Here is a 72,089-nt window from a genome sequence, read left to right on the forward strand (position 1 = left end):
AGGGATCAAAGGGTATATGCCAAAGGAGCATATGTACTAGGAAAAGAGCCAATACGAGATTTCTACATAGAAGTTCATAATAATACCAAACTAGCTCGAGAGACAGGCTATGAGGAGAAGAATAAATGGTTAGAATGGATTAAATATAGTGCAAAGAGCCTTAAAAATTAAATTGTATAGCTTGTGCAACAGCCAGACCACAGTTAGGAACTGTTTCCTTTTCCCTTCAATGATCAGGAAGATCTGGAAGGATTACAGTGTATATTTAAGTTATATAGTAAAGGTACCTTCACACGAAGCGACGCTGCAGCGATAGCGACAACGATGCCGATCGCTGCAGCGTCGCTGTTTGATCGCTGGGGAGCTGTCACACAGACCGCTCTCCAGCGACCAATGATGCCGAGGTCCCCGGGTAACCAGGGTAAACATCGGGTTGCTAAGCGCAGGGCCGCGCTTAGTAACCCGATGTTTACCCTGGTTACCAGCGTAAAAGTAAAAAAACCAAACAGTACATACTCACCTGCGCGTCCCCCAGCGTCTGCTTCCTGACACTGACTGAGCTCCGGCCCTAACAGCACAGCGGTGACGTCACCGCTGTGCTTTCACTTTCACTTTAGGGCCGGCGCTCAGTAAGTGTCAGGAAGCAGACGCTGGGGGACGCGCAGGTGAGTATGTACTGTTTGTTTTTTTTACTTTTACGCTGGTAACCAGGGTAAACATCGGGTTACTAAGCGCGGCCCTGCACTTGGTAACCCGATGTTTACCCTGGTTACCAGTGTAAAACATCGCTGGTATCGTTGCTTTTGCTTTCAAACACAACGATACACAGCGATCGGACGACCAAATAAAGTTCTGGACTTTATTCAGCGACCAGCGACATCACAGCAGGATCCTGATCGCTGCTGCGTGTCAAACTAAACAATATCGCTAGCGAGGACACTGCAACGTCACGGATTGCTAGCGATATCGTTACAAAGTCGTTTCGTGTGAAGGTACCTTAAGACTTATGTCCCCTCAGAAAAGGAAAGAAAATGCAAAACGATATCTCTTTTATTTCCCCTATTTGAGAAACCAGATATCCCACCACAGGTGATTGCTTATCTTTAGTGGCGGATTATATTGAGGTCAATCTGGGCGGTAGCCCAGGGCCCAGTGGTGTGGGGGGGCCATGGGCAACAGCTCAGATTGACCGCCACCATCAGGGCATTACTGCCATGACTGGCGTATGGGCCCGATGGGCAGAGGGGGCCTGCATCGGGCCCCGTCTCATCTGCACATGTCAATAGTTAACGGCCGCCAGCCAATTGGAGGCTGGCAGCTGAAGTCAGCTGCTGCGTGCACGTCGCCGGTGTCTGATGTCATTGTCAGTCGCCGGCGAGTGCACGCTTCAGCAGGGTGGAGGGAGCTTCGCCGAAGGAGCGCGGACAGGTGAGAAGAACTCTTTTTTTTTTATTGCGAACGGAAATCCGGGGGGCCCGAGACAGAATGCTGGACACTGGGGGCAATATGCTGGACACACTGGGGCAGATTGCTGGACACACTGGGGGCAATATGCTGGACACACTGGGGGCAATATGCTGGACACACTGGGGGGCAAAATGCTGGACATACTGGGGAAAATATGTTGGACACACTGGGGGCAGATTGCTGGACACACTAGGGGAAGAATGCTGGTAAAACTGGGGGCAATATGTGGACACACTGGGGCAGAATGCTGGACACACTGGGGGCAATATGCTGGACACAGTAGGGCAGAATGCTGGACACACTGGGGCAGAATGCTGGACACAGTAGGGCAGAATGCTGGACACACTGGGGGCAGAGCTGCTGGGCACTGGGGGCAGAGATGCTGGACATTGGTGGCAGAGATGCTGGACACTGGGGGCAGAGATGCTGGACAATGGGGGCAGAGATGCTGGACACACTGGGGGCAGGACTGGAGACAGATGGGGCAGGATTGGAGACATGGGCAGAATGTAGATACAGGGCATGATTGGAGACATGGGGCAGAATGAAAGACATGGGGCAGGATTGGAGACAGATCATGCAGAATCATGGGGCAGGATGGATATGATGGAGACTGATGGGATAGGCTGGGGAGATCATATGGGGCAGGACAGATACTCATGAGGGCAGGATGGAAGAACATATGGCTGGAGCCAGGAATGAGATACACGGGGCCAGGATGGGGGATATTATTATTACCATAGGGGCTAATTAAGGGATATTATTACTGCAGTGATGTTTTTTTTTTTTTTGAGGACACTGTTTTAACCCCTTTCTGCCAGCTGACGGAATAGTACGTCAGCTGGCAGATCCCCTGCTTTAAGGTGGGCTCTGGCGGTGAGCCCACCTTAAAGCCGCGACATGTCAGCTGTTTTGTACAGCTGACATGTGCGCGCAATGAGCGCGAGCGGAATCGCGATCCGCCCGCGCCCATTAACTAGTTAAATGCCACCGTCAAGCGCTGACAGCAGCATTTAACTAGCGCTCCCGGCCGCGCGGCCGGATGTCCTCGCTCTGCTGACCCCCGTCACATGATCGGGGGTCAGCGGTGCATTGCCATAACAACCAGAGGTCTCCTTGAGACCTCTATGGTTGTTGATGGCCGATTGCTTTGAGCGCCACCCTGTGGTCGGCGCTCAAAGTACACCTGCCTTTCTGCTACATAGAGGTGATCTATATTTCACCTCTATGTAGCAGAGCCGATCGTGTAGTGCATGCTTCTAGCCTCCTGTGGAGGCTATTGAAGCATGCCAAAATTTAATCTGGTTCAGGTATATGATGACCCCGTCGCATGACCCCGTTGCATGACCCTGTCGCATGACCCTGTCACATGACCCCATCACATGACCGGGGGGCCCACAGTGTCTGAACAGCTCGGGCCCTGGCTACCCTTAATCCACCCCTGCTTGTCTTGGTAACTATACTCGATGTAGTCTTCCAGGGCATGGGCACAACTTCGGTGAGCTCAAAGATGACTTTTGTAGAGAACAGGTCAATGTCTCCCACAGTGCTAACTACTCAGCCATATGGTCAAATCAGAGTACCCTGAGAGCGGATAAATGGTGGTTATGCGGTGATAAAAGGATAAGAGCCAGATTACCACATGGTTCCCCAGGGGATTGTGTGGTGCTCCAGCTAATCATGTCATTCCACCTGTTGTCAACAGGGACATGGCCAAAGTTACATAGTGGGAAGAGACAGAAGCGTAAAACCCCTCAAGGATCCTTCGATTCTAGCATCTACAGTACATAGATGACATTGGAGTTGGCAGGGGAGTGCCCAACGAATAAAAGGCTAGGAACCAGGTAGCAGCCAGGTGAGAAACCATAATTTAATGGGTGACTATAAATAAGAATGTAGATTGGATAAATAACTTATACTAGAGATTTGTTAATTATACCTAAGACGCAGTTAAAGGGATAGCTGAGCAATTAGAACCAACTTCTCTCATGGCTTGGCAGAATAGATTGGCACTAGCCATGCTCTTAGCAGAAAAGGGAGGTGATTTTGTTGCACCTTTATCCCTAATAATACAGCTCCTGATGGAAGTATCTCCAAAGCTCTTGATGGACTGACTGCCCGGTCTAATGAATTAGCTGAAAACTCTTGATATGATGACATATTTACTTCCTGTATTGAAGGATGGTTTGGAAAATGGTCCGGATTATTCACTTCTGTGTTGATATCTCTTACCATCATGACCAGTGTGCTAATCGTTTGCAGATGCTGTGCTATTCCATGCATTAGAGGACTTGTTCAAAGACTGATTGACTTTGCCATAACAAAACTATTATCAAGGAATGGAGACTTTGAAACCCAATGAAGGATGGAAACTTTGGAACTCTATGATAAAGCTTCCGAATATAATACTCTTCCTCAAGATTATCAATAGTCTGTTATATGAAGAGCTTCTGTGAAATCGGTCAAAGGAAATCTGTCTCTGATGCTTACAGATAAATGATTTTATTACAAGATGAGGGAATGTTAAAATAATTGTAATAATGTCCTTTCTCTTATATATATTTAAGTTTTACGTTTCTAGACTTAGAAACTTTGCTCAGCTGAAGTATTGTGAAGATTACATATGTGTGGATTTTTTTTAAATTCTAGCTGGCATTCCTTATCTAACCTAAAAATAAAGGTGTCATTCCTTTTCTTTCTCTGGTAATGTATATAAGGAATTCTTACAGTCAAGCATACGACTATCATACATAAATGGTTCGCACTAAACGGTTCGCTAGGTCTGCCACCATTGGTACGGTACAGCCAAAATTTCTTTTGTCCGTTACTCTGATTTGTTCTTTGTAGTCCTATTCTGTTATGGCATTTATGGATTCCGGCACTGCCCTGAATTTGATGGATTTTGAGTTTGCCAGGCGCTGTGGTTTTTTCTTGGAGCCCTTACAGTATCCTATTTCATTGAGAGGAATTGATGCTACACCTTTGGCCAAGAATAAGCCTCAGTACTGGACTCAATTGACCATGTGCATGGCTCCTGCACATCAGGAGGATATTCGCTTTTTGGTGTTGCATAATCTGCATGATGTGGTCGTTTTGGGTTTGCCATGGCTACAGGTCCATAATCCAGTATTGGATTGGAAATCAATGTCTGTATCCAGCTGGGGTTGTCAAGGGGTACATGGGGATGTCCCATTGTTGTCTATTTCGTCTTCCCATACTTCTGAAGTCCCTGAGTTCTTGTCAGATTACCGGGATGTATTTGATGAGCCCAAATCCAGTGCCCTACCTCCTCATAGGGATTGTGATTGTGCTATTAATTTGATTCCTGGTAGTAAGTTTCCGAAGGGCCGACTGTTCAATTTATCTGTGCCAGAACACACTGCAATGCGGAGTTATATAAAGGAGTCCTTGGAGAAAGGGCATATTCGTCCGTCGTCATCACCGTTGGGAGCAGGGTTCTTTTTTGTGGCCAAGAAGGATGGTTCTCTGAGACCTTGTATAGATTACCGCCTTCTCAATAAAATCACCGTCAAATTTCAGTACCCTTTGCCGCTACTGTCTGATTTGTTTGCTCGGATTAAGGGGGCTAGCTGGTTCACCAAGATAGATCTTCGAGGGGCGTATAATCTTGTGCGTATTAAACGGGGCGACAAATGGAAAACAGCATTTAATACGCCCGAGGGCCATTTTGAGTACTTGGTGATGCCATTCGGGCTTTCTAATGCTCCATCTGTGTTTCAGTCCTTTATGCATGACATCTTCCGAAAGTACCTGGATAGATTCATGATTGTATATTTGGATGATATTTTGGTCTTTTCGGACAATTGGGAGTCTCATGTGAAGCAGGTCAGAATGGTGTTCCAGGTCCTTCGTGCTAATTCCTTGTTTGTGAAGGGGTCTAAATGTCTCTTTGGAGTTCAGAAGGTTTCCTTTTTGGGCTTCATTTTTTCCCCTTCTACTATCGAGATGGACCCTGTTAAAGTTCAGGCCATTTATGATTGGACTCAGCCTACTTCTGTGAAGAGCCTTCAGAAATTCCTGGGCTTTGCTAATTTTTACCGTCGCTTCATCGCTAATTTTTCTAGTGTTGTTAAACCATTGACTGATTTGACCAAGAAAGGTGCTGATGTGGTCAATTGGTCCTCTGCGGCCGTTGAGGCTTTTCAGGAGCTGAAGCGTCGTTTTTCTTCTTCCCCTGTGTTGTGTCAGCCAGATGTTTCGCTCCCGTTTCAGGTCGAGGTGGATGCTTCTGAGATTGGAGCAGGGGCTGTTTTGTCTCAAAGAGGTTCTGATGGCTCTGTGATGAAACCATGTGCTTTCTTTTCTAGAAAGTTTTCGCCTGCTGAGCGCAATTATGATGTGGGCAATCGAGAGTTGTTGTCTATGAAGTGGGCGTTTGAGGAGTGGCGACATTGGCTTGAAGGAGCCAAGCATCGCGTGGTGGTCTTGACGGATCACAGGAATCTGACTTATCTCGAGTCTGCCAAGCGGTTGAATCCTAGACAGGCTCGATGGTCACTGTTTTTCTCCCGCTTCAGTTTTGTGGTTTCGTACCTTCCGGGTTCTAAGAATGTGAAGGCTGATGCCTTTTCAAGGAGTTTTGTGCCTGATTCTCCGGGAGTTCCTGAGCCGGCTGGTATTCTCAAAGAGGGGGTGGTTTTGTCTGCCATCTCCCCTGATTTGCGGCAGGTGCTGCAGGAGTTTCAGGCTGATAGACCTGACCGTTGCCCAGCGGAGAAGCTGTTTGTCCCTGATAGATGGACAAGTAGAGTTATCTCTGAGGTTCATTGTTCGGTGTTGGCTGGTCATCCTGGAATCTTTGGTACCAGAGATTTGGTGGCTAGATCCTTTTGGTGGCCTTCCTTGTCACGAGATGTGCGTTCTTTTGTGCAGTCCTGTGGGACTTGTGCTCGGGCTAAGCCCTGCTGTTCTCGTGCCAGTGGGTTGCTTTTGCCCTTGCCGGTCCCGAAAAGGCCCTGGACGCATATTTCCATGGATTTTATTTCAGATCTCCCTGTCTCTCAGAGGATGTCAGTTATCTGGGTGGTTTGTGATCGCTTCTCTAAGATGGTCCATTTGGTACCTTTGCCTAAATTGCCTTCCTCCTCTGATTTGGTTCCATTGTTTTTCCAGCATGTGGTTCGTTTACATGGCATTCCGGAGAACATCGTGTCGGACAGAGGTTCCCAGTTTGTTTCAAGATTTTGGCGGTCCTTTTGTGCTAAGATGGGCATTGATTTGTCTTTTTCTTCAGCTTTCCATCCTCAGACAAATGGCCAAACCGAACGAACCAATCAGACTTTGGAAACATATCTGAGATGTTTTGTTTCTGCTGATCAGGATGATTGGGTGTCCTTCTTGCCTTTGGCTGAGTTCGCCCTTAATAATCGGGCCAGCTCGGCCACTTTGGTTTCGCCTTTTTTCTGTAATTCTGGTTTCCACCCTCGTTTTTCTTCAGGGCAGGTTGAGCCTTCGGACTGTCCTGGTGTGGATTCTGTGGTGGACAGGTTGCAGCAAATTTAGACTCACGTAGTGGACAATTTGACACTGTCCCAGGAGAAGGCTCAACGTTTCGCTAACCGCCGTCGCTGTGTTGGTCCCCGACTTCGTGTTGGGGATTTGGTTTGGTTGTCGTCTCGTTTTGTTCCTATGAAGGTTTCGTCTCCTAAATTTAAGCCTTGTTTCATTGGTCCTTATAAGATTTCTGAAATTCTTAATCCTGTGTCATTTCGTTTGGACCTTCCAGCTTCTTTCGCCATCCATAATGTGTTCCATAGGTCGTTATTGCGGAGATATGTGGCTCCTATGGTTCCCTCCGTTGATCCTTCTGCCCCGGTGTTGGTTGAGGGGGAGTTGGAGTATGTGGTGGAGAAGATTTTGGATTCTCGTATTTCGAGACGGAAACTTCAGTACCTAGTCAAGTGGAAAGGTTATGGTCAGGAGGATAATTCCTGGGTGGTTGCCTCTGATGTTCATGCTGCCGATCTTGTTCGTGCCTTTCATTTGGCTCGTCCGGATCGGCCTGGAGGCTCTGGTGAGGGTTCGGTGACCCCTCCTCAAGGGGGGGGTACTGTTGTGAATTCTGTTCTCGAGCTCCCTCCTGTGGACATGATTGGCACTTTGGCGAGTTCTGTTCATGGACTCCCTCTGATGGCTGTGAGTGGAGCTGCTGGTTCTGAGATTCCTTCTCCAGCTGATCTCGTTTAGGCCTTGGCTGGCTGCTCTATTTAACTCCACTCAGATCGTTACTTGATGCAAGCTGTCAATGTCCTAGTACTGGTTCAGTTCTCTTGGATCTTTCAGATGACCTGTCAACTTCAGCAAAAGCTAAGTCCCTGCTAGCTTATTTGTTACCACTGTTTTTTTACCAGCTTGCTATCATGATTTTGTCCTGTTAGCTGGAAGCTCTGGGATGCAGAGTGGAACCACCGCACCGTGAGTCGGTGCGGTGGTTTCTTTTGCACACTCTGCGTGGTTTTTTGTTAGTTTTTTATGCTGACCGCAAAGATACCTTTTCTATCCTCAGTCTGTTTAGTTAAGGCTGGCCTCCTTTGCTGAAACCTATTTCATTCCTGTGTTTGTGACTTCCATCTTAACTCACAGTCAATATGTGTGTAACAACTCTGCTGGCATCACGGCATGGCCTCACATCTCTCACACTATCTTACCCACTGCTCCAGGCCATGATGTGGTTTCTGTTTTATGCCGGCTCCATGTTCTGTCTCTGCTCTCTGCATGCTTCATGGTGGCTTTGTGTATATGGGGGCGGCGCCTGAACTCTCTGGTACTTATAGCAATCAGGTGCATCTGTCTAATCTGTTCCTGACCAATTACCAAGAGGCCTCCAGTATATAGTGCAGCTCCACCCAGTGTTCTGGGCCTGTGCAATGTGTTTGCTCAGTTAGCATCTAGCTGCTGAGTTTGCCAGGCCTTGCTCTATGTTACTCCCTCGCTGGAGGCTCTACTCTGTATTTTTGCCTTGGTCTTGTTGTCCGCCCTCCAGCAGGCAGAATATCCTGGTCCCTGTGTCTTTGTCCTTGTGTCTTGTTCCTTTGCCTTGTCTGTACTTAGTCTTATCTCTGTCTCCTTGTCTGTGGCTTCCTTCCCTGCTGTGTCTTTCCTTGTGTTCTCAGTCTGCTTACACTCTGCACTCTTGCAGCTCTGCCTGCTCTGTACCTTTGTGGCTTTTACCTCTGATCCGCACTCCTGCGGTTCTGCTCCGTTCTTCTCTGCTCCGCTCCCGTTGCTGTAAGAATCTCTTTCTGCAGCTCCCCTCCGCATTCCTTGCGGTTCTGCTCCGTTCATCTCTGCTCCGCTCCCGTTGCTGTAAGAATCTCTTTCTGCAGCTCCTCTCCGCATTCCTTGCGGTTCTGCTCCGTTCATCTCTGCTCCGCTCCCGTTGCTTTAAGAATCTCTTGCTGCAGCTCTTCTCCACATTCCTTGTGGTTCTGCTCTGCTTTGCTTTAATTGCTGCACTATCTCTTGCTGCTCTACCTGTTCCTTCATTCTCCCTTCCTTCTGGTTTATTTCCATACCTACATCTCCTGTGTGAACAGGTCCTACCTGTTCCTTCATATTTCATATCCGTTTCCGCACCACCTGTGTGAACAGGTCCCTACCTGTTCCTCCTAACTACATATCCGTACCTGCACCTCTAGTGTGAACAGGTCTCTACCTGTTCCTTCTTACACCACATCAACCAGTCCTGTGTTCTCTGCCGTGCCTGCCAATCCAGTGTTCCTGCCAGTCCTACCGTTCCTGCCGTGCCTTCCAGTCCTGTGTTTCCTGCCGTCCCTGCCAGTCCTGTGTTCCTGCCAGCCCTGTGTTCCCTGCCGTGTCTCTGCCAGCCCTGTGATCTCTGCTGTGTCTCTGCCAGCCCTGTCTCAGCCGTGCCAGCCTACTCATCTGAGTTTCAGCTGTGCTCTTCTGCCAGTCCTGCCTGATGCCCGCACCAATCTTGGTATTCCTGTCTCCCAAGTGGGATCAGCAGCCACAGCCAGACACCACCCTGGAGTAGCACCTGGCAGCTGCCTGCTGCACAAGCCTGACCTCACCATCGGGGGTGTTGTGAACTCTGTTTTTGGGCTCCCTCTTGTGGTCACAAGTGGTACTGTGTGAGTGCTGTCTTTGGGCTCCCTCTGGTGGCTCTTTGTGTCATTCTGCAGGTCTGAGGCTGGATCAGCTGTCTCGTTATCTGTTAGCTGGTTTCCTATTTAGCTCACCTGGACTTTCAGTGTTTGCCTGCTGTCGATGTATTCAGTGCTATTTTGATCTCTCCTGAATTCCTTCGCTATCAGTCTCTCCAAGAGAAGCTAAGTTTTCTGTTTGGTTATTTTTTGCTCATCAGTGTTCAATATGTTTTTTGGTTATTTACTTGTCCTTGTCCAGCTTGCTAATATGTGATTTCCTTGCTTGCTGGTAGCTCTAGGGGGCTGAGTTTCTCCCCTCACACCGTTAGTTGGTGTGGGGGTTCTTGAATTCTCAGCGTGGATATTTTGTATAGGGTTTTTTACTGACCGCACAGTTCCCTGCCTGTCTTCTGCTATCTAGTATTAGTGGGCCTCATTTGCTGAATCTGTTTTCATTTCTACGTTTTGTATTTTCCCCTTACCTCACCGTTATTATTTGTTGGGGGCTTCCTATATCTTTGGGGTCATTTCTCTGAGGCAAGTGAGGTCTTATTTTCTCTATAGGGGTAGCAAGTTTCTCAGGCTGCGTCGAGACGTCTAGGAATTTAGGCACGTTCACCGGCTACCTTTAGTGTGTTTGTTAGGATCAGGTTGCGGTCAGTCCAGTTACCACCTCCCTAGAGCTTGTTCTATGTTCAGTAACTTAGCTAGTCCATTCTGTGATCCTCAGCCACTAAGGATCATAACACGGGGGCTCCAGTGAAAACCCAGGCAGCTGTCACAGTCACGCCCCTTCCAGGGTAGTCTGGTTTGTGGCATAGTGGGGCCACAAACCCCCCGAGCTCACGCCCTCCAGTCAGGGCGTGAGCGTGACAGTTTGCACAGGCCATGGCCTCCGCTGTATCCCATGTCCTGCCGCTCGTAGAGCATGATGAACTTTCTCTCTGCCCGTATGAGCAACCTGATAAATTTGTTCCACCAAGGGTGGTTCAGATTGAAGAGACATCTGACCCAATTATAGTCTCTAATGCTCTCTTCAAGCAACTTCAGGCCTATGAGGAGGAGCACTACCCAGCTGACCCACCTATGTTCTATGGGAATCCTGAAGAATGCCAGGGGTTCCTGAAACAGTGCTTACGCTACATCCTGCAGCATGCAGCTTGTTTTCCCTCTGACTGGGTCAAGGTGGGTTACATCATGTCCTACCTGGCCGAAGATGCTCTAATATGGATAACTCCCCTCTGGGAAGCAGGGGATCCTATCGTCATGAACCTAGGGGCCTTCCTGGTGGCCTTCCGTAGAGTCTTTGACAAGCCTCGTCCTGCTACTCCTGTGAAGTCTTCCCCATCTAGATCCGAGAGGTGCTCCAGACAAGCGAAACCCGTGAAGAAACCCCCACGTCAAGCCATGACCGTCTGTGACCCTCCAGTTCCTCTACCCGTTAATGCAGCTACCCGTGTGAAGCCTAAGAAGGTTGATGAGAGTGGGCTGGCAAAGCAGCAGCCCGAAATCAGCCATAAGAAGGGCATACAATGTCGCTGCTGTTGTGAGGAACACCTTGATGGCCTCAGTCCAGGGGATGTAAAGCTCCAAAGCCCTGGGCCAGTAGGAGAGGCTGCCCCTGGCGAGAGTACTTCCTCTCCATCTAAGTTAATGACTGTTTCACTGCCTTCCGGGAGCTTTGGTGTGTTTAAGCCGCCTATCATATGGAGTCGGTGTATGGTCTCCGTTTTACAGCTCCAGAACCCGGTGTGGGCGTTGCCTGATAATGGCCGAGCCCTGCTAAAGAGCAGTCTAGTCCTGCAAGGACAACTACAGCTCCAAGTTGGAGCCTTATACACGAAGAAGTTTGTTTTCCGTATGCGGTCTGTTATGCCCATGGGTCATTCTGAGCCAAGGACTCTACCACCTGCTCTGGTCAAGAGTTCCAGTAAAGTGCTTCATTTGAACTTACCCAGTCTTGAGAAGTGTCTGGTTCCCATGCATCAAAGACACTCAGCAGTGACATCTTCTTCAGCTGGTCTGCTAGTCGAGGAGTCAAGGTGTGCTGACGTCACCCAAGATGGGGTAACGGTGAGGATGTCTCCTCTCCACATATCTCCAGCGACTATACCAGTAAACAGTTAGTCGTCGAGTCAAGGTGTGCTAATGTTACCGAAGATGGGAAAGCGGTGACGATCTCTCCTCACATCTCCTACGACTCTACTTGTAATCCGTTCCTAGGAACATCCCCGCCGTTTGGACGATTTCTTCTGGATAACGGGCAGAAGATGGTTCCTATGTTTATACCTTCAGCGTCCTTGTGGCCGGCTGGTGAAGACTTCAAAACAGAAGTTGGTTCACCTCAATTTTTCTCTGACCCGGTGGAGCTGATGCTCTCCACACTCATCTCTAATGACTTTTCCTGTGTTCAGTACTCTAGAACATCTCTGCTACCTGAAAGTTTGTCTCTGGATATCGGGCAGAAGGTGTATCCTGTGAGTATTCCTTCGGCTTCCATGTGGCCGGCTGGTGAAGATAACAAGTCGGTAGCTTCCAAGTCCCTGCTTCTTGTCTACCCTGAGGAAATGGTCCAGTCCATTGAGAAAGCTAACCCCATTGGGTACAATGAGACTTTGCTATCCAAGATTTCTGATAAAGCTAACCCTGCAGAGCACAAAGAGACTTTGTTTTCTGAGATTCCTGGTGGCCCGCCTGCCTTATTCTACTCTGAAGATGTCATGTTGGCCAGGACTATGTGTGCTCCTATCCTTCTTCTACAAGTTATTCTGGCGGGCTTGAAGAAGAGGGGCCGTAAAGGGGGGGGGGTACTGTAACAAACAAAGCGTGGCTTCACGCGTTTTGTTGGCATTACGGCATGGCCTCACATCTCTCACACTATCTTACCCACTGCTCCAGGCCATGATGTGGTTTCTGTTTTATGCCGGCTCCATGTTCTGTCTCTGCTCTCTGCATGCTTCATGGTGGCTTTGTGTATAGGGGGCGGCGCCTGAACTCTCTGGTTCTTACAGCAATCAGGTGCATCTGTCTAATCTGTTCCTGACCAATTACCAAGAGGCCTCCAGTATATAGTGCAGCTCCACCCAGTGTTCTGGGCCTGTGCAATGTGTTTGCTCACTTACCGTCTAGCTGCTGAGTTTGCCAGGCCTTGCTCTATGTTACTCCCTCGCTGGAGGCTCTACTCTGTATTTTTGCCTTGGTCTTGTTGTCCGCCCTCCAGGAGGCAGAATATCCTGGTCCCTGTGTCCTTGTCCTTGTGTCTTGTTCCATTGCCTTGTCTGTACTTAGTCTTATCTCTGTCTCCTTGTCTGTGGCTTCCTTCCCTGCTGTGTCTTTCCTTGTGTTCTCAGTCTGCTTACACTCTGCACTCTTGCAGCTCTGCCTGCTCTGTACCTTTGTGGCTTTTACCTCTGATCCGCACTCCTGCGGTTCTGCTCCGTTCTTCTCTGCTCCGCTCCCGTTGCTGTAAGAATCTCTTTCTGCAGCTCCCCTCCGCATTCCTTGCGGTTCTGCTCCATTCATCTCTGCTCCGCTCCCGTTGCTGTAAGAATCTCTTGCTGCAGCTCTTCTCCACATTCCTTGTGGTTCTGCTCTGCTTTGCTTTTATTGCTGCGCTATCTCTTGCTGCTCTACCTGTTCCTTCATTCTCCCTTCCTTCTGGTTTATTTCCATACCTACATCTCCTGTGTGAACAGGTCCTACCTGTTCCTTCATATTTCATATCCGTTCCTGCACCACCTGTGTGAACAGGTCCCTACCTGTTCCTCCTAACTACATATACGTACATACGTACCTGCACCTCTAGTGTGAACAGGTCTCTACCTGTTCCTTCTTACACCACATCAACCAGTCCTGTGTTCCTGCCAGTCCTACCGTTCCTGCCGTGCCTTCCAGTCCTGTGTTTCCTGCCATCCCTGCCAGTCCTGTGTTTCTGCCAGCCCTGTGTTCTCTGCCGTGTCTCTGCCAGCCCTGTGTTCCCTGCCGTGTCTCTGCCAGCCCTGTGATCTCTGCTGTGTCTCTGCCAGCCGTCTCAGCCGTGCCAGCCTACTCGTCTGAGTTTCAGCTGTGCTCTTCTGCCAGTCCTGCCTGATGCCCGCATCAATCCAGGTATTCCTGTCTCCCAAGTGGGATCAGCAGCCACAGCCAGACACCACCCTGGAGTAGCACCTGGCAGCTGCCTGCTGCACAAGCCTGACCTCACCATCGGGGGCTCCAGTGAAAACCCAGGCAGCTGTCACAGTCACGCCCCTTCCAGGGTAGTCTGGTTTGTGGCGCAGTGGGGCCACAAACCCCCCGAGCTCACGCCCTCCAGTCAGGGCGTGAGCGTGACAATGTGTGGAGGGCTGCCTATTTCTTTGGGGAATTTCTCTGAGGCAAGGTAGGCTGTATTTTCTATCTTTAGGGGTAGTTAGCTCTTAGGCTGTGAAGAGGCGTCTAGGCAGCGTCAGGAACACTCCACGGCTATTTCTAGTTGTTGTGATAGGATTAGGGGTTGCGGTCAGCAGAGCTCCCACTTCCCAGAGCTCGTCCTGAATTACTAGTTTGCTCATCTGGTCATTTCTAGTGCTCCTAACCACCAATTCAATCATAACAGTTCTCGGTCAGAGATGACTGATGCTGCTTAAAGGGGCCCACTGGGGTGATGTTATGGCAGCTACGATGGCATTGCTTCCCACAGGTGAAGCTGGGTCCCCAGGGCTCCCGGTGTATAGATGAAGATGGTTGATGGTGTAGTAAGAAACAGAGGACACAGGTTTGCAGTCTTTTTACCAGATTTACTGATGAATTCAGGCAGTCACAGTCCAGGGAACCAGATCACAGGTACAGGTAGGGTCCAGCCAGCTTGGAAGCGAGTTGGGAGTCCCCTTTACCAGGAGGAGTTAGAAGCATTCCCTCTAGTGCTGTGGTATAGTTCCTTGTTGCCCTTGGCCTCTCACAAGGTCCTCACGTGTTCTCTCTGTCCTCCTTGTAGATAGGACACTAACCTGTATGACAGGTGGCTCGAGCCTTTTTACAGGGTCTCTATCATGACCCAGGCTCTATGCGACAGCTGTGTCTCCAGGTGTCAGGGTTGACAGGTGACATATAATCCAGCTGTCCTGCCGGTTTCTGCTGTGAGCCGTGGAGTTTCTCACAACCTCGGTGTTCCAGCTACCAGTGTCTGTGCTCTGTAGGGAGGTAGCCCAGTTGCAGCTGTCCTCCCCAGTTCTCACTCTCCTGTGCTTCACTTCTTCTACACGCTCTCTAAAAATCGCTCGGCTTTCTCTTTCTTGCTTTCATTCCAGGAGCGGCAGCACTTCTCGTGGCTGCATGGCCCTCTGCTCCCTTCTCCTCTGCCTCTCACACAGGAACTAACTGACTTTCCCTCCAGACCAGAATATATATAGGGGAGCCACCCACAAGCTGGATCAGAGCTACCCCTTCTGGCCTGGAGTGTGAACATGTTGCATGCTTGTGTGTACCTGGTAAAGAAGATTCTTCCTCACTTCCAAGCATGACATTACTCTCCCCATGAGGAAAGCAATGTCACTGTGACTACCAGGAACCTGGGGTGTCACACTTGCATTGCGTTCGATAGGAAAATGCTTTTCCAGGAGAATTTCCTTGACACAAGCAACACCCAATGGGAATGTCTCATGGAAATTCTGTATATAGACCTTTGTACAGATTAAATCCTCATCCTTTGCTGCTGTATCCAGCGTCAAGATGGATCTTCGCATGGAGAGTTTCTATCGGAATCTGGATTTGGATGTCAACTTGCTTCTTGCCTTTGCATTTGCTTGTGAGCAAGAAAGGAAAAGAGAAAGACGGAGAAGATGTCATCGGCACTTTTGGCAACACCCCATTGTTGAAGTCCGAAAGAGCCATGAAGCCTACCACTCCTTATTCAGTGAGCTCCATGAAAACCCGGATAAATATTTTGAGTACACGAGGATGTCTCAAGAGAGCTTCAGGGATTTGCTGCTTCGTGTACAAGGAGTCATCAGCAGGCAGGACACACAGCTACGTAGAGTGATTCCTGCTGAGGAACATTTGCTGGTGACACTAAGGTACGTAATATTTGAAAAGAACCGCCTGTCATAAATATTATTGTTCTGCCATGTACTTAATTTTTTTACCTTTTTCTGTTTGGCAAAACACCTGTCATAAATATTATTGTACTATTGTACTTAATGTTTTTTTCCTTTCTCTTTTCGGCAGATTCCTGGCTACCGGAGAGAGCTTATCATTGTTCCATTTCCAATTCCGGATTGGAATTTCAACACTTTCTGGGATTGTTGCAGACACCTGCCAGGCTTTGTGGGATGCTCTGCTTGAGGAATTTATCCCCCTACCTACCCCTGAAATCTGGCAGGAAAATGGTGAAAAATTCTGGGAAGTTTGTAATTTCCCAAAGTGTTTGGGAGCTGTGGACGGAAAACATATTAGAATTACCAAACCGGCGGGAACTGGATCAGAGTACTTTAATTGTTAAAAATACTTTTCTATAGTGCTCATGATGATTGCAGCTGCGGACTGTAGATTTGTCGCTGTGGACATTGGGTCTTCTGGATGAGGTAATGACTCACGGACATTTAAAAACTCGGACATGGGCAAACTCTTGCATGGGAACAATTTCAATTTTCCACTGCCACGACCTCTTCCCAACTGTGAAGGCCCGCCAATGCCAGTTGTTGTGGTTGGGGATGAGGCTTTTCAGATGTGTGCAAACCTCCTTAAACCATACTCCAGTTGGGACTTCACACAAAAATAATTTTTAAGTACCGACTGACAAGGGCACGAAGAACTGTTGAGTGTGCCTTTGGTTTGCTAGTATTGAAATGGCGCATTTTGAGAACAGCCATTAATCTCAAAATTGATACAATCGATGAGGTTGTCAAAGCGTGTGTGGTTCTGCACAGCTACATCATGGCTAAGGAGTGACTCAACGTAGAACTTGATGAACCTGTGCGAAACCGGCTAAATAAGATTAAAATAGAAAAATCTCCGGGTCCGGATGGCATACACCCACGAGTACTAAGAGAACTAAGTAATGTAATAGATAAACCATTATTTCTTATTTTTAGGGACTCTATAGCGACGGGGTCTGTTCCGCAGGACTGGCGCATAGCAAATGTGGTGCCAATATTCAAAAAGGGCTCTAAAAGTGAACCTGGAAATTATAGGCCAGTAAGTCTAACCTCTACTGTTGGTAAAATATTTGAAGGGTTTCTGAAGGATGTTATTCTGGATTATCTCAATGAGAATAACTGTTTAACTCCATATCAGCATGGGTTTATGAGAAATCGCTCCTGTCAAACCAATCTAATCAGTTTTTATGAAGAGGTAAGCTATAGGCTGGACCACGGTGAGTCATTGGACGTGGTATATCTCGATTTTTCCAAAGCATTTGATACCGTGCCACACAAGAGGTTGGTACACAAAATGAGAATGCTTGGTCTGGGGGAAAATGTGTGTAAATGGGTTAGTAACTGGCTTAGTGATAGAAAGCAGAGGGTGGTTATAAATGGTATAGTCTCTAACTGGGTCGCTGTGACCAGTGGGGTACCGCAGGGGTCGGTATTGGGACCTATTCTCTTCAACATATTCATTAATGATCTGGTAGAAGGTTTACACAGTAAAATATTGATATTTGCAGATGATACAAAACTGTGTAAAGCAGTTAATACAAGAGAAGATAGTATTCTGCTACAGATGGATCTGGATAAGTTGGAAACTTGGGCTGAAAGGTGGCAGATGAGGTTTACCAATGATAAATGTAAGGTTATACACATGGGAAGAAGGAATCAATATCACCATTACACACTGAACGGGAAACCACTGGGTAAATCTGACAGGGAGAAGGACTTGGGGATCCTAGTTAATGATAAACTTACCTGGAGCAGCCAGTGCCAGGCAGCAGCTGCCAAGGCAAACAGGATCATGGGGTGCATTAAAAGAGGTCTGGATACACATGATGAGAGCATTATACTGCCTCTGTACAAATCCCTAGTTAGACCGCACATGGAGTACTGTGTCCAGTTTTGGGCACCGGTGCTCAAGAAGGATATAATGGAACTAGAGAGAGTACAAAGGAGGGCAACAAAATTAATAAAGGGGATGGGAGAACTACAATACCCAGATAGATTAGCGAAATTAGGATTATTTAGTCTAGAAAAAAGACGACTGAGTGGCGATCTAATAACCATGTATAAGTATATAAGGGGACAATACAAAAATCTCGCTGAGGATCTGTTTATACCAAGGAAGGTGACAGGCACAAGGGGGCATTCTTTGCGTCTGGAGGAGAGAAGGTTTTTCCACCAAAATAGAAGAGGATTCTTTACTGTTAGGGCAGTGAGAATCTGGAATTGCTTGCCTGAGGAGGTGGTGATGGCGAACTCAGTTGAGGGGTTCAAGAGAGGCCTGGATGTCTTCCTGGAGCAGAACAATATTGTATCATACAATTATTAGGTTCTGTAGAAGGACGTAGATCTGGGGATTTATTATGATGGAATATAGGCTGAACTGGATGGACAAATGTCTTTTTTCGGCCTTACTAACTATGTAACAATGTAACTATGTAACTATGTAACCTGTTTCTAACCCATTGCCAGATTACCATCATCACCCTCTGAGGACAACAAGGGAAGTGGCTCAAATGAGGGAGACATTTGCTGCCTACTTTGTTTCTGATATTGGATGTGTGGCATGGCAAGATGAAATGGTTTAGTAAAATGTTCCTGTAATGTTATGTAATGTTATGTACCTGGAATGTTAAAATGTACCTTTAAGGTTTGCTGACAATAAAACACCTCTAGTGAAACATCTGTTCCAAGTGCCCTCTACATTACAATACTTAGTTTTATAAGGTGGTCACTGGGTCACAACTACAGTCTTTATTCCACTCCCTTTCTCATGCAGATTGGGTATAATCCACTCCCTGTTTCATGCAGATTGGGTTATGTCACCCATGCTTTACACTACACCTCTTCTCTCTGTCAGTGCTACAGTAGGTGACGTCGGATTAGCTCCATCATCTCTTCAGTCTGCATTAATCAATAGTCCAATAGATTAATGCAGACTGAAGATACGATGGAGCTAATCAACCTCATATCTTTACTCACCTGCCCGTGTGTCAGAACTAGTGAACTCAGGATGCAGAAAACCCATGTAGTAAACATGGCAGCATCACAGGTGCAAAAGACTGATGACATGACTGCTCATAGTCTGCCAATTCATGGAGGTGTGATTGCTCAGTGTCGTTCTGAGCAGTGGTCTCATCAGTGTTTTTTAACCATGTTTAATTCAAGGGTTTGCTGAATTCTGAGTGCACTAGTGCTGACACCTGGACAGGTGAGCATTGCTGACCCCTGACCCTTTGTGCTGTATTATGTTTTTTTTGGACATTTTCATTCCTCTTTGTGTTTTTGCCATCTCATAGCTCCATGACAGACACAAGAGGCAAAGCTACAGTGTAAAGCAAAGAAAGAAAAGGAGGAGCAGATTGTGTCTGTCACGGAGCTATGAGGTGGCAAAAACACAAAGCGTTACACTGCAACTTTGCTTTTTGAGTGAATACTTCTATAGCAGCGACAGTGCAGTGTGTGTTGATAACGACGTGTGTGTTGACGGCACATGGTGTGTGTTGACGGCAACGGCGCAGTGTGTGTTGACGGTGACAAAAAAGACAAAGAACAAGCAGTGATAGGGGAAAAAAAGCACAAATTTATTTTACAACACAACAATTAACTTTTACGAAAGAATGAGGGCAAAATGTTATGGACCTGGGGGGTGTGGAGCTGGGATGATTGGCTAGGTGTGGATGATGAAAGGGTTCCAGGGGAAGGGCCTACTAAATGTGTGGGGTCTGGGTGGTCAGGGATGGAATTAACACATTAGGAGTGGAAGCATGGGATGGGAGAGACACATTGGAAGGGAGAGACAAACTGGACAACAGAGACACATTGGGAGGTGAGGGTGGAGGTAGTTGGGCAGTTCTGGTGCCACGACTCTTCTTTTTGGATTTCTGTCCTGTCTTAGGCGGCTGCCTTCTTGTTTTTGTGTCTCCTTGGGAGGGTGGGAGTGGTGGGTTCAGCATGGCATGCAGTCCCAGGACTCTGCATCGTGGATGTGGACGGGCGCGCAGGATCTGGACCCGGCCTAGTGGTGGCTGTGGACAGCTGTGCAGGATTTGGACCCGGCCTGGTGGTGGCGGTGGACAGCCATGCAGGATCTGGACCTGGCATGTGGTGGCGGTGGACGGCCGTGCAGGAGCAGGACTCAGCATGGTGGTGGCGGTGGACTGGCGTTCAGCAGGACCTGCCATAGTGGTGGCGGTATAGTGATGTGCAGCAGGACTGGGTATGGTGGTGGTTGTACAGTGGTATGCAGCAGAACTCGGTAAAGAACTGAAGCGGGTTAGTGGTGGCACAGGCGGAAACGCCACATGTGGCTGCTGGAAGTACCGAGTCTGCTGCATAGCCTGAATGTAAGCAGCATTGCAGGCCTACATCACATTAAGCTGGAATTCAGGCGTAAGGTGTTCCAACATGCCCCGCTCTATCGTAGTAAAAAAATGTTGTGCCGGTCTCTGAAGGTCGGCTTCCAGGTGGTCAAGGCGTTGGTTGACATCCTGGAAAAGTGTGTTTATATGGTCGAAACCACTTTCAAGTCTATCTCCGAGCGCCTTCAGGCCATACTGGAAGACCAAGCTCAACTGAAAAAACTCGAGCATGAGTGTCCTGTCCAAGGCCGCTGCTGGCGGGAAGACCAAAAAAAACAGTGGCAGAGGACTGGGACAGGGGAACACCTGAAGGACCAGCTGTCTGTTCTCCAGCCTGTGAAGCCTGTCCACTAGCTGCATCGTTGGTGGATGACTGGGACTGTTCCTTGGCTGTTCGATGAGGGGCCTCTCCAGAGGGAGATCCAGGTTCGAGGGTGCTGCTCCAGGTTCTGTGTGGAAAAGAAATGAAAAAACTTATTACAAAAAAATTACAATTGGAAAAGTGCCAACATATCCTATGGAATAGAAAAAATTAGATTAGGGAATACAACACAATGGAATACAACACAAAAATACTTACGTTCACTGAGCAAGGACAGGCCTCAGGAAATACAGCATCCTGTGGTACTTGTCTTTCCTGATCCTTGCACCACTGTGAACTTGGATCTCCTGTCTCAGGACCTTATTGAAGCGATCCTTCATCGAACACCAACGGGCTCTGACTTTGTTCACTGTGAAGGGGAAAAAAAAGAAATAGTTAAACAATGCACTTTAGACCGGGATCACTCAACCGTTTGTGATGCGAGAAACTTGCAGGAGTTTCTCGCATCACACACGGTTGTGTGATCACGGCCTACATGTTCACTGCCGCTTCAGACCACATTGCAATACTTACGAAAATCCTTTTGGACTTGTGGCATGGCGTTGTCCCAGTCATCCATCAGTGATTGGACCACTTCTTTCCACAGCCACCGAATCACCACAGCGTCCAAGTGCTGATGCTCCCGAGTGTCCCACAACGGAACTCTCTCTTCCACCAACGTTATGAGGAGGTCATTGTCAATGAATTCTTCATCCCATTGTGGAACCTAGAAATGAAAGAAAGACATTAATGCTGTAAAAATGTTGTAAAGATAAAACGCTTAAAGGGAACCTGTCACCCCCCTCAGGCGTTTGTAACTAAAAGAGCCACCCTGTGCAGCACAAATGCTGCATTCTGATAAGGTGGCTCTTTTAGTTATGCTCCCTGCATGTGCTGAAATAAGGGCACATTTTATAAGCGTTTATTTCAGCACGTGCAGGGAGCATAACTAAAAGAGCCACCTTATCAGAATGCAGCATTTGTGCTGCATAAGGTGGCTCTTTTAGTTACAAACGCCTGAGGGGGGTGACAGGTTCCCTTTAAAACAAAAACAGTCAACAAGAACAAAAAACAGTCAAGAGTACCAAAAACAGTCAAGAATAACTAAAAACAGTCAAGAATACTTACATGTCGTCTTGCCAACGGAACTTGGGCCTGAGTCTGCTGCTCCTGCTCGTCTGCACTTGAAGTGATCTGTAAAGAAAAAACATGATTTTGCCACATGTGTAAATAGTAAAACTGAATACCTACCAATCAGTAGCAATTGTACTCACTTCAGGCTCCTGTCCACTGTGTGAGGTCTGCTCTGCACTGGAGGACATGGCTATAGCTGCAAGAGAGACAGAAATGATTGCAGACTGCAGGGAGAAAAACAGACAGGCAGACATATAGCTTGTATACTCACATTTTGTAAATTTCTGAGTCTTCACAGAATCCGATTGCTTGCAATCTCTTCCAGAGGCTTGAGAGTACTGGACTTCCAGTGCTCATACCCTCTTTTTATACATCTTTGTTTGGGGGTGGCTTAAACAAGTTCCTGGACATGTTTACTCTTAAATACGCATACGTACGCAAACGCAATTATACGCATGTCCTTGCGTACCTATACGCTCCTATAGACTGTAACACGTTGTTTTGACGCACTCCATCCGCAAGTGTCCACATGCGTGTAGTCGTGGAAATTTGATGGCAACATGTTGCGTTAGCCACGCTCAGCCGCAAACGGTGAAACAACGCATGCGTAAGCATCTGCAGCTGAACGCATGCAAAAACATATTGTATTGAATAGATGATTACATAAAAAAATATGCATACATCGGTACCCGCGCTGGTATAACTACCTATAAGCAAAGTCTCCCAAAATAGCAGCAAAATGTGAAATTATATAAGAGAACAGCTATAATTCCAGAATAGTGTACTTTGAAGTTCAATGTCCGGTAGTACGGACCAGCATGCATGCGCTATCAATATGAATGCACAGTTCTTACCCCTGTCAGGAGTCCGCAAGGAGAGTAATGACGATCCTGGATGGGATCCGCTGCATGAAAGGGTCCACCGGATGCCGCTTCGCTGCCCGAACTGATAACAGACCGTTGTACCCTAATGGACGGTGCAGCGATGTCTCAGCAACTAATATAATCCCCCTCGGTGCGGGCGATGCAAACGGCGCCTGCGCAGGACCTGTGTGCCGTAGTGAGCAGCGTGACCGCGCACGTGACGGGGGATAAAGTACGGATGGCGATAAGGACCAAAAGAATAAACAACGCGTTTTGGAGACGTCTGTCTCCTTCCTCAGGTATGGTCCCTACCTCCGCATGCAAAAACATGTCCCTGCGTGCACCATGTTAAAGATATGTAAACTGGACACATGCAGATGTATGTGGATGAAACACTGCGTTCACAGACGCAAATGTGAAACCAGCCTAAGGCAGTGATATAGCCGACCCAATATCAGTCTGGATGCTGGAAGCTGCCAATCCTTTACAAACTGGCTTTTCCAAAAAGCTTTCAGTGCTTGACGAACCAAGAAGTCTTTCGCAACATCCTTCCAACCCATCAACTTAAAGTCCTCAAGTTCCTGCCACGGACGACAAACTACTGAAACTTCATCCAAGTGCCAGGAGTGACTGAATTCCTAACCAAGTCCATCTGAATGGAAACCAGATCCCACAAATGACAGGGCCACACAGTTTCTTGCTGCTCCGCGTCCGGCATGGATACCAGGCACATGGGCAGCATGAATCCAAACATAAAGATCCAAGCACCTCAAAACTAGGTGGCATAATAAAGAAACCACCAGCAGTGATACAGCCGACATGTTATTTATACACTGAACCACACTCAAGTCAGGGGCCGACTCTGAAAACTTGTGGCCCCTGTGCAAGAAATATGCATGGGGCCCCCTTCTTTTATGGCGACAAAGCTACAGATTGTTTTGTATATATATATATATATATATGTCCCACTTACTCACATCACAATCCCTTGCCCCCTCTTTGTCCTCTCCTCCCTACCCCCTCATTGTCCTCTCCCCCACATCCCATAATTGTCTTCTCCATTACATCCCATCACTATCCTATCCCCAATTCCATCATTGTCCTCTCCCAACTCCCATCATTGTCCTCTCCCCAATCCCATTATTGTCTTCTCCTCCACATCCCATCATTGTCCTCTCCCCCACATCCAATCATTATCCTCTCCCCATTGTATTGGGAATAAAAAACACTCACCTATCGGTCCGTTCCCCCACAGCATCACTTATTCTTTCTTTATAGCTGGGAACTTTACAAATTACACAGGTGTGTGCTGCATGCTTGATGTCATCAAGCCTCGTGCGCCTGTATCACATAGAAAGCGCCGGGCAGGAAGCGGAGAATGGGATCATGCAGATCCACTGACATTTTCTCTTGTAGGCAGCGGAGCTGCAGGATCTCTCCCTTCTCAGGATGCCTCTCTTATTGAGGGCAATCTGGCCACAGGCTCCGAGAAACAGGACAGTTTGGCCTCGTTATTAGCCATTCTGCTAGTGCCCCCCTCCCCCTCTGGGTTCCAGTGCAGCTACACTGGCTAGATGTCCGCCCCTGACTCAAGTCACACATAAAAAGCACTTTCTTATTCCTAAGTTTAGAGCCCCAAACTTCAAATACCATCCCTAGAGGACTCATCTCCTACAAGGTCAAGTGCCTAAAACACTCTACCCATAGGCACAATTCTGCAGGCAAAATTAAGTTTACCTAATAGAGATTGTAACTGATGAAGTCAAAGTTTCTTGACCTGTAAGGCCTCCTGTATGCTGACCTTCAAATCCATTAATTTGTCTACTGGCAAATGGGATTTCATACTGAAATAATATATCTCAATGCCCAAAAAATACAACACCGTTGACGGGCCCACCATTTCTTCATGAATCAACGGAATACCGAGACGTTGAGCTATTGTCACGGGGTTACTGCGACAGTGTGAAGCCACAAGTCCGCAGTGTCTGATTGCTTCTACTCCAGCGCTGAGAACAAGCACTTCTCCTTCATTTTAAATGTGTTTTATTTCTTCTGGCAGAACAGGGGTTAATCGGCGATGTCGGAAATCCTTGTGCTCACAGCTGAGTTTGGTTAGCCACTCTTTTTCCCTTTATAATCTGGGCTCTGTTACAAATCCTTGTCAGAGCAAGCATTTGCTGCACGGCTAAAGGAGGGAGAGGAGTTTATATGAGAAGGAGAGTTGGAGGAGTTATCTGCGACTGTTAATTGGTTTGTATGTGTGGTAATTCCCTATCCTGTTGTGAATTCCGTTCTTGGGCTCCCTCCTGTGGTCGTGAATGGTACTTTGGTGAGTTCTGTCCTTGGACACCCTCTGGTGGCTTTGAGTGGAACTGCTGATCTTTGAGGTTGGCTTTCTCAGCTGCCCTCGTTTATTGCTTCTGCTGGCTTCCCTATTTAACTCTGCCCAGGTCGTTAGTTCATGCCAGCTGTCAATGTCTCAGTACTGGTTCAGATCTCTCTTGGATTTCTCAGATGACCTGTCTACTCCAGCAGAAGCTAAGTCCTTGCTAGTCATTTGCTGTTCATCGGTTTTTGAATATATTTTTCAGTACATGCTATGTTTCTAGTCCAGCTTGCTATTATGATATTTCCTTGCTAGCTGGAAGCTCTGGGGGTGCAGAGCTGCACCTCCACACCGTGAGTCGGTGTGGAGGTCTTTTTGCACACTCTGCGTGGTTTTTGTAGTTTTTAATACTGACCGCATAGTTCCCTTTCCTATCCTCTGTCTATCTAGAGAAGATTCGGCCTCCTTTGCTAAAATCTGTTTCATTCCTGTGTTTGTCACTTCCCTCTTAACTCACAGTTAATATTTGTGGGGGGCTACCTTTACTTTGGGGAATTTCTCTGAGGCAAGGTAGGCTGCTATTTCTATCTTTAGGGGTAGTTAGCTCTTAGGCTGTGAAGAGGCATCTAGGGAGAGTTAGGTACGCTCCACGGCTATTTCTAGTGTGTGTGATAGTATTAGGGATTGCGGTCAGTAGAGTTACCACCTCCTCAGAGCTTGTCCCAGGTTTTCTGTTTTAACCATCAGGTCATTTCGGGTGCTCCTAACCACCAGGTCTATAACAGTACAGCTGGCCTACAAAGTGTTAATGCATCTCAAAAGAGGGATAAGAGAAGTTCTGAGTCAATTTTTTTTTCTTTGCAGCTTGTTTTGTCTTTCTTTTCCCCTTAACCTCTGGGTGGTTCAGGACTCAGGTGTAGATATGGATATTCAAGGTTTGTCCTCTTGTGTGGATCAACTCACTGCTAGGGTACAGAGTATTCAAGATTATGTAGTTTAGAATCCGATGTTAGAGCCTAGAATTCCAATTCCTGGTTTGTTTTCTGGGGATAGATCTAAATTTTTGAATTTCAAAAATAATTGCAGACTGTTTCTTGCTCTGAAACCCCGCTCCTCTGGTGATCCCATTCAGCAAGTAAAGATTATTATTTCTTTGTTGCATGGTGACCCGCAAGACTGGGCATTCTCCCTTGAGCCAGGAAATCCTGCATTGCTTAATGTGGATGCATTTTTTCTAGCGCTTGGATTGCTTTATGACGAACCTAATTCTGTGGATCAGGCAGAAAAGATCTTGCTGACTCTATGTCAGGGTCAGGATGAGGCAGAAGTATATTGCCAGAAGTTTAGAAAGTGGTCTGTGCTTACTCAATGGAATGAGTGTGCCCTGGCAGCAATTTTCAGAAAGGGTCTTTCTGAAGCCCTTAAGGATGTTATGGTGGGGTTCCCCACGCCTGCTGGTCTGAATGAGTCAATGTCTTTGGCCATTCAGATTGATCGGCGTTTGCGCGAGCGCAAAGTTGTGCACCATTTGGCGGTGTCCTCTGAGCGGAGGCCTGAGCCTATGCAATGTGATAGGACTTTGACCAGAGCTGAACGGCAAGAACAAAGACATCAGAATGGGCTGTGTTTTTACTGTGGTGACTCCTCTCATGCTATCTCTGATTGTCCTAAGCGCACTAAGAGGTTCGCTAGGTCTGTCACCATTAGTACTTTGCAGCCTAAATTTCTCTTATCTGTTACTCTGATTTGCTCATTGTCGTCCTACTCTGTTATGGCATTTGTGGATTCGGGTGCTTCCCTGAACTTGATGGACTTGGAGTTTGCCAGGCGCTGTGGTTTTTCCTTGGAGCCTTTGCAGAGTCCTATTCCCTTAAGGGGGATTGATGCTACGCCATTGGCCAAGAATAAACCTCAGTACTGGACTCAGCTGACCATGTACATGGCTCCCGCACATCAGGAAAATATTCGCTTTTTGGTGTTGCATAATTTGCATGATGTTGTCGTGTTGGGTTTGCCATGGTTACAGGTTCATAATCCAGTACTGGATTGGAAATCAATGTCTGTGTCTAGTTGGGGTTGTCAAGGGATACATGGTGATGTTCCTTTGATGTCAATTTCTTCTTCCACTCCTTCTGAAGTCCCTGAGTTTTTGTCGGATTACCAGGATGTATTTGATGAGCCCAAGTCCAGTGCCCTACCTCCTCATAGGGACTGTGATTGCGCTATTTATTTGATTCCTGGTAGTAAGTTCCCTAAGGGCCGACTGTTCAATTTATCTGTGCCAGAACATGCCGCTATGCGGAGTTATGTAAAGGAGTCCTTGGAGAAAGGGCATATTCGCCCGTCTTCGTCGCCGTTGGGAGCAGGATTCTTTTTTGTGGCCAAGAAGGATGGCTCTCTGAGACCCTGTATAGATTACTGCCTTCTCAATAAAATCACGGTCAAATATCAGTACCCTTTGCCTCTGTTGTCTGATTTGTTTGCTCGGATTAAGGGGGCTAGTTGGTTTACCAAGATTGACCTTTGAGGGGCATATAATCTTGTGCGTATTAAACAGGGCGATGAATGGAAAACAGCATTTAATACGCCCGAGGGCCATTTTGAGTACCTGGTGATGCCATTCGGGCTTTCTAATGCTCCATCTGTGTTTCAGTCCTTTATGCACGACATCTTCCGGAAGTATCTGGATAGGTTCATGATCGTATATTTTGATGATATTTTGGTCTTTTCGGATGATTGGGAGTCTCATGTAAGGCAGGTCAGGATGGTGTTCCAGGTCCTTCGTGCTAATGCGTTGTTTGTGAAGGGCTCTAAATGCCTCTTTGGAGTTCAGAAGGTTTCCTTTTTGGGCTTCATTTTTTCCCCTTCTGCTGTCGAGATGGATCCTGTTAAAGTTCAGGCCATTTATGATTGGACTCAACCTACATCTGTGAAGAGTCTTCAGAAGTTCCTGGGCTTTGCTAATTTTTACCGTCGCTTCATCGCTAATTTTTCTAGTGTGGTTAAGCCTTTGACTGATTTGACGAAGAAAGGTGCTGATGTGGTGAATTGGTCCCCTGCGGCCGTTGAGGCTTTTCAGGAGCTTAAACGTCGTTTTACTTCGGCCCCTGTGTTGCGTCAGCCAGATGTTTTGCTCCCTTTTCAGGTCGAGGTTGATGCTTCTGAGATTGGGGCAGGGGCTGTTTTGTCTCTGAGAAGTTCTGATGGCTCCTTGATGAAGCCGTGTGCTTTCTTTTCTAGAAAGTTTTCGCCTGCTGAGCGTAATTATGATGTCGGCAATCGGGAGTTGTTGGCTATGAAGTGGGCATTCGAGGAGTGGCGACATTGGCTTGAGGGAGCCAAACATCGCGTGGTGGTCCTGACTGATCACAAGAATCTGACTTACCTCGAGTCCGCCAAGCGGTTGAACCCTAGAGAGGCTCGATGGTCACTATTTTTCTCCCGTTTCGATTTTGTGGTCTCATACCTTCCGGGATCTAAGAATGTGAAGGCTGATGCCCTTTCTAGGAGTTTTTTGCCTGATTCTCTGGGAGTCCCTGAGCCGACTGGTATTCTTAAAGAGGGGGTGATTCTGTCTGCCATCTTCCCTGATTTGCGGCGGGTGCTGCAGGAGTTTCAGGCTGATAGACCTGACCGCTGTCCAGTGGAGAAACTGTTTGTCCCTGATAGATGGACTAGTAGGGTTATTTCTGAGGTTCATTGTTCAGTGTTGGCTGGTCATCCTGGGATTTTTGGTACCAGAGATTTGGTTGCCAGGTCCTTTTGGTGGCCTTCCTTGTCACGGGATGTGCGTTCTTTTGTGCAGTCCTGTGGGACTTGTGCTCGGGCCAAACCTTGCTGTTCTCGTGCCAGTGGGTTGCTTTTGCCTTTGCCTGTCCCGAAGAGGCCCTTGACACACATTTCCTTGGATTTTATTTCTGATCTTCCTGTCTCTCAAAGGATGTCTGTCATCTGGGTGGTTTGTGATCGGTTTTCTAAGATGGTCCATTTGGTACCCTTGCCTAAATTGCCTTCCTCCTCTGATTTGGTTCCATTATTTTTTCAGCATGTGGTTCGTTTGCATGGCATTCCGGAGAACATTGTGTCGGACAGAGGTTCCCAATTTGTTTCTAGGTTTTGGTGGTCCTTTTGTGCTAAGATGGGCATTGATTTGTCTTTTTCTTCAGCGTTCCATCCTCAGACAAATGGCCAAACCGAACGAACCAATCAGACCTTGGAAACCTATCTGAGATACTTTGTTTCTGCTGATCAGGATGATTGGGTGACCTTCTTGCCATTGGCCGAGTTCGCCCTTAATAATCGGGCTAGTTCTGCTACTTTGGTTTCGCCTTTTTTTTGTAATTCTGGTTTTCATCCTCGTTTTTCTTCAGGGCAGGTTGAACCTTCTGACTGTCCTGGTGTGGATTCTGTGGTGGACAGGTTGCAACAAATTTGGACTCACGTGGTGGACAATTTGACGTTGTCTCAGGAGAAGGCGCAACGTTTTGCTAACCGCCGTTGCTGTGTTGGTCCCCGACTTCATGTTGGGGATTTGGTTTGGTTGTCTTCTCGTTATGTTCCTATGAAGGTTTCTTCTCCTAAGTTCAACCCTCGTTTCATTAGTCCTTATAAGATTTCTGAAATTATCAATCCTGTGTCGTTTCGTTTGGCCCTTCCAACTTCTTTTGCCATCCATAATGTGTTCCATAGGTCGTTGTTGCGGAGATATGTGGCGCCTATGGTTCCTTCCGTTGATCCTCCTGCTCCGGTGTTGGTTGAGGGGGAGTTGGAGTATGTGGTGGAGAAGATTTTAGATTCTCGTATTTCGAGACGGAAGCTTCAGTACCTGGTTAAATGGAAGGGCTATGGTCAGGAGGATAATTCCTGGGTTGTTGCCTCCGATGTCCATGCTGCCGATTTGGCTCGTCCTGATCAGCCTGGGGGCTCTGGTGAGGGTTCGGTGACCCCTCCTCAAGGGGGGGGTACTGTTGTGAATTCCGTTCTCGGGCTCCCTCCTGTGGTCGTGAATGGTACTTTGGTGAGTTCTGTCCTTGGACACCCTCTGGTGGCTTTGAGTGGAACTGCTGATCTTTGAGGTTGGCTTTCTCAGCTGCCCTCGTTTATTGCTTCTGCTGGCTTCCCTATTTAACTCTGCCCAGGTCGTTAGTTCATGCCAGCTGTCAATGTCTCAGTACTGGTTCAGATCTCTCTTGGATTTCTCAGATGACCTGTCTACTCCAGCAGAAGCTAAGTCCTTGCTAGTCATTTGTTGTTCATCGGTTTTTGAATATATTTTTCAGTACATGCTATGTTTCTAGTCCAGCTTGCTATTATATTTCCTTGCTAGCTGGAAGCTCTGGGGGTGCAGAGCTGCACCTCCACACTGTGAGTCGGTGTGGAGGTCTTTTTGCACACTCTGCGTGGTTTTTGTAGTTTTTAATACTGACCGCATAGTTCCCTTTCCTATCCTCTGTCTATCTAGAGAAGATTCGGCCTCCTTTGCTAAAATCTGTTTCATTCCTGTGTTTGTCACTTCCCTCTTAACTCACAGTTAATATTTGTGGGGGGCTACCTTTACTTTGGGGAATTTCTCTGAGGCAAGGTAGGCTGCTATTTCTATCTTTAGGGGTAGTTAGCTCTTAGGCTGTGAAGAGGCGTCTAGGGAGAGTTAGGTACGCTCCATGGCTATTTCTAGTGTGTGTGATAGTATTAGGGATTGCGGTCAGTAGAGTTACCACCTCCTCAGAGCTTGTCCCAGGTTTTCTGTTTTAACCATCAGGTCATTTCAGGTGCTCCTAACCACCAGGTCTATAACACTATCCTTCTCTATTTTGGTTTATTCCCCTACCTCCATGCCCAGATGCATTCCTCTGTTATATGTGAGTGAATATTTTGTATGCCTGGAGTTTTTTGTTAACCCTTGTTTGTGTTGCCTTGTTTGTCGGGTTGGTGTACTACGGTGCACAGTAGTGCCCCTCTTCCCTGGGTGCGGGAAGAGAACAGACAGAGAGCTAACTCAGGAGATAAGGCAAGGGTGGAAGCCCCAGCATCTTCACCTGCAGAAGTATCTAGGGCACCACCTAGGGTCAGGGAAGGAGCCACTGGTCACCCGACTGCTGTGTTGTGACAGCCATCTATTCTATCATCCTGAGCAGTGACGCACAAATTGGGTATCCCGCTGGTCTAATACAAAAGAAATCATCTACGTAATGTAAGACTGAGTCCAAACTGGACTCTTCTTTCACTAACAATTCTATGAAACAGCTAAATATTTAAAAATAAGCACAAATTGAACTACCCATAGGCAAACAACAATCGATATAAACAACCTAACAAATTAAAACTCTCCGGATGCACCTGAAGCAACTGAAACATGGGCTCAATGTTCGTTTTAGCCATTAAAGACCCCATCCAAGCCTACGCATCCACTTAACTGACTTTCAAAATGTACATATGAAACAGACACCAACTCTGGGTTTATACCATCATTAACCGATGTGCCAGCAGGATACCACAAATGGTGTATCAACCTAAATTTATTAGGCTCCTTTTTCATACCGGAAAAGGATGCTGCAGTACTGGCAGTGCCCCCAATACTCCCAGGAAAGGACTGCAAAGATGATTTTGGGGCCGCCATTAGGCACCACCATAGTGGCTTACCCTGATAAGCCTGGTCCTGAAGATCCAGAGGTCCCTCGTAGAAGAGGGTGTACTATCATGGAGTTACCATGACAGGGTGGAGCCAGAAGACGGCAGTGTCTGATAGAGCTGGGGAAGGAGCAGAGAAGAAGCATATTTCCTTAATTTTAAATGTGTTTATTTCTTCTGGCAGAACAGGAGTTAATCTGCCATGTTGGAAATCCCTTTGCTTACAGCTGTGGTCAGCTAGCCACTCCTTTTCCCTTTGATATGGAAGGGTTAATGTTTTGCTTCTATAGCTAGAATTTGCTAGAATTTGTTCTTATAATGTAGTAGTGTTGTAGTCTCCAATTCAAGGATTTTATACATCTTAACTTATATGTTTTCAATAGTCAGCAAACATGTTCTGGGCACATGGTAAATAAAAGTCAGCATGACCGGGGTAACAGGGGGGGCTACATGAGTTACATTTGCTGTAAATGATATAAAAAACTGTCTCTTATTCCATTAAATCAGAAAAGTGATTTGCTCACAACCTGTGTGCATTCCTTCCTCCAAGCGCACTTGTCAATTAAGGGCGTAACTTCTTAATTCGGCCTCACTGGTGATCTGGCATATCTGACTTTGGGTCAGAACGAAAACAGCTACAACACCTTTATAATCTAGGCTCTGTTGCTAATTCTCGCCAGAGCTAGCATTTGTTGCATGGCTATCGGTAGGAGAGAAGTACATATGGGAAGGAGAGTTGAAGGAGTTATTAGTGACTATTGCTTTTTTTGTATACATTGTAATTCCTTATCATTCTCTGTTTTTGTTAATTCCCTTACCTTCACACCCCGATACATTCCTCTGTTACATGTGAGTGAATATTTTGTATGCCGGGAGTTTTCAGTTATCCCTTGTCTGTGTAGCCTTGTTTGTTGGGTTGGTGTACTACGGTGCACAGTACAGCCCCCTCTTCCCTGGGTGGAGGAAGGGAACAGACAGAGGACTAACTTACAAGGTAAGGCAAGGGTGGAGGCCCCGGCATCTTCGCCATCTGAAGTATTCCGGGGAGCAGGGCAATCTAGGGCGCCCCCTAGTGTTAGGGATAGGGAAGGAGCCCCTGATCCCGGGTGACTCGACAGCTGTGTCGTGACAATTATTTTTTCAACTGGCTAACACTGTACCAAACCCCATTTTTTCTTTGAACTAAACGGAGGATACCAGAATGTACCGTACATTTATGGAACTAAAAGATCTTCTGAAACCATTCCTGAGGAAGGGACCTGAGAAGTCCCGAAAGCTTGCTTTCTAACATTATTTATTTTATTTTTGTTAGCCATTAAAAGATATTATAACTACAAGATTATCTTGTTTTTTCCCATTGAGAGCATTAATTTTTCAACTGGCTAACACGGTACCAAACCTCCATTTTTTTATTGTAGTCATAGTGGCATGGAATACTTGAACACTTTCACACATATTAACTTTAACTCGTGTTGGTCAATATTAACTTTACAGAGACCATAGGTCATTGTTAGCTTGACACTGACCACTTCACCTACAGAAAAAAAAAATAAGAACAACACACAACAGTAAAGTTCATCAACTTTCTGGATGAAGGAACATGCTCCACACCTCTCTCTAGTATAAACCTTACCATTCTGGCCTCTTCACATACAAGTGCTTCACAATAAATTAGATCATCAAAAAGTTAATTTATTTCAGTTCAATACAACAAGTGAAACTCGTATATTATATAGAGTCATTACAAACAGAGTGATCTATTTCAAGTGTTTATTTCTGTTAATGTTGATGATTATGGAAAACCCAAAAGTAATTATTTCAGTAAATTAGAATAATTAACAAAAACACTTGCAAACGCTTCCTAAGTGTTTAGACAGGTCCCGTAGTCTGTTTCAGTAGGCTCCACAATCAGGAGGAAAACTGCTGACTTAACAGATGTCCAGAAGGCAGTCATTGACACACTCCACAAGGAGGGTGAGCCACAAAAGGTCATTGCTAAGCTGGCTGTTCATCGAGTTCTGTATCCAAGCATATTAATGGAAAGTTGAGTGGAAGGAAAAGTGTGGTAGAAAAAGATGCACAAGCAACCGAGATAACCGAAGCCTTGCAAAGATTGTTAAGAAAAGGCCATCCAAAAATTTGAGGGAGATTCATAAGGAACAGACTTATCCATGACATGGGCTACAAGTGTCAGATTCCTTGTGTCAAGCCACTCGTGACCAATAGATAACACCAGAAGCGGCTTACCTGGGCCAAAGAGAAAAATAACTGGACTGTTGCTCAGTGGTCCAAGGTGTTGTTTTCATATGAAAGTAAATTTTGCATCTCATTTGGAAATCAAGAACCCAGAGTCTGGAGGAAGAGAGAAGAGGCACACAATCCAAGATGCTTGAGGTCTAGTGTGAAGTTTCCACAATCAGTGATGGTTTGGGGAGCCATGTCATCTGCTGGTGTAGGTTCACTGTGTTTTATCAAGACCAAAGTCAGTGCAGCCATCTACCAGGATATTTTAGAGCACTCCATGCTTCTCTCTGCCGACAAGCTTTTTGGAGATGGAAATTTAATTCTCCTGCAGGACTTGGCACCTGTCCTCACTGCCAAAAGTACCAATGCCAGGTTTAAAAACAACAGTATTGCTGTGCTTGACTGGTTAAAAGCTCTGATGAAACTCACTGTTTCTTTGCAAGTGAAAATCACTGATGTCTGAATGAGCCCAAAGGCAGGAAATTACCTCCATAAACTCACAGGTCCAGTGTAGCTCCCCAGCCCTTGCTGCGCATACTCTCATCCTAAGCACTGGCTCTAGTTGTCCTCCCACAATACAATTGTGGGTAACCAATGGGTTATTATGGCCATAAGTTGAACTTCATATGGGTACTGCAATTTTGCTGTATACTGCAATAGATTGGTATTGCAGTATATAGTATTAGCAATCGAATAATCACAGTTTCAAGTCCCCAAACTAAAAACTAAAATAAAAAATTTGAAAAAAGTTTTGTAAAATCTGAAAAGAAAAATTGGAATCACACGCTTTCATCCATTAAAAAATAGCATCAATAAAAACGTCAGCTAGCCATGCAAAAAACAAGCCTTCACAGACAATAAAAATGAAAACATTATGGGTCTCCAAAATTGGAGACAAAAAAAGTATATTTTTTTACAAATTTCTGAGATTTAAAAAAGAAACAATATAAGGTTGGCAGCGCCGTAAAATGTTACTGGCCTGAAAAATTATTGTGCAAAAGAACAATGAACCCTGTAAAACAAAACCCCCCAAATAATTGAGGAATTACATTTTTTTCTGTCACAATTTCACCACACTTGGATTTTTTTTCCATTTTCAAGTACATTTTATGGTTAAATGAATTACGTCATTCGAAACTACAGCTTGTCCTCCAAAAATAAACCCTTGTTTGGCTTTGTTAATGGAAAAAATGAGTTTTGACTCTGGGTACAAAGGGTTGTATAAAAGGAAATGCAAAGATGGAAAAATCACCCAGTCAGGAAGAGGTTATGGGTGTGTATGTCTTAGCCACAGCACAATCACATTTTGGCCAAAAAATGCAGTGACATATGCTTACACCACAAAGCAGTATGGCATTCAATTTGGTGGTTAATTGGCATGCAAAAACAGGCAAAATTGTGGGGTCATAACTAGGGTTGAGCGACCTTTAGTTTTTTAGGGTCGAGTCGGGTTTTGTGAAACCCGACTGTCTTAAAAGTCGAGTCAAGTCAAATCGGCCGACCGCCGTGAAAAGTCGGGTTTCGGACGAAACACGAAACCCAATGAAGGAATTTTTTTTTTTTTTTTTTTTTTTCTCTCTCTCTCTCTCCCCTCCGTCCCAGCACAGAAAATTTCGTATTGCACATTACAAATCCCTACTGCGCACAAGCGATAACATGACGATAGGCGTTCACTCCCCTAAGACCTATGTCATCACTCTGTCCACGCTCATTCATTGGCTGAAAAAATGGCGCTAAACACGTCATACGAAACGCGACTTTGGCGCCAAGATCGCGTACCGCATGGCCGACCCCGCACAGGGATCGGGTCGGGTTTCATGAGACGCCGACTTTGCCAAAAGTCGGCGACTTATGAAAATGAACGACCCGTTTCGCTCAACCCTAGTCATAACCAATGGATTTAAAAACTCAAGTATTTTGTGGTAAAACTGCAATAGTCACCTTTCCATTCAAATGTATTCAGAAAGAATCATTCAGGAACTGTAATATTTGCATATGGCTGAAGAGAACACCCCTGAATCAATGTTACTGTTGGGCCCCTGGCACCCTACTTGGACACCCCAGTTGCACATACACAGACCATAAGCCTCACTTTTGTCACACATTCTTCCATGTTGTAGCCTGAAACTGGAGTTTTCTGCAATCACTTCATCCTTATCGTGTCCCTTTGGAAGCAACAGCATTTTCTACAAACTTTAATCTTTGTCAGATACATAAAGGCCCCGTCTCACATAGCGAGATCGCTGCTGAGTCACAAGTTTTGTGACGCAACAGCGACCTCAGTAGCGATCTCGCTATGTGTGACACGTACCAGCGACCAGGCCCCTGCTGCGAGATCGCTGGTCGTGTCGGAATGGCCTGGACCTTTTTTTGGTCGTTGAGGTCCCGCTGACATCGCTGAATCGGTGTGTGTGACACCGATCCAGCGATGTCTTCACTGGTAACCACGGTAAACATCGGGTTACTAAGTGCAGGGCCGCGCTTAGTAACCCGATGTTTACCCTGGTTACCAGCGTAAATGTAAAAAAAAAACAAACAGTACATACTCACCATCCAGGGCCGGACTGGGACTAAAATTCAGCCCTGGCATTTGAAGGTACACAGGCCCACTTGTCACATGGTGAATATGTAATATCTTTGTGCACCTGTAGGTCACAAGAAGTGAGGTGCGTGTAACACGACTATATAACATATAGTCACAGCTGTGCCCAGTATTACAGCTCAGTCCTATTTATTGCTCTTAGGTGCAGGAGCGGGCAAAACTGCTATTTTACACACAGATTGGGGTCTCATAGATAATGAAGATGATGCTGCGGCCTCTTCATACACAGTAGCTGATGGACAGTGATGCAAAGGGTCAGATACCAATGAGCTAATATTTATGTATTTATTTTACTCACTGATATAGCACCACAGGTCTTTACAGACGTTATCATCACTGTCCCCATTGGGGCTCACAATCTACATTCCCTATGAGTCTTTGGAATGTGGGAGGAAACCAGAGAACCGGAGAAAACCCACACAAACACGAGGAGAACATACAAACTCATTGCAGATGTTGTCATCGGTGGGATTTGAACCCACGACCCCAGCGCTGCAAAGCAACAGTGCTAACCACTGAGCCACCAAAAATCTCTACAAAGCTCTGTATTAACGCCATATCGTTACCATATAGCAGTAGATATCAGCTCTGCATAACATATAAGAGATCACAGCACAGTTACAGATAATGACTTACAGATTACTTTTCTTTCTGATTGACTCGTTCACTTTTCCCATCTTTTTCATCTGGCCTAGACCGACATGACAACTTCTCCAGCCACAACTCATCTGCAGAGATTACAACAAAGACAAATTTCACTTCTCATATTCCAGGCTCATCACCATCTATTCCCAACCTGCACAAACTCCTCATCCTGCTGATACCCCAATACTGAGCCGCTGCTGCCGTATGTGTCCCTATTACTGCCCCTGATACCCCAATACTGAGCCGCTGCTGCCGTATGTGTCCCTATTACTGCCCCTGATACCCCAATACTGAGCCTCTGCTGCCGTATGTGTCCCTATTACTGCACCTGATACCCCAATACTGAGCCGCTGCTGCCATATGTGTCCCTATTACTACACCTGATACCCCAATACTGAGCCTCTGCTGCCTTATGTGTCCCTATTACTGCACCTGATACCCCAATACTGAGCCGCTGCTGTCGTATGTGTCCCTATTACTGCACCTGATACCCCAATACTGAGCCGCTGCTGTGTGGTACAAAAACAGCACTCCTTTTACTGCCCTACATAATAATGCCACCACTGTGCCCTTTAAATAGTAATAATGCCTTTGTGCCCTCTATATGGTAAAATTGCCCTCACTAGAAAATATTAATGCACTGTGCAAATGCACTTGAAAACAGTATCCACATTTTTCCCCTAGAAAGTAATAATGCCCCTGGTGCACATGACTGCCATAATACTCTGAGTGCCCCTATAACAATGATGCTTCTTAAGTGCCCAGTTAACATCTACTAAAGTCCCCAATGTACAACTCCTTTATATACATTATGATGGGCAAACAGCTCCCCTATATACAGTATAATACACCCACAGTTACTCTATACACAATATGATGTTCCCACAACTGCAGCATTATGGGCCTTAAACTCCACTATACATAGTGTGGTGGGCCCACAGCTCCCCAATACACAGTATGGTGGGCCCACAGCTTCTCAATGCACAGTATGGTGGTCCCACAGCTCCCCTATACACAGTATATTGGGCCCACAGCTCCGCTATACAGAGTATGATGTCCCCACTGCTCCCCCAAAATACTGACTACCACAGTAGCCCTCCCCTCAGACTGTATAATGGCCTCCAAATTAGTCACCAAACTGCATAATGGCCCCCGCACATTAGCTCACAAACTGTACACTATAATGCTCCTCCACATTAGCTCCCAAACTGTATATTGGCCCCTGCATTAGTCCCCAAGCTGTAAAATGTCCCCTGCATTAGTCCCCAAGCTGTATAATGGCCCCTGCATTAGTCCCCAATCTGTATAATGGCCCCCGCATTAGTCCCCAATCTGTATAATGGCCCCCGCATTAGTCCTCAAGCTGTATAGTGACCCTTGCATTAGTCCACAAGCTGTATAACAGATGCTGAATTAGTCCCTGAATTGTATGAGGGCCCCCACAAAGTTTCAGAGTCCCACACACTACGCAGAAGGGTCTCCCATTGTTTATGATGCCCCCACATCACAGCACAAGTTTTAATAAAAAAAAAATCATATACTCATCTAACCCAGGATCCTGACAAGTCCAGTGGCAAGGCAACGCAGTGTAGCATGCGCCAGGACTCTGACGTCCCCAGCGTGCGTCGGGGCCTCGGTGGTTCTGTAGACCTGAGGCATAAAGCGGTCTGCGGTCTACAGAACAGAGAGCGGTAGTGCAGGAGATCTACTGCAGGGCTCAACTGTATATGCACATTATACATGCTGATTAATTAAGGATAGTGCAGCTTTGGGTGCACCCACTGAGGCCCAGGGTAACCGTCCACTCTGCCCCCCGGTAGCTGTGCTGCTGTATACTGTGGCTACAGACATAAGACGTCACGTTACACCAGTCACATAGTTCCCTGTATATAACTTCTGATATCTTTGCACCACTTATATCATATCCCTGATATATCCTATGCTATGTGTACACACATCAGATGCTATATACAGGATTATATGTCATGTTGTATATTACACTATGAGTACAGACATCAGATCTTATTCATCACATATTATCCTGTATATAAGATCAGATGTCTGTGCACATAGTATAGGATATGAGTGACGTATTCTCCTGTACAGTATGTGTACTATGTGCACTATGTATACTATGTGCACTGTGTATTGTATATTATGATATATGCATTGACCGATTGCTCCTGGACCAGACAAGATCTGACTCTGTCAGAGACCTCCTGCCCTGACCCCCTGCTCTGCTGACCTCATCACTGAAGCTCCTCTCAGCCCAGGCGGCTCACAGGTGACGTCCACCCTCCATCATGTGGTGTGTCTGCAATGCTGGGATGTCCGGGCCGGCACTTGTACAACTTGATGGTACAGTACAGTGCCGGGAGGCCTAAAACTGCTGCACGGGGCAGACCTGCACAGCGCCCCCTGCTTGTGTGCATGATCGCGCTGCAGAATTGAAATCAGCAGAGCCAAGGGGCGGCACAGAACAGCACAGTGCCGCCCCTTTCCTGGTCCTGCTGGTTTCATCAGTGCAGCATGATTGTGTGTGCTGTGCAGGCAAGCTAATGCTGCGCCTGCCAGACATGCACGCTGAAGAGGGAGTGGAGGTGATCGAGCGGCCCATTAGAGGGACCGGCCGTTCTGGCATTTGCCAGAAGTGCCCGATGGCCAGTCCGGCCCTGTCACCATCTGATGTCCGTCAGGTCCCTTGCCGTCCGCTTCCTGCTCTGACTGAGTGCCGCCGTACAGTGAGAGCACAGCACAGCAGTAACGTCACCGCTGCACTCTGCTCTCACTGTACGGCGGCACTCAGTCAGAGCAGGAAGCGGACGGCAAGGGACCTCATGGACATCAGATGGTGAGTATGTACTGTTTGTTTTTTTTGGTAACCAGGGTAAACATCGGGTTACTAAGCGCGCCCTGCTGCAGGGGGACTTCGGCATTGTTGAAGATAGTTTCAACGATGCCGAAGTCGTTCCCCTGATCGTTGGTCGCTGGAGAGAGCTGTCTGTGTGACAGCTCCCCAGCGACCACACAACGACTTACCAACGATCACGGCCAGGTCGTATCGCTGGTCGTGATCGTTGGTAAATCGCTATGTGAGACGGGGCCTTTACTCTATGGGACAGACCTATTTTGCTGACACTTGGATTAACTAGACAACACAAGACTGTTGATTTTGCGATCATCTGAATGATAGGCATTTTATTGATTTTGTGGCTAGTAGCAGTGACCCCCTCTACCCCCACCCGGCATCACATGTTCAACTGTATCGACATCCTGGATGCCAATACAGTTGAATGTAATGATGAGAGAGGTCATGCTCCCTACAGAGATAAAAGCAGCGGGGAAAAGAGGAGGAGAGGTGAACATTTTTTTTTAAATCAGTGAGTACATTGTGGTGGTCATAATACTGTTGTGGAGACACGGGGGGCCGGCGGGCGCCCTGGGTCCGCAAGCCCGAACCGCATGGACCAGGGATCATCCCGCCAAACGTCTGCTCTCCCTTTAACGTGGGCATAACGCTACTCATACAACACAGGATGAGGGTAAAACAGTGTGGCAATGCTTTATTGAAAAGCAGGCAGAAAACAAGGTACAAGGCCAGTTGATCTGAGGATCACAACCTGTCTTCTCCAAACGTATCCATAGTTCAGGGATGCTCAATGGAGCAGATCTGTATTCTACCAACTGGGGTCAAAAACCGTTAAGTTGTTTCTTGTAGAATGATAGATCCGTGTCCCTCGTGATTGAGCTATGATGCAAAATATCTGCTGTCCTGTCTCAGGTCCTTTTGGATGTATAGAGGTCTTGGCAGAATCTCTTGCTGTTTTTCTCTCTCTGTCTCTGAGTCTCTTTATACAGAGGCATGTAGCCTATTTTTAGATCTAACAAGTGTCCTTCAGTCCAGTATCACAGATAAGGGGAATTATGGTGATGAGACCAAGTAGCATTACCTGATTATTTAATCTATTTGCATAGTTTTTCCCTCTCTGCTTTCAATGTCGACAAAACTGGCTCCATAACAGAATGCATAATTAGTAGTGATGAGCGAGTATACTCAGTTGCTCGGGTTTTCCCGAGCATGCTCGGGTGATCTCCGAATATTTGTTAGTGCTCAGAGATTTAGTTTTATTTTCGCCGCCTCAGCTGCATGATTTACAGCTGCTGGACAGCCTGAATACATGTGGGAATTCCCTAACAAACAGGCATTCTTCACATGTACTCAGGGTGCCATGGTCACCACCCATCTTGAAAAGTTTTCCCCCTCCCATATACTAATGTGCCACAAACAGGAAGTTGATATCACCAACCATTCCCATTTTATTTAGGTATATCCATATAAATAGCCCACCCTGTATATCCTTTGTTGGCAGTGACAGAGGTCAAACGTTTTCTTTAAGTCTTCACATGGTTGGCACACACTGCTAGTGGTATGTTGGCCCATTCTTCCATGCAGATCTCCTCTAGATCAGTGATGTTTTGGGCCTGTCACTGGGCAACATGGATTACTGCATGGGATAGAACATCGAACAGGTGAGGGATATTGTTTTATTTTTATTTTTGGTGTATTACAGGAGACGAGAGATTTAATGGAATGGGCATTAGGTAAGTAAGTAAGTAAGTATGTTTGATATTTTTAAATAAAAATGGAAACGTGTGTTTTGTTTTGATTTCAAATAAAATACTTTATACTTGCTTTATCTTTATTTACAATACAACCATAGGATTAATAATGGATAGGTGTCTCATAGACGCCTCTCCATCACTAACCTGCGGGCTTGATGTCACCAGACAATAGAAAGATGACATCAACTCCACAAATATGAATCCCACTTGCCACCAATACAAGGCAAGTGAGAAGAGCGGGGCAAAGCGGCAGAATTGGTGCATCTAATAGATGTGCCTTTTCTGGGCGGCTGCGGGCTGTTATTTTTAGGATGGGATGGTCAACATCCATGGCCCCTTACAAGCCTGAGAATACCAGCCCCCAACTGTCTTCTTTAGCAAGGCTGGTTTGACAAAAATGGGGGGAACCCCAGCTTGGGGACCAGTCTATTCTTAATTACCAGCCTTGCTAACGCTAACAGCTGAGGGTTGCAACGCCCAGCTATCAGTTTTGCCTGGCTGGTTATCAAAACTACAGGAGAACCCACGCCGGATTTTTATTTATTTATAGCGCAGGTGGCGGCTGATGGGAGTGATAGTCCCATCAGCCACTGTCTGCTGTTGCTGTTATCAGTTCAATATAGCTCTCATCATTCTCCCCAGCTATGCAAGTGATCAGCGGGAGCAGGGGAAAGTTACTGTATATTGAACTGATAACAGCAACAGCGGCTGATGAGACTATTACTCCCATCAGCCGCAACTTGTGCTATAAATAAATGATAAATAAATGAGAATAAAATGAGAACCATCTTCAGCACCCGGCACTGGGGAACAGTTCTAACTGTACCGCAGCTTCCCAGGTGCCCTTTTCATGGGGTTACCGCAATGGAGCAGAGCCAGATGACCACAGCATCTGGTTTCTCCTACTACGCTGAGAAGCACTTCTTCAGTGTATCTTACCGCAAAACAGGGGTTAATCGACCATATTGGATCACACCATAACTCCTACATTCAGCTGTGCTCGGTTAGCCACTCCTTTTCCCTATAAAATCTGGGCTCGATTACCAAGTCCTCATCAGAGTTAACATTTCTGCATGACATTGGAGTGGGAGAAGTTGGTTTTGAGAAGGAGAGCTGGAGGAGTTTATTAGCGACTGTTGTCTGGTTTGTATGCTTGGAAATTCCTTCCCTGTTTTGCTTTCTTCCCCCTCCCTACACACCCTGCGTGTTACCCAGGTAACTATAGGTCATTGACCTACATTTCCTTCAGTCGCGGTGATGCGCCCCCTGGTGGATGTCCTCATATGACCTGGAGCGTGGGAAAAAGTTCCCAGGCTGCAGTTCATGAGAACATCCAGCAGGGGCGCATCACCGCAACTGAATGTAAGTATAGATCACTGCTTTCCTTTCAGCACCCGGGGGATTACAGGCACGAGCGAGTGGTTTATCGCAGCTCTGCCTGTAATATTAGTTAACCCCTTCAGATGGATTACTTCGTGGGACGTGACAGTTCATCAGAGAGGGTATGTATCTTGTGTGTTTATTGTTTTGCCAAGCGAGGGTCTGAAAATGGAATGAGAGAGCAATAAATTATTACAACAACCGCTGTGTTTATTTCATTAAAATCCTTTTTAATAATGTGTGTGTGTGTTTTTTAACCCTTTCCAACAATTGGATTAATAATGGATAGGTGTCATAATTGACGCCTCTCCATTATTAATCTGGCTTAATGTCACCTTCCAATAGCAAGGTGGCATTAACCCTTCATTACCCCATATCCCACCGCTACAGGGAGTGGGAAGAGAGTGGCCAAGTGCCAGAATAGGCGCATCTTCCAGATGTGCCCTTTCTGGGGTGGCTGGGGGCAGATGTTTTTAGCCACGGGGGGGCCAATAACCATGGACCCTCTCCTGGCTATTAATATCTGCCCTCAGTCACTGGCTTTACCACTCTGGCGGAGAAAATTGCGCGGGAGCCCACGCCAATTTTTTCCGCCATTTAACCCTTTATTTCAGCAGCTACAGCGCTGAAATTTTGCACATACACACTACTAACATTAGTAGTGTGGAATATGCAAAAAAAAGGGGGATATGAGATGGTTTACTGTATGTAAACCATGTCTCATATCCTGTCGGGTTTGTGCAGGAGAAATGAAAAGCCGGCAATTGAATTACCGGCTGTTCACAGATATCGCGCTGAATGAAATCTAAATACAGAATATATATATATGTGTCTCAATGACATATATATATATATATATATATATATATATATATATACTGTATATATGTTTTCCCGAACATTTGAGCACATAAATCCATTAGATGTCGGTTTTGCAAGCCTGCGCGAAAATCTCGCAGTACGGATGCCATACGGATTACATACGGAGGATGCCATGCGCAAAATACGCTGAAACACCCTGACTACGGATCAATATTTTGGGAACATTTCTCTGTATTACGGCCGTAGTGCGGACGTATAATACGTGGCGTATTGTCTTACGCCAAGTGTGAGGCCGGCCAAAGTCTGATTAATGGTCATGTAGGATAGCTGTGGAGACACCATCACGTGTTTCTCAACGCAAGCAGTGAATAGCCAGACCTTTCCCCGGAAATCTGGCTATCAGGAGCAGTGCCTAGTAAAAGGCTGTGAAGGAACAGATGATTGGCCTCGGGGAGACCAAAACATCCAACACCGCGGAGACACCATCACGTGTTTCTCAACGCAGTGATCCAGAACACTGCCCCCATCCCTTATGGGAAATATGCAAATGCATAATAGCCAGATTCCTACTCCACACTGATGAGGGGCAAACACCCCAAAGCAGCTGTCTGTGGATGGATACCATGCTTGGCATAGGTGGTTTTCCTGTATTGGATGTTTTCCTTTATTGGATGCTGCCCTTCCCGTGGTTGTTCCTTTCCGGGGAAAGGTCTGGCTATTCACTGCTTGCGTTGAGAAACACGTGATGGTGTCTCCGCAGCTATCCTACATGCATTTGCATATTTCCCATAAGGGATGGGGGCAGTGTTCTGGATCACTGCGTTGAGAAACACGTGATGGTGTCTCCGCGGTGTTGGATGTTTTGGTCTCCCCGAGGCCAATCATATGTTCCTTCACTGATTAATGGTCATATCAGACCATCCTCATCTCCCATTGCTGCTGGGTTCTTTTTTGTCAAAAAGAAAGTTGGGGGTTATGTCCTTGCCTGGATTTCCAGGAACTCAATGCGATCACTGTCCATGATCCGTATCCGCTTCCCCTGATCCCTGACCTCTTTAATCAAATTGTTGGGCCAAAATGATCTCTAAGATGACCTCAGGGAGGCGTATAACCTCAGCCACATTAAAGAGGGGGTTGAGTGGAACACTGCGTTCAATACGCCTGAAGGGCACTATGAGAATCTGGTGATGCCTTTTGGGCTGACAAACGCGCCCGCCATCTTTCAGCACTTTATTAATGACATCTTTAGTCACCTGGTAGGCAGGTTCGTTGTGATCGACCTGGACGATATTATTATCTATTCACCTGATCTTGAGTCACACCAGGGACATGTTAGGCAGGTCTTACACTTTCTCTGTGACAATAAATTGTATGTTAAACCTGAAAAGTATATGTTCTCAGTCGAGGAGATCCCTTTCCTTGGATATGTATTAAATAAATAACTCAAGGCAAGGGATATGCAAAACTACACGTGTGCGAAGATGGTCAATGTTTATATGTGCACATATACCCAAAACAATGGACGTAATACCAGACAACTCGGAAATTCATATATAAACATAAAGAACAAAAACCGAACTGATGTCCATATAATAATTGATTTTATTAAAGAAAAAAATATTAATAACAAGAAATAACACTACATAGATTGGTAGGGGGCGGGAAAGAAACCAAAAAGGTATGGCACAAAAGGGATACAGCAGCATGTAATACACAGTCTAAAATATGGCAGTACTATGTGAATAAATAAATAAATAAATAAATACATATGTATCATATAGTAAAAGACTGGAAAATATTAATGTAAGTTTGTTTACACCCCAGCATACAATACCCCAAAATTAATAATAAATAAATATGTATATATGTGAGCAAAGTGCAAACACTAGTGCAAAAATAAAGTGCACAGGTGCAAAAAATTGATGAGGTAAGCTGCTCGGGTAACAACTAACTGCAGGAGACTGCCATCTAGTGTCTAGGCACTGATCCAAGACTAGCTCCAATTGCTCCCCATGAATGATTTATATGTTTACAGGTGTAACAATCATAATACAAGGAAGCAAAGAGTGAAGCAAAGAAAAAGCGCCCAGGGCAAGTTTGTACCTGCAATGCTGCTGTCTCCAGGATGTGCCAGTCCCCGACGCGCGTTTCGGCGCTAGCCTTCGTCAGGGGGTGACGAAGGCTAGCGCCGAAACGCGCGTCGGGGACTGGCACATCCTGGAGACAGCAGCATTGCAGGTACAAACTTGCCCTGGGCGCTTTTTCTTTGCTTCACTCTTTGCTTCCTTGTATTATGATTGTTACACCTGTAAACATATAAATCATTCATGGGGAGCAATTGGAGCTAGTCTTGGATCAGTGCCTAGACACTAGATGGCAGTCTCCTGCAGTTAGTTGTTACCCGAGCAGCTTACCTCATCAATTTTTTGCACCTGTGCACTTTATTTTTGCACTAGTGTTTGCACTTTACTCAAATATATACATATTTATTTATTATTAATTTTGGGGTATTGTATGCTGGGGTGTAAACAAACTTACATTAATATTTTCCAGTCTTTTACTATATGATACATATGTATTTATTTATTTATTTATTTATTCACATAGTACTGCCATATTTTAGACTGTGTATTACATGCTGCTGTATCCCTTTTGTGCCATACCTTTTTGGTTTCTTTCCCGCCCCCTACCAATCTATGTAGTGTTATTTCTTGTTATTAATATTTTTTTCTTTAATAAAATCAATTATTATATGGACATCAGTTCGGTTTTTGTTCTTTATGTTTATCCTTGGATATGTATTGTCTGCCACCAGTTTTCGCATGGATCAAGCGAAAGTCCAGGCGGTATCGGAGTGGGATTGTCCAGAGGATTTGAAGGTGTTACAAAGATTCTTGGGTATCGCCAACTACTACCGTAAATTCATAAATAACTTTTCAATAGTAGCCAAACCTCTCACAGATATGACCAAGAAGGGGACGGACTTCTCCAAGTAATCCAGTCCTGCCAGGGAGGCATTTGATGCGCTGAATAGGTGTCTTGCTTCTGTGCCAATCCTTGTCCAGCCTGACATCTCTCAGCCTTTCATTGTGGAGGTCAATGCATCTGATATGGGAGTGGGGGCTGTATTATCGCAAGGTGTGTCCCCTGGTAAATGGCAACCGTGTGCTTATTTTTCCAAGAAGCTGTCACCAGCTGAGAGAAATTACGATATTAACAATAGAGATAATAATGGGCTTTTGAGGAGTGGCGTCATTTCTTGGAGGGAGCGGTTCACCCAGTGATCGTTTTCACGGATCATAAAAATCTGGTATACTTGGAATCGGCGAAATGTCTTACACCATGACAGGCAAGATGGGCATTATTTTTTTACCAGGTTTAACTTTTTTGTTACTTTTAGGCAAACCAGTTCCTATTCTCCAAAAAGGGATAGTGATGGCATTTATATGCTCCAATCTTGAAAGAGAGGTTGTTGACGATCAGGGGAACACCCCTGGTACTTGTCCACTTGGTAAACTGTTTGTTCCAGTCAATCTCCATCTTAGGGTCCTCAGTGAACAATATGATATGGTGTTGGCTGGACATCCTGGGAATAAGGCCACCATGAATCTACTTACTTTTTGGTGGCCAGGTGCTCATAAGGATGTTCGGAGTATGTGGCTGCCTGCAATATCTGTGCATGTTCTAAGACCTCTCATACTCGTACGTCAAGGGCTCTCCAACCACTGGAGATTCCAATCAGACCTTGCACTCATTTGTCGGTTGATTTTATTACAGAACTTCCTGTGTCTACAGGAAACACTGCAATCTTGGTGGTGGTGGACAGATTCAGTAAGATGCCTCATTTTATTGCTTTACCAGCTTTTGCCTAACGCCAAATCTCTGGCGCATATTTTTGTCAGGGAAATTATTAAACTGTATGGGATTCCTACCAATATTGTTTCTGATTGGGGGGTGCAATTTAACTCCAAGTTCTGGACAACATTTTGCACCCATGTAGGTATCCATTTGTATTGAAAAGTCCCCGTTTTTCGGGGAATATGGGTTCCATTCGCAATTTAGTTCTTTCAATGGTAATCGCCCTTCTGGATTACCGGAGGAAGAGCGGTTTTTATTTTCCATTTCTACCATATGACACAGGGTTACTAATAATTTGAGAAAGATGGGTTCCAAATGCAAGAGTGTGGCTTATCAGAGACGTGTGGTGAGTCCGGACCTGTGTGTTGGTCACTTGGTATGTTTGTTCTCGAGGAACATTAAGCTGAAGGTTCCGTCTTGGAAACTGGGTCCTAGCTTTATCAGTCCTTATAGGATCTTAGCCATCATCAATCCAGTAGCATCCCGCCTTGCTTTACCACCTACCTTTAGAATCCATAAAGTTTTTCACCGTTCGCTTCTCAAAAAATATGTGGCATCTGTAGTACCTTCGCCTTTACCAACTTCTCCTGTCATTATTCACGGTAATCTGGAGTTCCAGATAGCAAAGGTCTTAGACTCTCGTCTTCTTTGTCGCTAGCTTCAATACATGGTACATTGGAAGGGGTACGGTCCTGAGGAGAGGATGTGGGTATCGGCCTCTGACCTCCATGCGGCCAGACTGGTTTGGCCTTTTCATGTTGCACATCCAGATAAACCTGGCCCAGAGGTCCCTCGTAGAAGAGGGAGCACTGTCACGGGGTTACCACAATGGAGCAGAGCCAGAAGACCGCAGAATCTGGTTGCTCCTACTACACTGAGAAGAAGCACTTCTCCAGTGTATCTTCCAGCAGAACAGGTGTTAATCAACCATATTGGAAATCTCCTACCCTCAGCTATGCTCGGTTAGCCACTCCTTTTCCCTATAAAATCTGGGCTTGATTACTAAGTCCTCGTCAGAGTTAGCATTGCTGCTTGACATTGGAGTGGGAGAAGTTGGTTTTGAGAAGGAGAGCTGGAGAAGTTTATTAGCGACTGTTGTCTTGTTTGTATGCTTGGAAATTCCTTATCCTTCCCTGTTTTGCTTTCTTCCCCCTCCCTACACACCCTAGTGAATACCTCTGTTATATGTCAGTGTATATTTTGTGTGTGTGGAGTTTTCAGTTTACCTTTGTCTTTGTTACCCTGTCTGTCGGGTTGGTGTACTGTGGTCCACAGTAGCGCCTCTCTTCCCTGGGTGGGGGAAGGGGACAGATGAAGGGCTGCACTAGGAGATAAGGCATGGGCAGAGACCCCGACGTCTTTGCCATCTGAAGTGTCGCAGGGAACAGGGCAAGCTAGGGCGCCCCCTAATGTTAGGGCCAGGAAAGGTGCCCCTGGTCCCAGGTCACTCGCCAGTCGAATCGTGACAGCGCCGATACGTGTCACATGGATGACATTGCTCTGTGTCATCTGTGTGCACATGTGCAGAACGTTTTGTGGACCATTCTGATGTTAAAAAACGGACATGTCAGCGCATTTTGTCCACAGACATTTGGTCTGTGGAAACACACTGACGTGCACAGACCCATTCACTTGAATGAGTCTATGTGTGTAAGTGTCTTCAATAAGTTTAAAAACTGTCACCTCTCGTACAGGACACACTGACGTCTGAAAGAGGCCTAAAGGGAACCTGTCAGCTGATTCATGCCATGGACAACTTGACTAAGAGCTTGTCTAAAGCCAGGTATATATTTATTTGGAAGATCTGGACTAGTCTTGTGTTTCCTTATGAATCTTCTAACTATATTTTTTTCTGAAATTTCTGTAAAAAGTATACCTGGCTGCAATTGAAAAGACAGGTACTGATTCACGCCACCCAATATTTAGCTATCATGAATCAGCTGACAGTTTCCCTTTAATGGTTCCTTTATGAAAGTTAAGTTCTTATCTAGCAAACAGTTACTATTCATTGAGGTGATAGCGCTCAGATAAGGCTCTCTGTGAAGTTATTTAGTAAGAGCAGTGTTTCATCAGCTCCTCTTATCTTCATGTATGCTTAGTCCTTATCCACTGCTATCTGCACCTGAAACATTGATTCTTCACATAGGAGAGCTATTGACTCTTTCTGCAGAGGTGATCAGTATACATATCTTATATCCTCAGCTAGGTGCTATCACAACATGTCTACCATGCAGAGCATCTTCCATCCCACACTTCAGTCGACTCCTCAGGGGAAAAAACCTAAGATAGAAACAAAATGAACATATGTAAGGCTGAGTTGCACTACTGTGAGGTGCGGATGTTACGACTTCACTAAGGGTACCGTTACACTAAACGATTTACCAACGATCACGACCAGCGATACGACCTGGCCGTGATCGTTGGTAAGTCGTTGTGTGGTCGCTGGGGAGCTGTCACACAGACAGCTCTCCAGCGACCAACGATGCCGAAGTCCCCGGGTAACCAGGGTAAAAATTGGGTTACTAAGTGCAGGGCCGCGCTTAGTAACCCGATGTTTACCCTGGTTACCATTGTAAATGTAAAAGAAAAAAAACACTACATACCTACATTCCGATGTCCGTCAGGTCCCTCGCCGTCTGCTTCCCGCACTGACTGTGTCAGTGCCGGCCGTAAAGCACAGCACAGCGATGACGTCACCGCTGTGCTCTGCTTTTACTTTACGGCCGGCGCTCACAGTCAGTGCGGGAAGCCGCCAGAGAGGGACGTGACAGGCACCGGAATGTAAGTATGTAGTGGTTGTTTTTTTTTACATTTACAATGGTAACCAGGGTAAACATCGGGTTACTAAGCGCGGCCCTGCGCTTAGTAACCCGATGTTTACCCTGGTTACAAGCGAAGACATCGCTGGATTGCTGTCACACACACCGATCCAGCGATGACAGCGGGTGATCCAGCGACGAAAGAAAGTTTCAAATGATCTGCTATGACGTACGATTCTCAGCGGGGTCCCTGATCGCAGTAGCGTGTCACACACAGCGAGATCATATGTATATCGCTGGAACGTCACGGATCGTGCCGTCGTAGCGACCAAAGTGCCACTGTAAGACAGTACCCTAAGGCATGGACAAAAATTAAAGAAAACGAAGTTTGTGGCACCAGGGTGCACCTAATTAACCTGTTTCCTGTAATGTGGTACACTTCAAATAGTCCAGAAAACAGGGAGGCCAGAGGGGCTATTGATAAACTTTACTTGTTGCACGAATACACAGGTACATCCAGATAAACGATGATTGAACAGAAATTCAGTTCTGGCTGTTTCTTACCTTCACTTTCCCTAGGCAACGTACTCTGCATACCAAATGTCTCCTCTCTTATGCTAAGCCCAGCATCCCATCATGTGGTTTGACCATGTGACCTCGTGGCCATATATGGAAAGGATGGCTGCTGTATTAACTCTTAACAACTACCTGATAGCAGAACATAGTAAGTACATCACTTACTGCATATATATATATATATATATATATATATATATATATATATATATATATATATATATATACCACTTTTATGTACTGAAATCTAAGGTACATTATCTGCAAAGGGAAATATGAAAATTGTGCAAACCTAATGAGGTAGCTGCTGGCTCTGCTACATCCAAAATGGCACATACACTATAGCTTTGGTGCATTACATATTCACCCATTTTAAAAATATGCATGTCCCCATGCATCTTGAACTTCTTGCCATGTTCTAGGACAACCTGTAAGATATGGAGCGCCCCCATGGGGCCGTGGGGTACTCGGTACCGGGTCCTTCGGTTCACAGGGGGGATGTCACGATGGCTGACCTGGTCCGTGGCCCTGGGACGTCGGTGTAAAAGGGAAAGGTCTTTAAAGGGGAAGTGTTCGTGATGCCACCTGTGGTATTCGGTCAGGGTGACCGACGCTGCTTTAAGGGGTCTGCTGGGGTGATGTTGTGGCAGCTAGATGGTATACCTTCCCACAGGTGAAGTATGTCCCCAGGGCTTCCCAGTGTGTAGATGGTGGATGGTGAGAGGCGCAGTGAAGAACGAGGACACAAGGTTGCAGTCTCTTTACTCATACCTCCCAACTTTTTAAGATGGGAAAGAGGGACAAAGTTAGCGGCGCGCAACGTGCGCTGCGGCAAATTTTAGGCCACACCTCTGACCACACCCATTCATAATTAGTCACACCCATATCCACGTCCCAACCACACCCATTTAGCACTGCTGATCACACTGTTTCATATACAATAATTATAAACAAAAAAATATGGCCACACAGTGCTCCATACTGTATAATGACCGCACATGATGCTCCATACTGTATAATGGCCACACATGATGCTCCATACTGTATAACGACCGCACATGATGCTCCATACTGTATGATAGCCCCACATGATGCTCCATACTGTATAATGACCACACATGATGCTCCATACTGTATAATGGCCCCATGTGATGCTCCATACTGTATAATGGCCGCACGTGATGCTCCATACTGTATAATGGCCACACGTGATGCTCCATACTGTATAATGACCGCACGTGATGCTCCATACTGTATATTGACCGCACGTGATGCTCCATACTGTATATTGACCGCACGTGATGCTCCATACTGTATAATGACCGCACATGATGCTCCATACTGTGTAAAGACTGCACATGATGCTCCATACTGTATAATGACTGCACATGATGCTCCATACTGTATAATGGCTGCACATGATGCTCCATACTGTATATTGGCTGCACATGATGCTCCATACTGTATAATGGCCCCACATGATGCTCCATACTGAATAATGACCCCCCATGATGCTCCATACTGTATAATGACCGCACATGATGCTCCATACTGTATAATGACCCCACATGATGCTCCATACTGTATAATGACCGCACATGATGCTCCATACTGTATAATGGCCCCACATGATGCTCCATACTGTATAATGACCACACATGATGCTCCATACTGTATATTGGCCGCACATACTTCGTACCGCACAATGGCCAAACAGCTACTCCTACACACGCGGCTGTGCTCCGTACACTTTGCACACGCGGCTCCGCTCCGTACACATGCGGTCCGCTCCATACACCTCGTACACACTCGGCTCCGCTCCGTACACCTCGTACACACACGGCTCCGCTCCGTACACCTCGTACACATTCAGCTCCGCTCCATACACCTCATACACACACGGCTCCGCTCCATACACCTCGTACACACACGGCTCCACTCCATACACCTCGTACACATTCAGCTCCGCTCCATACACCTCATACACACACGGCTCCGCTCCATACACCTCGTACACACACGGTTTCGCTCCATACACCTCGTACACACACGGCTTCGCTCCGTACACCTCGTACACACACGGCTCCACTCCATACACCTCGTACACACACGGCTCCGCTCCGTACACCTCGTAAACACACGGCTCCGCTCCATACACCTCGTACACACATGGCTTCGCTCCATACACCTCGTACACACACGGCTTCGCTCCATACACCTCATACACATGGCTCAGCTACATCCACACTGTACACCTCCTGACCCCACACAAGGCAGCTTACCTCATTCAGCAGCACCATCGCAAGTTGGCAACCAGCACAGCCATCCTGCAATCCACGGAGGTCCCAATCATGTGACTCCCTGACTCCTCCCCCCCGTGACCTCATCACAGGTCCTCCTCTCCTGTGAGCAGGGAGCAGCCAATATGTTGTGTGCTGTGCTCAGGCAGCTCTGCGGGTGCAGCGATGAGGCTGACTGGCTGATATTGCACGCACACCTCCCAACCACTGCGGGACAACTAATGTCCCACCCGGGATCGCGGGGCTGACTGTCAAAATCGGGACAGTCCCGCTGGATCCAGGATGGTTGGGAGGTATGTCTTTACTGAGGGCTTCAGCATCTACAGTCCAGAGCACCAGACCACAGGGTAGGCAGAGTCCAGACGGTTTGGAGGCAAGTCCAGAGTCCCCTTGTCCAGGTGGAAATCTGTAGCCTTCCTCTAGCGCCATGGTGTTGTAGTCCCTTACTGCTAAACTTCTCATAAGGTCCTCACAGATGTTGTAGATGTTATGTCTCTCTCTCTGTCCCCCGGATAGGATAGGACAAACCCGTATGACTGGTGGCTTGAGGCGGTTTATAGGGACTCTATCATGCCCCAGCCTCTAAGGGGTGCCACCTTGCCTTCTGGGTGTAGGGCGGACAGGTAACGTGAAATTAGCTGTCCTGCTGGTCTCTGGAGCAAGGCATAAAGGGTCGTTGCTCCCTCGGTGTTCCAGCTACCGGGATCCTGCGCCTCAGAAGGAGGCAGCCTGTGTAGGGCTGATCCCCTTCTGGTATCCACTCCTTTGCTATGTCTTCTTTCACCCTCTCTGCATTACAGTTCTCCTTCTATGTCTCTTTCTAGGACCTGCAGCTCTCAGGGCATGCACAGCTCCGTGTCCTTCTTCCTCGATCTCTGACAGGATCCCACCCCTGTCAGGGACCAACTACCTGAGCAGAGCTCAGCCAGCAACTAACTAACTTTCCCTACAGGCAACCAGTTTTACCCATGTGGGGAGTGACCTAATAAATAGGAACAGAGCTCCCCCTGGTGGCCTGGAGTGTGAAATGTGTTTCATGTTTGTGATACCTGGATGCAGTTGTCCTTCTTTGCCTCCAAACGTAACAACACTCTCTCCTAGAGGAAAATGATATTACTGCAATGACCAGGACCCTAGGGCGCTGCAGATAAACACACAGAAAATGCAAACAGTGAAATATAATGAGTCCACAAGTCTCTGTATTAATGCTGTAACCTGGAACAAATATAACATCATTCAAAAGTCTTTGAAGGCACGTAACTTGAACATTGCATAAAAATGGGGGAAATTAAGAATATGGGGCTGTTGTATCCCAGTCTCTTGTAGTGGGCTATTTTAACTTCCAATAGCCCCAATTAAATTACATAGGGTAAAGCGCTAGTCACTCAAGGTATTAGTCACTTAGTCACTCAAGGTATTTTGCTGGCATACAGCCTTTGGTCACTCTCTTTGTGGTACTGTGTTAGCCAGAAAAATCGATGTGAATACTTTTCATCCCAATGATGACAAAAGTATTCTCAGAGTGATACCTTTATTGGCTAACCAGAAAATAATGTTTGCAAGCTTTCAGAGCACAGAGGCTCCTTCTTCAGGCAAGATTACAAATAGATTAATAAGAAAAAGGCACAACATTTAAATGATACTACAGTAGGACATTTGTTCATGAGGTGGGAGGTGTGATGCCTCCTAAAGATATGCCAAGGAAATCAAATTAGGCATTTTGTAAAGGTACCGTCACATTAAGCGACACTGCAGCGATATAGACAACGATGCCGATCGCTGCAGCGTCGCTGTTTCGTCGTTGTGTGGTCGCTGGAGAGCTGTCACACAGACAGCTCTCCAGCGACCAACGATGCCGAAGTCCCCGGGTAACCAGGGTAAACTTCGAATTACTAAGCGCAGGGCCGCGCTTAGTAACCCGATGTTTACCCTGGTTACCATTGTAAATGTAAAAAAAAAAAAAACAATACATACTTACATTCCGGTGTCTGTCGCGTCTCCCGGCATCCGCTTCCCTGCACTGTGTAAGCGCCGGCCCTAAAGCAGAGCGGTGACATCACCGCTGTGCTCTGCTTTACGGCCGGCCGGCGCTGACACAGTGCAGGGAAGCGGACGCCGGGGGACGCGACAGACACCGGAATGTTAGTATGTAGTGTTTTGGGTTTTTTTACATTTACAATGGTAACCAGGTTAAATATCGGGTTACTAAGCGCGGCCCTGCGCTTAGTAACCCGATGTTTACCCTGGTTACCAGTGAAGACATCGCTGGATCGGTGTCACACACACCGATCCAGCGATGTCAGCGGGTGATCCAGCGACGAAATAAGGTGCTGGCCTTCTAGCTCCGACCAACGATGTCACAGCAGGATCCTGATCGCTGCTGCGTGTCAGACACAACGATATCGCTATCCAGGAAGCTGCAACGTCACGGATCGCTATCGTTATCGTTGTTAAGTTGTTCAGTGTGAAGGTACCTTTACAAATGGAGAGGTGGTGGGAATGTACTTCTTAGTTATCTGGAGTCAGTCTGGTGGAGGTGTGAATTGTATCCATGTAGTGAGTCATACATCAAGGTGTTAAATTGAGTCCTAGTGTCAAAGATTTGAACATCTTTATCAGTTTGAATTCCCAAATTTTTCTTTCTCTGTCATCCTTAAAATGACCTTTTAATATTAAGACATTTTAGTCTGTCATACTGTGTCCAGTTCCAGAGAAATGTTTTCCCACAGGCATGTCCATTTCATTCCCGATTGTGTGTCTGTGTTGGTTCATCCTTGTTTGTAGTTTTGGCATGGTTTCCCCAATATAGATACTTCCAGGGCACCTCGTACATTGTATCATGTACACCACATTGGAGGATGTACATGAAAAGAGACCCATGACCTTATAGTCCAGATTTGTGTTTGGCACACGGACTACATTTCTTGGCAATATGAGGATACAAGTTTTGTATTTTTTATTGTTACATGGGAATGTGCCTGTCACTGATGGTGATGAGAGGACACTTCTGACAAGGAGATTCCTTAAGTTAGGGGACTTTTTGTAATAATAATAACAGTTTCAAACACAACAGTCATAGGTAACAATGTTAACAATACAGTAATAAAGCAAAATAAGATAAAATAAGACGACCCTGCCCGTGAGAGCTTACAATCTACAATGAGGTGGGGAGATACAAAGTACAGTTGTGTATTTACAATGATGTATTTACAATGATGGTCCAGCCATCTTCAGGGAGTGGGGGGTAGATGGAGATAGTGAATGGGCTACACACACACAAACATAAAATGAGTTTGATTAGGGAACGTGATAGGCCGCTCTGAACAAATGAGTTTTGAGCGAGCGCCTAAAACTATGCAAGTTGTGGATGGTCCTAATATCTTGGGGTAGAGCATTCCAGAGGATTGGCGCAGCACGGGAGAAGTCTTAGAGTCGGGAGTGGGAGGTACGGATTAGTGCAGAGGTTAGTCGAAAGTCGTTTGCAGAGCGTAGTGGTCGGCTAGGCCGATAGACAGAAATGAGGGAGGAGATGTAAGGGGGTGCCGCACTGTGAAGAGCTTTGTGGGTGAGAACAAGTACTTTGAATTGTATCCTGTAATGAATGGGCAGCCAGTGTAACGACTGGCGAAGAGCGGACGCGTCCGAGTAACGATTAGCCAGATGGACGACCCTGGCTGCTGCATTAAGGATAGACTGGAGAGGGGAAAGTCGCGTGAGGGGGAGGCCAATTAATAGAGCGCTACAGTAGTGCAGACGGGAGTGGATTAGGGCGACAGTGAGAGTTTTTGTTGTCTCCATGGTGAGAAAAGGGCGGATTCTAGAGATGTTCTTTAGGTGTAAGCGGCACGAGCGGACAAGAGATTGTATGTGGGAGGTGAAGGAGAGATCGGAGTCAAACATAACACCCAGACAGCGTGCCTGCTGCCGGGGTGTTATTATGGTGCCACCCACGGAGAGGGAAATGTCAGATTTAGGGAGGTTAGTAGATGGCGGGAGCAAAAGAAGTTCAGTTTTGGAGAGGTTGAGTTTCAGATAGAGAGCGGACATGATGTCAGAGACTGCGGACAGACAGTCAGTGGCGTTCTGTAGTACAGCGGGGGTAAGGTCAGGGGATGACGTGTATAGTTGTGTGTCATCAGCATAAAGATGGTACTGAAAGCCAAATCTGCTGATGGTCTGTCCAATTGGGGCCGTGTAGAGGGAGAAGAGAAGGGGGCCAAGGACTGAGCCCTGAGGTAGCCCGACAGTGAGAGGAAGAGGAGATGAAGTGGAGCCGGAGAACAGAACACTGAAGGAGCATTCAGAAAGATAGGAAGAGAAGGAGAGAAGTGGTAGTTCTGGGAATACGTCTTTCAATTTGTGGTCTCTGTGGAATATGGGTTGGAGATCAGCACCAATTTTTGCTTAAGGCTGAGTCACACATAACGATATCGTTAACGATATCGTTGCAACGTCACGCTTTTGGTGACGTAAGCAACGATCCCGCTAACGATCTCGTTATGTGTGACAGCGACCAACGATCTGGCCCCTGCTGGGAGATCGTTGGTCGATGGGAATGATCAGGACCTTTTTTTGGTCGCTGATAACCCGCTGTCATCGCTGGATCGGCGTGTGTGACGCCGATCCAGCGATGTGTTCACTTGTAACCAGGGTAATTATCGGGTTACTAAGTGCAGGGCAGCGCTTAGTAACCCGATATTTACCCTGGTTACCATTGTAAAAGTAAAAAAAAAAACACTACATACTCACATTCTGATATCTGTCACATCCCCCAGCGTCCACAGGGTTGACTGTGTCAGCGCCGGCCGTAAAGCAGAGTACAGCGGTGACGTCACCGCTGTTACTGCCGGCGCTGACACATTCAGTGCAGGGAAGCTCTCGGCAGCAGCGCGTGCATTACCAGCTCTCCTGCTGAAAGCAGTTTTAACCCTGTGGACGTCAGGGGACATGACCGACATCAGAATGTGAGTATGTACTGTTTTTTTTTTTTACTTTTACAATGGTAACCAGGGTAAATATCAGGTTACTAAGCGCGGCCCCGCACTTAGTAACCCGATGTTTACCCTGGTTACCCGGTGGCTGCAGGGGGACTTTGGCATCGTTGAAGACAGTTTCAACGATGCCGAAGTCGTTCCCCTGATCATTGGTCGCTGGAGAGAGCTGTCTGTGTGACAGCTCCCCAGCGACCACACGACGACTTACCAACGATCACGGCCAGGTCGTATCGCTGGTCGTGATCGTTGGTAAGTCGTTTAGTGTAACGGTACCTTTAGGATGCTCATGTGTGGGTTGTATGTGACCACAAGAGGCACCCTGTTGTTGTCCTCTCTTAATTTGCACTCCAGGAGGCTGCTTCTTGGGATCTTTGTAGCCCTGTGGATCTGTTCATCTATTACCAGTGGATGGTATCCTTGTTGTAGGAATGCATTCCTCAGTGATAGCAGCTGTAGTTCCCTGTCTCTACTGTATGAACAGATCCAAATATACCTCAGAGCTTGACTGCAGATGATGGATTTTTTGTGTGTCTTGGATGAAAGCTGTTACATCTAAGATATGCCGGACATCCTGTGGGCTTATGGTAAATTGATGTTTGTATGGCGTTGTCCTTGATGTACACTACTCAAAAAAATAAAGGGAACAATAAAATGCCACATCCTAAATATCACTGAATGAAATACTGTAAAGCACAGAGGTGGATCGCTGATGTTTTGGGTATGTGTGAGCTACAAAGGCATGGGAAACTTGGTCAAAGGTAAAGGAATGATGTTATCAGCAAATACTGGAGGCAAACTTGCAATCATCAGCCCGGAAGCTGCGCATGGGATGTACTTGGACGTTCCAATAAGAAAATGATCCAAAACACAAGGCCAAGTCGACCTGGCTACAGCAGAACAAAGTGAAAGTTCTGGAGAGGCCATCTCAGTCTCCTAACCTCAATATTATTGAGCTACTCTGTGGAGATCTCAAGAGCGCAGTTCATGCTAGACAGCCCAGGAAATTACAGGAACTGGAGGCGTTTTGCCAAGAAGAGTGGGCAGCTTTACATCTGAGAAAATAAAGAACCTCATCCACATCTACCACAAAAGATTTCAAGGCGTCATTGATGTTAGAGGGGGTAATACACGGCATTAAGAAATGGGGTATGTAAAATTTTGATCAGGGTCATTTGGATGTTTTGGGTTGTCATTATAATTTAAAAAGAGAAAGCACGGTAGTTTTACAATAAATGTCTTCACCCAACCACTAACCATGAGTGGAGAAAAAGTTTTGGTGTTATCATTCATATTTTCTGAAAAAGGCCAAGAAAGCAAAAATTCTGCTGGGGCATGTAAACTTTTGATCACAACTGTATAGTAGGATGGCCCCAGCTCCTCCATATATGTATAGTAGGATGGCCCCAGTTCCCACATATATCTAGTATGATGGCCCCTGTTCTCCCTATATATATATTGTGATATATGTGATGCAGTAACCCCTGTAACAGGTAGGGGGCGCTGCATGGTCTCCCCGGGATGTGCACGGAGTTGTATTGAGGCCGTGAGAATTGACCTGCAGTGATGTCAGGATCACGTGACCAGCCCATGTGATCCATTACTGTGGGTGTGGTTACAGGTACATAACGTGACCAGAGTGTGGGTCACATGTTCCTGTGTGGTTCCAGTGTTTGGACCTGAAGGGTCCAAGTGCAAAATCCCTGAGGGAGTTCCTGAGGGCTCGGTGTGTTCCTGTGTTGGAAGCCTGGGAGGAGGCTTCCTGGAAAGCACCTGCTGGCGTGGGAGGTCCTAGTAGGAGGACCGGATCCCGGAGCAGTGCACAGTGGAACTGGGGAAGCTACAATCCTTCAGTGGCTCTGGACTGACTAGTGCGTGCCGGCCAGGCAAGTTGGTGATCTCTGTAAGGCAGCTTACCCGGAGGTGTGGACTGGCAAGGAGTCAGCAGGTGGAGCCGGAGCTCCCGTCAGGTACCATACAGGCCGGTAGTGCTTGTGAAGTTCTATGAACTGCGTGGTCTCCCTTGGGAGCTGGTTAAGGGAGGACCAGCGTGTTTAGAGACGACAACCCGGAGTCACATGTGCTGTCTGTGACTCGGGACATTGGTGAATTGTTCGGCGTACGGACACCCTGGTAACTGGGCGAAGTGAGAGGCCCAGCATGTTAGTGTCCGTGAGGCAAAGCCGTACACTGAAGTGTTTGAAGCTGCAAGTAAATATCACCAGTTGGTGCCTGTTGTGTTTCATGTTATGAACTGTGCGTAACCCGGTTTATGACGCTTAATAAACCGCATGGACTGCTTTGTTTTATAAACCCGTGCCCGTGTGCTTGAATATCGCGGCCAAGTGAGTGTCCCCCAACACTCTCAGTAAGAGAAACCTTACAATATATATATATATATAATTATAGAGGGGATTTGTACAGACAAAGGACATTACAGCATAGCAATAATCACTGTTTAAAACAGATACCAAGAGAAGTGAGGGCCCTGCTCGCAAGCTTGCAAACTATGTGGAAAAAGGGGAGACACGAGAGGTGGATGGTAACAATTGCTTTCGTTGTTCGGACCAGCCATAGTGTAAGGATCGGGTGTTCATGTAAAGCTGCATGAACCAGTTAAACAGCCTAAATACTGTATATAACAATACAGACACAGAGGGCTATTAACTGCATAAAGTGTATGAGAACATGATGCGAGGACCCTGATTATGGTTTAAGTTTTTGAATGGGCAACACAGGGATAGTGAGGTTAATGAGTTGAGACGGTAGGTCAGTCTGAACAAATGCATTTTTAGGGCACACTTAAAACTGTGGGGATTAATTGTATTAACCTGAGTAGTGCATTCCAAAGAATTGGCGCAGCACATGAAAAGTATTTGGAGACGGAAGTGGGAGGTTTTGATTATTGAGGATGCTAACCTCAGGTCATTAACAGCACGGAGAGCACAGGTAGGGTGTATGACTGAGACCATGGAGATGTAGGGTGGTGCTGACCAATGGAGTGCTTTGTGGATGAGGGTAATAGTTTTGTACTGGATTCTGGAGTGGATGGGTAACCAGTGTAATGACTGGCACAAGGTAGAGGCATCGGTGTAATGGTTAGTCAGGAAAATGATCCTGGCTGCAGCATTCAGGACAGATTGGAGTGGGGAGAGTTTGGGAAGAGGGAGGCCGATTAGTAGAGAGTTACAATAGTCCAGGCAGAAATGAATGAGTGAAACAGTAAGAGTTTTTGCAGAGTCGAAAGTGAGGAAAGGGCGAATTCTAGAAATATTTTTGAGATGCAGATAAGAAGAGCGAGCCTGTGATCGGAAGTGGGGGGTGCATGAAAGCTCGGAATCAAATATGACCCCAAGGCAGCGGGCATGTTGCTTGGGAGTAACGGTGGAACCACCTTGGAGATAGCAATGTCAGGCAAAGGTAGGTTAGTAGAGGGAGAGAACACGAGGAGTTCAGTTTTTGACAAGTTCAGTTTCAGATAGAGGGAGGACATGATGTTAGAGACAGCGGTAAGACAATCACTGGTGTTTTCTAAAAAGGCAGGCGTGATATCAGGAGAAGAAGTGTATAATTGGGTGTCATCAGCATAGAGATGGTACTGGAAACCAAAACTACTGATTGTTTGTCCAATAGAGGCAGTATACAAAGAGAAGAGGAGTGGGCCTACGACTGGTCCTTGAGGAGTCCCAACAGTAAGGGGAAGGTGAGAGGAGGAGGAACCAGCAAAAGATAGTGAAGAAGCGGTCAGAGAGATAGAAGGAGAACCAGGAGAGAACGGTGTCCTTGAGGCCGATGGAGTGGAGCATAGTGAGGAGGAGCTGATGATCCACAGTATCGAATGCTGCGGAGAGATCAAAGAGAATTAGCATGGAGTAGTGACCATTAGATTTAGCTGTTAGTAGATCATTAGAGACTTTAGTGAGGGCAGTTTCAGTAGAGTGTAAAGAATGGAAACCGGATTGTAGAGGATTGAGAAGAGAGTTATCTGAGAGAAAACGGATAAGACGGGAGTGTACCAGGCATTCCAGGAGTTTAAAGATGAAGGGAAGATTAGAGACGGGTCTATAATTAGCGGCACAGTTTTGATCGAGGGATGTTTTTTTTGTAATGGATGTATGATGGCATGCTTAAAAGAGGAGGGAAAGATACTGGAAGAGAGAGAAAGGTTGAATATTTTTGTTAGGTGAGAGGTGACAGCCGGGGAAAGGGACTGGAGGAGATGTGACGGAATGGGGCTCACTGGTACAAGTGGTCGGGTGAGAAGATGCAAGGAGCGTGATTACTTCTTCTTTTGTAACTAGTTCACCCCATATATATAGTATGATGGATCCAGTTCCCCCATATACATAGTAGGATGGCTGAAGATCCCCCATACATATAGTAGAATGGCTGAAGTTCTCCCATATAGATAGTATGATGGCCCCAGTTCCCCCATATATACAGTATGATGGCCCCCGTTTCCCTATAAATATAGCATGATGGCACCAGTTAGCCCCACATATATATAGTATGATGGCCCCAGTTTCCCCATATATATAGCATGATGGCCCCAGTTCTCCACGTATATATAGCATGATGGTCCCAGTTCACCCTATATATTGTATGATGGTCCCAGTTCACCCCATATATAGTATGATGGCCCCCAGTTCCCCCACATACATAGTATGATGGCCCCACAGCCCATTCATATAAAAAATAATGAAAGTTATACTCACCCAATCCTGATTCCCAGCACCACAGCCTCCGTCTTCTCTTCTGTCCTCCCACGGCGCTTGCATTGATGTCAGAAAGGTGAAGTGAGTTCATTGGCTGTGATCTCCCAGGACCTGTCTGAAGGCATCGCGAGCAGTAGAACTTTCTCACACTCATGATGTGCTCAGACAGGGAATAGGAGTTCACAGGGAGACACTGATCACACGCTGCTCAGTGTCTTTGCTGGATGGCAGGCTGTATGGTCGCATCATGCAACCATGCAGCCAGCCATCTAAATGTAGCACAGCTAGACCTGTCATGAGACAAATGGTTTAGCAGCATCTCTGCGGAAAGGTGAGGAATATTGTTGTTTTTTATTTTAACTCTTTTGCAGATGACGGTGGAATGGGCAAAGTCGTAAGTATGGTTTAATTAAGATTTATTAAATGAGTCTGTGTCATTCTTTTAATTAAAGGACTTTATTCTGCGTGTGTGTGTTTTCATACAATGTGCCTATGGGGTTAGTAATTGGGGTGTCTTATTGATGCCTCTCCATTACTGACCTCAGGGCTTGATGTTACCTGACAATACAAAGGTGACATCAACCCCCCCAACTATCACTCCACTTGCCACCGCGGCAGGGCAAGTGGGAAGAGCAAAGCTAAGAGTCAGAATTAGCACATCTTAGAGATGTGCCTTTTCTGGGGTGGCTGAGTGTTGTTGTTTTTATCCTGGGGACCAGTATCCATGGCCCCTTCCTAGGCTATTAATATCAGCCCATAGCTGTCTGCATAGCCTTTGCTAGTTATTAATTATATGGGGACCCTACATCATTTTTTTAGAGTCCCCCATTTAATAGCCAGTAAAGGCTAAGTATACAGTTATGAGCTGATATTAATAGCCTGGGAAGCACAAACCTGATAAATTGAAGTATTGATTCTGTGGCTAGATTGTTTTCCTGAAGGAAATATTTGCATGCAGCAATTCCATCCTCATGAGGAATGTTGGAATAGAGAGACTCTACATCCATGATGACTAGTATCGTGTCCTCCGGAAGTGGGCCCAGTGCTGACAATTTGCAAAGAATATCTGTGGTGTCCTGGATATATCTGGGTGTGCACCTCACTAAGGGTTTTGATAAGGAATCCAACAAAGTATACCTACATTACCCACTTTTCACAGAAAAAAGGACTAACATTCTGTCCTACAAAACAGCTTGATACGGCTCAGTTCTGTAGTGATATCGAGGAATTCTTCCACAGATTGCGACTCAAAGAATTATTTCATAACCATGCAGATATCACATCACAAGACAATGTGAGCGACACAACAAAAAAGAAAAAGAGGACAAACTGGACCCCATAACCTGGGCACAACCAAATTCTGGTTCACTACATAGACTGTTTCCATAAAAAAGTTAAAACTGACATTTTGGACAGACACCATAAAGTGACACACAATATCAGTATGGAGGAAAGAAAAGCCATACAATCCTTAAAAGCCAACAATAATATCATAATAAAACCAGCAGACAAAGGAGGAGTTGTAGTCATTATGAACATGACAGATTACATCCAGGAAGCATAGTAAATACAGGTAAACTGACTGAACAGCAATCTAGTCTGAACAGGTGCATAACCAAACAAGACTTACATAGCAAATAGATCAATGGCTGCACTCAACTGTACTAAAGCAAGGAAATGTGTGATACATGAAATGTGAATAGCATAATGGCTTGTGAAATCTATGAAAAAACACATGAGATGCTTAGCACAAGATTTGGCCAAAAAATGTGAGCCCATCCACCAAACGTCAAGGTAATCTCAGATCGGATGGGTACCTGACCTGACTGCCTAGTGTGAACACTTACCTATGGCTAATAACATGGTAAAGCCTGCATTTATAGGAAGGTCAGAACCAACTGTGTTTGGATGTAATTAAAATCACAGCATGGTGAAGGGTGGGGCGTTCAAGTCAGAAAAAATAGTACATAGTAAATATAGGTAAACTGACTGAACAGCAATCTAGTCTGAACAGGTGCATAACCATAAAAGACTTACATAGCAAATAGATCAATGGCTGCACTCAACTGTACTAAAGCAAGGAAATGTGCGATACATGAAATGTGAATAGCATAATGGCTTGTGAAATCTACGAAAAAACACATGAGATGCTTAGCACAAGATTTGGCCAAAAAATGTGAGCCCATCCACCAAACGTCAAGGTAATCTCAGATCGGATGGGTACCTGACCTGACTGCCTAGTGTGACCACTTACCTATGGCTAATAACATGGTAAAGCCTGCATTTATATGAAGGTCAGAACCAACTGTGTTTGGAAGTAATTAAAATCACAGCATGCTGAAGGGCGGGGCTTTCAAGTCAGAAAAAATAGTACATAGTAAATATAGGTAAACTGACTGAGCAGCAATCTAGTCTGAACAGGTGCATAACCAAAAAAGACTTGAACGCCCCACCCTTCACCATGCTGTGATTTTAATTACATCCAAACACAGTTGGTTCTGACCTTCCTATAAATGCAGGCTTTACCATGTTATGCCATTGATCTATTTGCTACATCCAGGAAGCAAACAAACAACTCTTGGATACAAAATACTACACTCCTTTTCAGGAAGATCCCAGCAAAAAATATGCAGAGGAATTAACACATATCATCAATAGATTTGATTCTACTTCATCTTCACTGCTGGAACTAATACCATACAACCCCCAAACAGGTACCTTCCACATGTTGCCTAAAATACATAAAGAGGGTAATCCTGGGAGGCCTATCATCTCTGGTATTGGGACTTTAAGTGAGAATATCTCAGGCTGGGTGGAGAACATTCTGAGACCCTTGGTGAGGCGCACACCCAGCTACAGTATATCCAGGACACCAAGGATATTCTTTGCAAATTGTCAGTGCTGGGCTCACTTCCGGAGGACACGATACTAGCCACCATGGATGTAGAGTGAGTCTCTCTTTTCCAACATTCCTCATGAGGATGGAATTGCAGCATGCAAATATTTCCTTCAAAAATACAATCTAGCCACAGAACCAACACTGCAATTTATCAGGTGTGTGCTCCATCACAACTATTTTTCTTTTGGGAACAATTTATACCAACAGTGTATGGGCAGCGCCATGGGACGCAAAATGTCCCCGCAATATGATAACCTATTTATGGCAAAACTAGAGGAGGGGTTTTTGTCAACTTGCTCTATTAAACCTCTTGGATACTTCGACTACATTGATAATCTGCTAATAATCTGGACAAGCTCAAACAATGATCTGCTCACGTTCCACAATAACAAGTACTACCCAACCATCAAGCTCACCCTCAACTTTTCAAAGTCCCAAATACATTTTCTGGACATGACCATATACATCAAGGACAACGCCATACAAACATCAATTTACCATAAGCCCACAGGACGCCCGGCATATCTTAGGCCCCTTTCACGCATCAGGTTTTTGCCGTTAGGCACAATCTGGCAAATTTTTAAAAAAAACTGATCCAGCAAAAGTTGCTGCTGGATCCGTTTTTTTCTCATAGACTTGTATTAGCGCCAGATTTCGATGGATGGCCTAACGTTTCATCCATTTTTTGGCGGATCCGTTCAAAATTAGTTTTCTGACGGCTGGAGAAAATGTACAGAGGAATGTTTTTGGGGCCGGCGAAAAAACACACAGCGATGGATCCAAAGAAAAATGTATGAAACGTGAGGTGAAATGATGGATCCGGTGACCGTTTCCTTTTTTTTTAAAAGAAATAATGCATTTTTCATTCTGGAAACTCTCTCTCTCTCTTTCAACAAGAAGTACAAACTCCATCAAACTGTCATCGCTGGAGGAGTCTCGAACATCATCTGTCAGGCAAAGCTTCATGTGGCTACGGTGTACCAACTTGGTTGTCTGTTCATTCTCTCTAGAGATATTAGAGATTTCTGCTTCAGGCAGAGGGATAGCTCGAACTACGCATGGGCAAGTCTCCCACTTCTCATCCAGTTTGCTGGTGCGATGATTCTTCTTAAGCCAAACTCAATCTCTCACTGTCAGGGGTTTTGCTTTGGCATTCAAGCTGGTTCGCTTCTTTTCTCTGACCAATGACTTTAATTTTCTCTTTCAAAATGACATTACCTTCTTCTAGTCGTCGCTGATGCTCTTTGATCCAATCAGTGTGTGGTAGAGGGTTGACTATCTCTGTAACTTGCAGATCCAAGGCAACATTTGCTGGTAGTCTTCCTTCTCTACCAAACAAGAAAAAAGGCATATACCCAGTGGAACAACGGACATTGTTATTGTAGAGATAGACCAATTCTAACAGTAGATTTGGCAAATCAGTTATTTGCTGAGCAGGTATTGCACGTAGCATGCCAATTAGAGTCTGGTTCATCTGCTCACATAGACCATTAAACTGAGGAGGATATGCAATTGTTCTCACTTTTTTACAGCCATAGATGGTATACAGTTCTTGAAAACAATTCAGATTCAAATGCAGCACCTCTATCAGTTAAGATCTTTTCTGGATACCTATAAGGTTTCACAAAAGTCTAAGAGAAAAGATTTTGCTGTACTACTATGGTAAATGTTGTACAGGGATCGATGATAGTCCGAGAGTAGGAGACTCCAGTTACACTAGGCTGTAGCTTCACATAATCCAATGCAACCAACTACGATGGCTTGTGAGTGACTATTGGATGCACCAGCGCTTTCTGGTCAGAGCTTTCTCCATGTCTCAAGGTACAAGCGGTACATTCACGGCATCCTTTTTAATGTCATTTCTCATCCCGAACCAATAGAATCTCTTGGATGTTTTCTTCAGTATTGATCTAACCAAAATGTCCGGATTGGTTATGATAGGCTTCCAAGACAATGTTGGCATTTTGCCTTGGTACGACAATCTGGATTACTTGCTCATGGATAGTTTGAACAATGGCACTTTGAACCAGCAGTCCTCCTTCAAAGAATAGCCATTTCTACTGTCTCAAGAGTCTACTCAACTCAATGTTCCTGCAGCTGCCCTGGTCTCCATGGAGTCTGTTCTTTACAGTGAAGATGTTCCTTAGAGCATTCAGCACTCTACTCTCTTTCTGGATTTTCAGCCATTTTGCACATCAGTCGGGCTCCTTGCTTTACAGATAATTGGTGTAAATCTGGCTTTACCAATAGGATGCCGGGATAGCGTGTCAGCATTGGTGTTATATTTTCTTGCTCTATATTTGATAGTGAATTGGTAACTTGCCAGTCGTGATGCCCATCTCTGTTCTAGGTCTCACAGTTGGGCTGTGTTCAGTTGCAATAACCGGTTGTTGTCTGTGAAGGCTATGAAAAGAGTAGCCCCCAAGTATTTTCTGAACATCTCTGTCACTGCACATATTCATGCAAGGAACTCAAGCTTGAAGGAATTGTTGTTCTCTGTATTTTTCCCTGTTGGTCTGAGGTCTGAACTTGCATAGGCAATTACCTTCTCCTTACCATCTTAAACTTGTGCAAGGACAGCACCTAGTCCTTTCTTACAAGCATCAGTATAAAGGTGAATTGGACAGTTGTAGTCAATATATGCCAAGATAGGAGCCTCTGTCAACATTTTCTTCAAGTCCTCAGTCAAGGTGATCAACTGACTCTTTCCTGTCTGATGTGCAGAATGACCTCTCAACAGCTCTTGCAGGGGTAAAGAAATCTAGGTGAAATTTTTGATGAAGCGGCAGTAGTATCCAGCTAATCCCAAGAAACTTCTGACTTCTCGGACAGTAGTGGAGACAGGACATTTATGGACAACGGCGATCTTTTCAGAATGTGGAACCACTCCTTCTGCACTCACTATGTGGCCTAGATATTGCACTCTGGGTTTCAATAGATGACACTTGAAGGGCTTGACTTTCAGGCCATAGCTAGTAAGAGTCTTAAAAACATCTGACAGGTGCTCAAGGTGTTCTTCATATGTTCTGGAAAATACAATCACATCATCCAGATAAATCAGGACCATCTCAAAGTTCTTATGTCCTAGGCAGTATTCCATTAGCCTTTGGGAACTTTCTGGAGCATTGCACAGTCCAAATGGCATAAAATTGAATTGAAACAGACCCATACGTGTTGTGAAGGCTGTTTTATCTCGGTGTTCTGGGATTACAGGTACTTGCCAATACCCACTGGTCAGGTCAAATGCTGAGAAGAATGCAGATGACTTTAATGCTGCAAAAGATTCCTCAATACATGACATGGGGTAGTGTAATAATTATAGGGGTTAATTCAGGAGACTCTTTGCGTGGAACAAGACAACAGGACACAGTTTTATAAGTGGTAAAGTTTATATTATCACACGGTGATTCAAACAGGTGCAGAGAGAAACTCAAGTCCACAACTCTTGGTGCAAATAATAAACGCAGCTTAGCAGTCAATAGGAAACTTCAGAGGTAGATGCAAACAAACAGAAAGTCTATGAAGCGCAGTTATTCTTGAGGAAACTTGACACGAATAGATCCTTGACTTAGTCCAGACACAGATAGATAAGCTTATAAGGCAGTTCAAATCATATCTTAGCTCAACCAGGGAGGCCTGGTTAATAGTCTCAGGTTATTGCAGAGCAGCACAGCTTACATGTCCAGCAAACGCAGATGGAAGGAGGATTACTGAACACTGGTGTATTCAGCAGGAACTCAGAGCAGAGTGGCAGGATCTCCAACACAGGTTCACAGGAGCAGGTGCAGGTGCAAGGCCAGGGAGTAATCAGGAGCTGGATGCAAAGCAGAATAATCTAGCACAGACTGAAGGCTGGGGTGGAGTTTTATAGCAGGAAGACAAGTGCACATGAGACCAAAAACGCCATGTTGGAAAAGGGCAGTAATGCACAAAAGGTAAAAAATGTTCAGAGTCCTGACATTACTCCTTCCTTAGAAGCGGCCTCAGGATGATCCTGGACCTGGTTTCTCAGGGAATCACTGATGAAAACGAGAAATCTTCTGTTGGGCATTGATGTTTTCCACAGGTTCTCAAGAGTCTTCCTCAGGGGGATATCCCTGCCATCTTATCAGATATTGGAGCCGATTCCTGCGAATCCTGGAATCAATAATTTCCTCCACCACAAATTGTTCTTGCCCATTAATCAACACAGGCTGCGGAGGTGGCACAACACGTCCCTGGAAGGTATTAGGAGATACAGGCTTTAGTAAAGATACATGAAAAACTGGGTGTACCTTCATTGTCCTAGGTAGCTTCAGCCGGCAGGCCACAGAGCTCACAATACCGTTGATCTTGAAAGGGCCAATGAATTTCTGTCCAAGTTTTTGTGAAGGAACGTTTAACTTCAGATTCTTAGTTGCTAACCACACAGAATCTCCTACCTTGAACATGGGTGCAGGTTTACGTAATCTATCAGCCGATCTCTTATAACGTTCTTGAGCCGTGGTCAGGGATTCCTTCAGAACCTCCAGATTTTGTCTCATCGCAGTCAGCCTTTCCTCCACTGCTGGAACCGGAGAATTAATTGGAGACCTAGGTAAAATACACGGATGATAACCCAGATTGGCAAAGAAAGGTGTAAATTTAGTGGAGGCGCTCTGAGAATTATTATATGAAAATTCGGCTAACGGCAACAACTCCAACCAATCATCCTTGAGATGGCTGACATAGCATCTTAGATATTGTTCCAGCGTCTGGTTGGTACACTCAGTCTGACCATTTGTCTGGGGATGGTAAGCAGAAGAGAGACAGACATTAATATTGAGTGCAGAGCAAAACCCCTTCCAGAATCTTGAAGTGAACTGTACTCCACGGTCAGAGATGATCTCATCCGGCACCCCATGCAACCGAAAGACATTCTGTATAACCAAGGTCACTGTATCTTTAGCTGAAGGGAGGCCGGTGCACGGAACAAAATGAGCAGCTTTGGTCAGGCGATCAGCTACCACCATGATTGTATTCATGCCCCCCGATGTAGGCAGCTCCACAATAAAGTCCATTGATATAGACCCCCAAGGGCAGAATGGAACAGGTAATGGTTGTAGAAGACCCGTAGGTGCCACATGAGGAGTCTGGTAACGGGCACATACCTCGCAAGAGAGAACATAGTCCTTGGTATCCTTCAGGCAAGTTGGCCACCAGAAGAATCGGCTCAGGAACTCTTGTGTCTTCTGTACCCCCCTGTGACCAGCCAAGTTGGAGTCATGTACCAACTTGAGGATCTGCAGATGGATGACCACCGGGACGTAGATACGTCGATCTCTGAACCACATGCCACCCTTAAAGACAAGATTAATATCCACAGGTGGGTTGGCCAGAAATACATCACCTTCATAGGCCTCGCTGCACTCCTTCCACAAGTCCTGATCGTGGATAACTCTGATGAAATTGGCATCAGATAGAATGGTCTTGGACGGGGCTCCAGGTACGGAATCCGCAGCATGGATTCGGGATAAAGCATCAGCCTTCCCATTACGAGAACCTGGACGGTACGAGATAACAAAGTTAAATTGATTTAAGAATAAGTTCCAATGAGCCTGACGAGGAGAAAGACATCTAGCGGATCTAAGGAACTCTAGATTGCGATGGTCAGTTAGCACTATGATCTGTTGTGCAGCTCCTTGCAGATGATGCCTCCATTCTTTGAAAGCCGCAATAATAGCCAGCAATTCCTTGTCTCCCACGTCGTAATTCTTCTCTGCTGAGGTTAGTCTACGGGAAAAGAAAGCACAAGGATGTAGCAGACCCTTCTCTCCAGTTCTTTGGGAGAGAATAGCCCCCAAAGCATTATCAGAAGCGTCCACCTCCACAATGAAAGGATGTATTGGATCTGGGTGTATCAACAGCAGTGCTGATGTGAAACAGATCTTCAGCTGATCAAAAGCTTCTTCAGCCTGTGATGACCACTTAAAGGGCTTTTCCTTCTTTGTCAAGGAAGTAATGGGACGGACAATATCAGAAAAATTTCGAATGAAGCGTCTGTAGAAATTTGCAAAACCAATAAAACGTTGGACCTCCTTAACGTTCTTGGGTGCCGGCCAGTCAAGGATAGCCTGAATCTTACCAGATTCCATGTTCAGCCCCTGGGGAGAGATGATATAACCCAAGAACTGTATCTCAGAATGATGGAACTCGCATTTCTCCGGCTTGATATACAGTTGGTTCTCTTTCAGACGTCTTAAAACAGTTTTGACATGTTCTTCATGTTCCTGTAGAGAGTCAGAAAAGATTAGTATATCGTCC

The sequence above is a fragment of the Ranitomeya variabilis genome, chromosome 2 (assembly GCF_051348905.1).
Source record: "Ranitomeya variabilis isolate aRanVar5 chromosome 2, aRanVar5.hap1, whole genome shotgun sequence".
NCBI classification, from domain to species: Eukaryota; Metazoa; Chordata; class Amphibia; order Anura; family Dendrobatidae; genus Ranitomeya; species Ranitomeya variabilis.